Source organism: Ahaetulla prasina, chromosome 15 (assembly GCF_028640845.1).
Source record: "Ahaetulla prasina isolate Xishuangbanna chromosome 15, ASM2864084v1, whole genome shotgun sequence".
Taxonomy (NCBI): domain Eukaryota; kingdom Metazoa; phylum Chordata; class Lepidosauria; order Squamata; family Colubridae; genus Ahaetulla; species Ahaetulla prasina.
In genome coordinates this window covers 18,865,558-18,919,144 of record NC_080553.1, presented here as the reverse complement: position 1 = coordinate 18,919,144, position 53,587 = coordinate 18,865,558, and the positions used below count along the sequence as shown (strand labels likewise).

The following is a 53,587-nucleotide window of genomic DNA, read 5'->3' as shown; positions in this document are numbered from 1 at the left end:
TCTGTTCTTGTAAGAGAACAGTCAAACCGAGCAAATATCAATCATAACTACTTGATAGTCCCTAGAATGGGAATGCTCCTATAATTTTCCTGGCATGCAGTTATGGAATAGGAAACAAGCGATCTCTTTGCATCCCAAGTGAGGTGGCATTGCAGAGCCCCAAACCGCAGCCAGCCAATGCTGTTTTGTTCGAAAGAGGGCCCTCCAATGATCAAGTGTGTGACTGATAGAATAGAATAGAATAGAATTTATTGGCCAAGTGTGATTGGACACACAAGGAATTTGTTTTGGTGCATATGCTCTCAGTGTACATAAAAGAAAAAAAACCCTTCATCAAAGGTACAACATTTACAACACAAATGATGGTCATAGGTTGTAATTTAACTTTTAATGATAGCAACAAAAAGTTACAGTCATACAGTCATAAGTGGAAAGAGGTGGGTGATGAAAACGGTGAGATTAATAGTAGTGTAGATTTAGTGAATAGTTTGACAGTGTTGAGGGAATTATTTGTTTAGCAGAGTGATGGCCTTCGGGGAAAAAACTCTTCTTGTGTCTAGTTGTTCTGGTGTGCAGTGCTCTGTAGCGTCGTTTTGAGGGTAGGAGTTGAAACAGTTTATGTCCAGGATGTGAGGGATCTGTAAATATTTTCACGGCCCTCTTCTTGATTCGTGCAGTATAGAAGGTCCTCAATGGAAGGCAGGCTGGTAGCAATTATTTTTTCTGCATCAGTCAGCGTGTGACTGATGAAGCCAGAGCCAACTTTTATGGCCTCCACATAACGCCAGAGGAGCAGCACAAGGCAGGCCCCTTGAATGACCCCAGAGCTCATGCACGGAGCATGCAAAGGTGCAACTAGATTTTTGTGGATGCATCCGATCAGCTTGTGGTTGTCTAGTTTAGGAGGAAGGGAGCTGCCTTTTCTTGAAAGGGAGGCTCAGCTGACCCACTGCAAGGCCTGTGAAGCTTCGGGGGGAGGGGCGTGGCTTCGGGGGAGGGGGGCTCCCCCGAGGCAAAGCGATCGGGTCTGAGGGGGAAACGATCGAAGACAAACACCAGCAAGACCGACGCTCCGCGCAAGCGCAAGCTTTCACCGCTCCTCGCCCCGCCGCGCCAGCGAGACGGGGGAGAGAGCGGCCACCTCGCGCGCAGGCGCAGGGACTTCGCTGAGCACCGGAAGCCTCCGGAGGGCGAGCGGAAGTGGGCTGCTGCGGCTCTGCTCGCCTCGGCCGTCCCGGCGCCTCCGGTCTCCGCGCGGGCAACATGTCGCTCTCCTACTTGTACGGGCGCGGCGGTGGCGAGGCGGAGGCGGAGGACGACGGCGTGGAGATGGAGAGGTTCGAGATCAGCGAGTGGGACCTGCAGAACGAGTTCAACCCCAACCGGCACCGGCACCGGCAGACCAAGGAGGAGGCCATCTACGGCCTGTGGGCCGAGCGCGACTCGGACGAGGAGAGGCCCAGCTTCGGCGGGAAGCGGTGCGCGGGCGGGGCCGGGAGGGGGGGAGGGGGGAACGGCGGGGCTCGGAGGGCCCCCCCCCGCCCTAAAAGCCCTCGTGCCCTCCCTCCTCCCGCAGGTCCCGGGACTACTCGGCCCCGGTGAGCTTCATCAGCGCCGGGCTGAAGAAGGGGGCGGCGGCGGCGGCGGCGGAGGAAGGCTCCGACGAGGACTCGGAGGAGGAGGAGGGGGAGAGCGGGGCGCGGGCTGAGGAGCCCCCCAAGGAGGTGCTGCCGAAGAAGCTGAAGACGGTGAGGAGAGGAGGAAGGGGCGCCCCCCCCACCGGCCTTTCCCTGGGCTCATCCTCCCTTTTCTCCCTTCCGGACTGATGCAGGGCGGCAACTTCAAGCCCAGCCAGAAGGGCTTCGTGGGCGGCAGCAAGTCCTTTGCCGATTTCGGCAGCTGGGAGAGGCACACCAAGGGCATCGGGCAGAAGCTCCTGCAGAAGATGGGCTACGTGCCTGGCAGAGGCCTGGGGAAGAACGCCCAAGGTAGGCTCCGGCTATCCCTCTTTTCCTCAAGCCCATCGTTGCCTTATTCCGCTTTTTGCATCCCGGCTTTTTATCCATGGTTGTCACAAATTGGTGATTTATAAAATTCAGGGGAGGTTGGTAGCGGCACCCGAAAAGATGGGGCTTGGAGGTCTTCTCGTCAGTTGTCCCAATATTTTCTTGAAGTCCTCCAGTGATGGAGCCTCCATTGGCATCTGCAGGGAGCTCTCGGTTTCACTCACTAACCCTGAAGAACTTTCCTAGGTATCATCAACCCCATTGAGGCCAAGCAGAGGAAAGGCAAGGCAGCGATTGGCGCATACGGCTCAGAGCGAACCACACAGTCCTTGCAAGATTTCCCCATTGTTGACTCTGATGAGGAGGAGGAGGAGGTATGACCCCCATGTTCTCATTTGCAACATTAGAGCTAGTGTGGGAGAAAGTCCCCCCCCCAACAGACTGTAGCAAAATGAGGGCTCTCGAATGGCTTCCTATGCTTCTATATGGTAAATTGTTTTTCCTGTGCCCGAGTGGTTCATGCCAGATGTTTCAGACTAGCATGGCTTAATCCCAATCTGCCTGTGCTCTCCAGCAAAGTCTGTAAGAGACCGGATGCTGGGAAACCTGTGGCTTCCCACCTCTTAGGGAGAACAACAGCCCCTCCCCGATCACATGCAATCTCCTGCTTGATCTCAGTAAAAAATGGGTGCCTTATGGATTCCGCCCTGCCTGCCTCTGTTTTTGACGTTTCTCCTCTCCCCCTCAGGAATTTCAAAAGGAACTCAGCCAGTGGCGGAAGGACCCCAGCGGGGGCAAGAAAAAGCCCAAGTATACCTACAAGACGGTGGAGGAGCTGAAAGCGAAGGGCAGGGCGGGCAAGCAGCTGTCTGCCCCTCAGAAGGAGCTGGCGCAGGTCAAGGTGAGCTGGGAGGTGGCAGCAAGAGGGGCAGGTGAGGGGAGGAAGGGGGGAGGGCTAAGCGGTTCTGCTCCATCCAGGAAAGACAGCAACGAAGGGTCTGCCATGGAATGAGCTTGCAGTCCTTAATAAATCTCCAGCTGCCTCCCTGGGGCTCTGAGAGTGGAATGGATGTCAGCAACAGCCTAAGTTTGTTTATTGCATGCTTATGCTACCCCTCTTCCCTACGTTGGCGGTCCTCCTCCACCTTGGGGCCTGCCGTGCCCCTTCGCCTCCTCACTGAGTGCGGTTTCTCTTTTGGAAGGTAATTGACATGACGGGTCGGGAGCAGAAGGTTTACTACAGCTACAGTCAGATCAGCCAGAAGCACAACATTCCGGAGGATGGTCCCCAGCAGCAGCTGCCAGTCTTGGGCAAGGACGCCAGGACACCAACGTTCTCCCTGCCAGAGCTGGAGCACAATCTGCAGCTGCTGATCGACCTGACAGAGCAGGAAATCATCCAGAATGACCGGCAGCTGCAATATGAGCGGGACATGGTGGTCAACCTGAGCCACGAGATTGAGAAGATGGAGAAGGTGCTCCTGCAGGAGGAGACTGATATCCGCAACCTCAGCGAGGTGCTGGACCTGGTGGAAGAGTGCGAGAGGCGGATGCAGCCCAACTGCGAAGACCCCCTGACTCTGCCTGAGTGCGTCAAGATATTTGAGACCCTCCAGGATAAGTACTATGAAGAGTACCAGATGTCAGACCGCGTGGACCTGGCCGTGGCCATCGTCTTCCCTCTGGTCAAGGACTACTTCAAGAACTGGGACCCCCTCAAGGTGGGGCTTCCATGGGCCTTCAGGTGCAGCTCCAAGCCAGCTTCTGGAGGCTTGTGGATCGGTGCGCAGCTCACCAAACTTGCAATTAGAGCCATGCCTCTCTCTCCTCTGTAGGACTGCACAGCCGGCACGGAGATCCTGGCCAAATGGAAAGCCTTGCTGGAGAACGATCAGTTGCTCTCTCACAGTGCACAGGATCTCGGCTCAGATGCCTTCCACAGGTGAGCCTCCGGCACGGAAGGAGAGAGGGGCTCTTCCCCAGAAGAATCTCTTAAGTGGGTTGGGTCGATTTGGGCCCTGAACTGCTCGCTTGGGATCCGTAGGTTGATGTGGGAAACGTGGATGCCGTACGTGCGAAACATTGTGGCCCAGTGGCAGCCCCGCCACTGCATCCCGATCGTGGACTTCCTCGACAGCTGGAGGCACATCATTCCGGTCTGGATCCTAGATAACATTCTGGACCAGCTGATCTTCCCCAAACTACAGAAGGAGGTGTGACGGGCAATTCTTTGGGCCGCTGTGGGGAAGCTGCTTCCGCAGACCCGGCCTCTACACTTTTCTCACTGTTGCTTTAGGTGGAGAATTGGAACCCCCTAACTGACACCGTGCCCATCCACTCGTGGATACACCCCTGGCTGCCCCTGATGCAGGCCCGGCTCGAACCCCTCTACTCGCCCATCCGCAACAAGTTGTCCAACGCCCTCCAGAAGTGGCACCCCAGCGACTCCTCGGCCAAGCTGATTCTGCAGCCCTGGAAGGAGGTTTTCACTCCAGGCTCGTGGGAGGCTTTCATGGTCAAGAACATTGTGCCCAAACTGGGTGAGAGCAGGAAAGAGAAAGTATCTCTCCCCACACCCAACCCCAAAGGCGGGCCGGCAGTTAGCATCTTCTTTCAGGAAGATGAATGTGGGCAGGGGATGGGTGGCCTGGCCCTGAAATCCCGCGATTCTGGCTGGCTACCATTGTTTGGCCTTGGTACAAGAAGGCTGTTGCTTTCGGCCTTCACCATCCGCTCCTCATGCAGCTGTTTCCTCATCTGCAAGGAAAGGCAGGGAGGATTTTGGCTGCGGATGAAGGGCAGCTTATCTGCCAGTCCATGATCCCCATGTGGAGATTTAGAGCCGAGGCAGGGAATCCTCCCCCCAAAAGGGAGAAGGCCGACAACTGGCAGCTCCAGGGTGGTCCTCGCTCTCCTCCTCCCTGGTTCAGTTTTGGGATTCCCTCCCCGCCGCCCAAAGAGTGTCAGGCTTTGCAAAACAAAGCAGTTAATTTCATGAAGTGCGAAATATTATAAAGACTGGACTGACTGACCGGTTGGTTTGCTTGTGAAGGAGCCGAGGTGCTTGTGGGGGGAGCAGGTCTGCTGTGTCTCCCCCCACCCCACCCCAGGAGGCTGAGTTAATGGCTGGCGGTCTTTCCTGCTGATCTCCTCTCCCCACAGGCCTGTGTCTCAACGAGCTGATCATCAATCCGCACCAGCAGCACATGGACGCCTTCTTCTGGGTGATGGACTGGGAAGGGATGATCTCCGTCTCCAGCCTGGTGGGGCTTCTCGAGAAGCACTTCTTCCCCAAGTGGCTGCAGGTGGGTGTCCCTCCGGGTCTGGGCCGGATTACGAGCCACTGTGGCCAGAGTGGTTGGATCCCTAAAGCCGTTGGGCATCTTGGTCCTTGAACCCCGCTGCAGAAGGTGGCCCTTCCGTTGCTTGGGAGCATCTCCTCGTCCTTTGGGCTGCCAGGAGTGGAATGGAAGGGCCCCCAAGAGTCACTGGAGCTTGTGTTGGGTTGTTGCTGCATGTCCCCTTTCTCCCTCCCCCCACAGGTGCTCTGTTCTTGGCTCAGCAACAACCCCAATTATGAGGAGATCACCAAGTGGTATCTGGGCTGGAAGTCCATGTTTTCCGACCAGGTGCTGGCCCACCCCTCCATCAAGGAGAAGTTCAACGAAGCCCTGGACATCATGAACAGAGCGGTCTCCTCCAGCGTCGGTGGGTGGCTCTCAGGCTGATGCTGTCCTCCCAGTTATCTGAAATGCTTCAAGGCCAGATCCTTGGCCAGGCCAATTACGTGGTGGGGTCAGTGCACACGTGGGGCTGCAGGCGTTCTTATCCCTTTCCTTCTCCTCCTCCCTTGACAGGGGGCTACATGCAGCCCGGTGCACGGGAGAACATCGCCTACCTCACACATACAGAACGCCGGAAGGACTTCCAGTACGAGGCCATGCAGGAGCGCCGAGAAGCCGAGAACATGGCCCAGCGTGGGATCGGCATGGCCGCTAGTTCTGTGCCCATGAACTTCAAAGACCTCATCCAGACCAAAGCAGAGGAACACAACATTGTCTTCATGCCCATCATTGGGAAGCGGCACGAGGGGAAGCAGCTCTACACTTTCGGGCGCATCGTCATCTATATCGACCGGGGGGTGGTCTTTGTGCAGGGCGAGAAGACCTGGGTGCCCACGTCTCTGCAGAGCCTCATCGACATGGCCAAGTGAGCAGGAGGGGCTCAAAGGGCTACTCCACCTCCCCCATCCCAGAAAGTGCTTATGCCTCCTTGTAAAAGGAAGAGGGGCTGGAAGGACCCAGCCCTGACTTCATCTGTAAATAAACTGCATGCTTTATTCTGGTGCTTGTCTGTTAAAAATGCTCAAACTGCCCATCCTTCAGAAAGAAAGAAGCTTCAGAAAAGCAGCTCCCAAACAGAGCTTCAGAGGCTTTTTTTCTGAAGTTCTGTTTTGGAGGCTTTCATAGGCAGAAAAAAAAGCAAGGCACAGAGCTCACAACCAAGGAACCTGTTGCTAAAATTCACCTCTGGGAACAGCTGATTGGGGGTATTCCAGGAGGCCAATCCACCCGCCAATCAGCTTTTTTCTTATTTTCCCTCCCAAAAACTAAGGCGCATCTTATACTCTGAAAAATACAGTATTTTGGCAAATCATTGAAGGGGCTTGAGAAAGTTAGGAGAGGAGAGCAACTGCTGTTAATAAAAAACACAGGGTTCAAGATAGTATTTTTAATGGTTACAAAAGTCAATATAAGGTTCCCCTTGCACTTTTGAGGAGAAATCCTGGCATAGTTTCCTGGAAAGAGCAAAACCTACCATCATCATTTTCCATCTCTTTCCCCCCACCCCCCAAAAAAGCATCCTGCTCTGAGCAAGAAGCAAGAGTTGAGTCTCCTCCGCTTGTAGGGCAGGGCCCACCAGGACTTTGGGCTCCTAACAGGATTGTTGCAGCTCCACCCCTCCTTTCCTGTGCATGGGGAGGGGGGAGGAGAAATATTACTGAGGTTTGCTTCTGATGATCTCCAGCTGAGCCTCTTCCGGGTAACGGGGCTCCGGCTGACAGGCCCAACAGTCCTGGGGGAGGCCCCTCAGTTTCTGCAGAGGAAAGCGGTGGACAGATGTGTCGTTGAAGACATCGGGGTGCTGCAGGTGGGGCGGAAGGGCTTCCTCCTGGGTTGCCGCCAACACCTGGGGACAGGTGAGCACAAGGTGTCACAGGGTTTGGGCACATTGGCGGCCAGAGGCTACAAGAGCTAAGTGGCGACCAAAGGCGGCCAGAGGACTTCAGCTCTTTCCCTCCTGCTGAGTGACCCGTGCAAGGCCACCACCAGTCGGCCAAGGATCATGAGCTGGCCGTGGTTTCTGGCTTGCAAATTCTGCTCTGGTCTCTAGGCTCTAAAAATGGGCACGCAGATCCCTGCCACCCAAGCTAGAGAGGAAGACCCACCTTGGCAATGTAGCTATAATTCTCACGGAAGACTTTGGCCAGCAGCCTAAAATGGGAATTGGGGGGATGAGAGATTACAAAACGTGGAGGGGGAAAGTAAAACTCCTGGCAGGTCTTCGTGCAGCTTTCAGCCAAATCACAGGAGGGGACCAAGGGTTAGGGTCAAATCAGCCTTTGAGCCCAGCAGTGTAGGAATCCACATTGTCTGGTTCAACAGGCCAGGATCGCGCAAACAGACGGGGTCTTCAAAGGAGGCGCGCAGGCCGAGTGGCTGACACCAGCACCTTCCCTGCCCAGGTGGCAGCGGGAGCCCGTACCTCTCTTCGAAGCCTCTGAAGCTATTGCCTACGACCACCATCTGGGCGAGGGCCTCCGCGGACCAGTTGCTCCATAGCAGGTTGTTGTATAGCGCCTTCCCACAGTGGATCATGTAGAAGAGCGTGGGGCCCTCGATGCTCCGTTTCCCCTCCTGGGCGACAAACAGATTTTACCGAGAACGGCAGGGCCCGGCCCCAGGGAAGAGACCCCCGATTGTGGGGCCAGGCACGTTGGCTCACCCCCACCCACCCAAGTTCACCTCGTTCCACTGCAGCACGGTGAGGCCGAGGCCGCTCAGCACCTCAATTTCCAGTGTGGAAAAGACGGGGTCAAAGATGAAGCACATCTCTGGGGCAACCTGCAATGCAAAAGCAGGAGGGGGGGTTGACTGGCACCAGGGTCTCCCCCGCCCTTCTCCCCACCCCCCCTGCCCCCCAGTCGGTGGTCCCAACCTTGAGCTCCTCCAGCAGCAGCAAGAGGAAGGCCAGCTGCAGGCGCGCCTTCCCGCACGAGCAAAAGCTCCCGAGGCCGTAGCACACACACCGCAGGCCCCCCGCTCTGCCCCCGGGGCCCTCCGGGGCCGCTCCCCCCCGAAGGGCCTCCGGCCACTCCCGCAAGGGGTCCTGCTGCTGGGCTGCTGGGGGGCTCCGCAGGGCCTTCAAGATGGTTCCTGGAGGAGGAGGAAGAGGCCAAAGTGGGTCCGGGCAGGCCAGGACCCCCACGCCCCCCCACCCCACGGAGGCTCCCTCCACAGCCGCCTCCCTCCCTCTTTGCCCAGCCAGCGCTGCCCCGGTGGGCTGCCCCCAAGCGAGGGCTTGACTCTCTTGGCTGGCTCCGGGACCGCCTCCCTCCGGGGAGGGTCAGCCCCAGTCCTGGCCGCTGGGCAAAGCCTCACTTCGGCTGGAGTCCCAGAAGTCGGAATCCTTCAGTTCGGAGCTGCCAAAGAAAGGAAGGAGGAACTCAGTGCTAAGAATCCTTCGGAGATAGACTGCGCCGCTCTGTGGAAGCTCCATTCCCCCTCTTCTCCTTTCTGTTTTCTTTTTTTGTGTGTGGGGGGGTGGTCCTTACAGCGCCTCCTGTAGCCGCCGCCTCTGCCGTTCCGCCGCCGCCGCCTCTGCCGTCTCGTCCTTGGCCGGCGGCCGCCGCCGCCTTCTAGTCCGTCCCGCACGAGACCTATCCGCGGACATGCCGGAGCATCAGCAGCGGAAGCGCGAAACGCGAGGAGCGTCCCTCCGCGGCACCCGTCGTCCCGCGCAGCCAGGAGGAGGAGGAGGGCGCGCGACTCTTCCTCGGGGAGCCACCCCGCCCCGCCGGAAACGTGCCCGCGCACGTGACTTCCTGGCGGAAGTGGCTGGTTTCTCCGGGTCCGGCTGCCGAGGGCGCCTCTGAGCGTGGGCAGACAGCCTCGCGGGGGGGCGGGCAGGGGCTCCGCTTCCCCTTCCGCCTGGTACGCCCCCCCCGCGCCTCCGCTCTTCCCGCTGCGAAGAGGCCAGAATGGCCGCCGCCCCCGCCTGGTACGACCCCTCCTCCCCCGCTGACCCCCTTCCAGCCCCCGCTGACCCCCCCCTCGCCCTGCCCTGTCCCCGCAGGTGGCGCTGCTTCTTCCTCTACGACGCCTCGAAGGTGCGGGGCGAGGGCGACCCCACCCGCGCCGGGATCTGCTGCTTCCACCCGCGCCAGGTAGGCTCCCCTCCCCCCGCACGACCCCGCCCCCTTCAAGCCCTTCGGCTGCCCCACCGGCCCCCCTCCTGCCTTGCAGGCCCCGCGCGAAGAGCAGGAGCTGCTGTGCGGGCAGATCGCGGGGGTGGCCCGCTGCGCCCTGGAGATCTCCGGCTGCCCGCCGGGCCTCATCCGGCTGCGGAAGCTGAAGTTCGCGCTGGAAGCGCAGGGCAGCTACCTGTGGGTGAGTGCGGGGCTGCAGCGCGGCCTGGGGTGGGGGTGAAATCTAAAGCAAAATCTGTGGGAGGTGGATTAATTGGTGGGCGTGGCCAATAACAAATAATAAAGTACACAAAACAATAAGAGGTACCAAAAACCAACTTTCACACTACACACACAGACAACACAACTGACTCATCAGGCACAATGTAAAAGCAGCTGCACTTCACCCAAAATGGCCCCTGCAACGAGCAGGAACCTCACTGCTCAGGGGGTGGGGGTGGGGGGGGCATCGGGGCGGGTCAGTGGCCCATGCCGGCCCTTCTCTCCCTGCAGGTCCTGGGCTGCACCGCCGACCTCTCGGACCTCAGCTGCAGGCGGCTCCTGGAGCGGCTGGTCGGACTTTTCCGCTTCTACAACGGGCCGGCTTCCCGGGCCTACTTGGTGAGTTGCCCCCTTCCTGCCTGGACTTCCCCGGGCCGTCAGCAGGAGGGGCCAGGCTAGGGCCCTGGGCAGAGCGTGGCATCCCTCGGGGCCCATCTTGCTGCCCTGCAAGATTCCTCGCAAGTGGTTGCGCTTTTTTCTTTTCCTCCTGGTGAAACATCTGTTTTGGCAATGTATCCCTGCTGCCGCTATGCCCCGTCTGCTGAGCGGCCATCCCGCTTCCCTTGACGGGGGCGGGGGGGGCTGGGCACGGGGTGGGGCACTGGCTGATGGCGAGTAATGTATGGCCACCAGGTGGTTCTACGCAACCATCACACATCGTCAATCTGTGAAGCAGCCACTGGGAGAGCTCAGCTGTCGCGGGCAACGGATGCATAATAATCATCATCTCACAGCAAACCCTGGGAAACAGTGGGGGCTGTTTTGAAGCCTCTCAAGTTGCCCCTCCAGCCAGGGGAGCGCTTTGGAACAATTCCTGGCAGTTGCGCTCCACGTTGTATCGGTTTGTGGCTTATTCCAGCCTCGGCTCCAACTTCTCCCTCTGCTCCGGGTACATTGTGAGGCCGTCTGAGCCTCCTCAAGCCCCCCCCCCAACAAAAGAGGGCCTTTCTACATGGCAGCTTGTGGTGAGGGCTGTCCCTCCCTTGCCCCCACTTCTGATCAGGATGTTCTCTGTCCTTCCAGGAGCGCTCACAGGAGGACCTTGACCAGGAGTGGGAACTGTACGTGAGCCACCTGCAGCAAAACTCCAGTGACCTCCACCGGGTGTTTAATTCCCTCTGGGCCTTGGACAAAACCAAGGTGCTGGGGCCTGTTTCTTGTGGCGCAGTCAAAAGTAGGAAGGGCCAGGTGGGACAAGGCCCTTTGGCTGCCACGAGGAGCCTAAAAGGGTCATTTGCTCGGTCTCTCCTCTCTGGCAGGTGGACCCTTTACTCTTGTTGAAAGCTGCCCTCATCCTGCAGAGCTGCCAGCGTTCTCGCCATGTGCTGGCGGGCTGCATCCTGTACCGGGGCCGGTGAGTGTCTGGGGAGCAGGCGGTCAGCACTGAGACTCAATGGTCTTCTCCACTGGCCTTTGCTGAGCGGCCCTGAAGATAATCAGCTCCACAATTGCTGGGTATCAGATCAGAGCCAGATCCCCTGTACCCCATAATGCCCCTCCCACCGTTGTGACCCAGGCCCCAGTAGATAGTAGGAAACTCAGTCAGTGTAAAAACAAACTTTATTTGAACAGCTGAGAATTACTTCATCCTCAGCGTAATCCAACTAAATTAAAGCAAATTACTCCCAACACAGTTCCTCAGTCCTATCACAAACCTTGGTCTAGTTAGGCAAATTGCCAAAAGCCTTTCTTGGCAAAAGTTCAGAAGTCACCAATGCAAAATAAATGCAAGAAGACGGCCCATGTTCTTCCTCGGCCTCATCGCTGTCTGACTCCGTTGCCAGCTCCGCAGGCTGCTGGCGGACCACAACACCCTCCAATGTGAAGGCCTCCATGTGGCCGAGTGGCCAAGGGCCTTCTTGTACTCTTTAGATGGGCCTCGTTCTTCAGGGATTGGGGATTTATAGCTGAGTGTGGCCCCATGGGTGACCTCTCCTTCCTTTCTCCATGCAGGGTGGTCAGTACACAGCTGCCACCTGAGCTCACTGCCAGAGTTTTGCTGCAGAAGGGAGCAGAGGATGGAAGCGTAAGTTGTAGCTCTGCCCTTGTGGGGCCGGGGGGAGGGGAGAAGGGGAGAAAATGTGCCAATATCTCTTAGATGGTTTTGGTGTAATAATCATGGGGGAGTGAGGGGGGGGATGTCATGAAATAATCCTGGTCTGAGAAAAATAACTTTTTTTTGCAGCTTGGTATCACCTGGCTAACTTTTTGCTTCCATTCTAGAGTGGGCCGGAAAAGGGGGCAGCGCAGCTCAAAGAGGGTAAGCTGAGAGGCTGGGCATGGCTCCGTCCACCCTCTGGAGCCGGCCATTCACTCCGGGCCCTGCTGCCCACTTGCCAAGCTCCTCCTGAGTGCCTGAGGATTCTGGATTGGTCTTTTCTCCAGGTGGTTCCCTGACCTCTTTTGCGCTGACAACTTTACCGCCAGGGGTCTGCGTCATACCCGTTTACCTCTTGGAGGACGAAGCAGCCGCCCTGCGGGAACTGCCTGTAGAGTGGATGACCAGGTAAGTCCAGAAGCGTGACCGTCCCTCCGGGCTGGGCTGTCCGTTGTGGCTTTGGTGACTCCATCAGGCTCTCTGAGGAGATTCCCAGCCTCACTTTCTCACTTTTGTTGCCAAGGCAGGTGCCCTCTGGCCTCCCTGTGCCAGTCCAGACGGCTCAGCTGCCTTCTAATGGGATGAGCAGGGGCAGCATTGATGTCTAGTCAGGGCAGTCCTTCTGTCCAGACAGCCAACCATTCCCCAGGGGCGGTAGGGGCCCCCCGCCCTTCCAAGGGGAGAGGCAAATGGGGATGGGGCAGGAGGTGCCAGGCCAGCTCCACCATCTTATTCCGCATACGCAGGGAGTCCCAGGGGGACCTGGACAGCAGCAAAGGGAGTGAGACTCCGGCAGGAGGGGCAGATGGAGCCCCCTTGGTGAGGATGGCCTTGTACGTTCACCACATCCGGGGCTTGGTGTTGGCCCTCCTGGCTGAAGAGGCCTTGGTGAGCTCCGGAGACTTCATGGAGGACGTGGTAAGGAAAGTGCAAACGCACCCAACTCGCTCGAGGCCCTGAGGGCAGCCGTTCACGGAGGGTGGCCAGGCCGGCTTCCCTGCCCTCCAGAACCCTTTCTGTGGCAGGCTCCCAAGTGGGACTATGGTGAGGGGGGGGCTCTCACAAATCTTTCTCTCTCTCTTCCCCCCCAACCTCCTCAACTCACAGTACCACAGCAGCCTGGCTTCCCTGAACGGCCTGGAGGTCCACCTGGCAGAGACCCTTCCCAAGGGCCCCCTCCCCTCGGCCAGGAGCACCTATAACTTTGCTCACTACGACGCCATCCAGAACATCCTCACCAGTGAGTGGGGGAGGGGCTGGGAGATAGACTCTGGCTTCCCTCTCACGCCCCAGCATCGTTGATGGCGCAACTTTTCCCTTCAGCCAACGTCCTGCAGACCACGAGCCCCGAGGACCAGCTCTTCCTGCAAGCCACTGGCCTGATCCACGCCACCTTTGAGCAGCTGCCCACCGCCTCTGAATTGACGCTCAGGTAAAGATGGGCGGAGGGGGCCCCGGGGACCGGGTACTGGGCAGTTCCGGTGAGACCTTGCTTGAGCACGGCTGCCTGCCACAGTTAGCCCAGCATTCTCGGTACCCGTCTCTTGATCTGTTTCAGAAACGCCAGCACAGCTGTCTACGGCTGCCGGAACGCCGTCCAGGAGAGCTACTTTCAGCAGAGGGGTTCGCCGCCCTACAACTCGGGGGTGCCCAACCCCCGGGACAGCATTGTCGGTCTGCCCAGCAAGGCCAGGCTGAAGCTCCTCAAGCACGGGGTGAACTTGCTCTGAGGTGGACTCCACGTCTATCCAGGACTGCCTCAGTTCTGGTGCAGAAGCCTTTGAAGCCCACGGACTCCTTGCCACATCTTCCCAAGGTGTGCCCTCTGGTGGCCCTGCCTGAAGGAGCTGAGGCCTCTTAGTCAAAGTGAGCAGCATTCAGGTCCCACCCAACTTGGGTGTGGGGAGCGCTCTCTTGGGACTCTCTGCCCCTCCACCCTCCCCAGTGCCTACAAGTGCACCCCCCCCTTCAGGCTTGGGAGAGGCTCTTGCCCTGGCAGAGCCTTTGGAAAGTGACTTGGCTCCAGGCCAGAGCGTGACTTGGGGAGCGGCAGCAGTTTTGGGGGCCTTCCCCTCTTGGAGGCACTTTCTGAATGGTGGCACCGAGAGGAGCCTTCCTCTGCCCTGCTCTCACCCATGTTGCTGCTGGCACTCCTCCAGGCTTTCCTATTTCCGAGGGGGTGGCGGAGGGGTTGTTGCTAAGAAATTCCAGCCCGTTACCCTGCCTCGAGATGGACTGATGCCCATTGCCACTCCCCGCTGTTCTGCATTCTCTGGAAATCTTTGTTCTATAGAAAAGCACAGGCGGGGGGCTTGAATAAAGGTCTGGGGGAGAATAAAGCTGCCATCTTCTGCTCTGGCTCTCCCGGCCTGCATTCGTAACGAGGGTCCGCCCTGCGCTGTTGATCCCCAGGTCTGGATCCTCGACGGACACCCGGCCCCTAGCAAGAGAGCTTGGGGCCCTGGGAGGGAGCCCACCATTGGGAGCAGCCGTGGGCAGCCGTGTTTTCAGCCAGGCGGGAGTGTTTGCATAGCAACAGAGGCCCCAGAGGGAAATAGCCTCTGTGCCCACAGTTGCTGCAGGAAAGGAAAGCCTTAGCCGCCGTCTGTCAGCTCCAGCCGGCAGGGCAGCAGGCACAGGAACTGAGGGAAACTCATCTTGGACACATGACTTGCACGGCCTCCAGTTCCTCCCCCCCCCCAAGTTGAGCCCCACTTGATCAAGTCTTGCAGTGCACTCAAGTTCTCAGAAGGGGGTGAATCATTATAGCAACCAGATCTGGGTTGCAATTTCCAGCAGAGATGCGCTCCCTCCTGGTCTCTAGGGCGGAGGGCTCCAGAGGGATGCCGGGGGGGGGGATCCCCCGCCTGATATTCCCTGCCTGATCTGTGCTCAGCATCTGTCAGCTGCAGCCTGCTCGGCCAATGACAAGAGGATCGCCGAGTTCTGTTTTAAAAGGCACCCAGGGGATCCATTGGATCCCAGCAGAGGAAAGCTCCCAGGGCTTCCTCTGCCTCTTCCTGGCCCACCATGGGGGAGAGGAGGGTCGCTCCTTCCACTTTCTCCCTCTGACCCCAGAGTCTTAACCGTGACCACCATCAGCCACAAAGGAAAGGAAACCCGAATGTTGAGCACACGTGTTTTATTGAAAAGTCCTGCCCTTGGCCAAGCCACAGTGCTGCTATGCCCCACGTTGCAAGTGGGGTGCAGAAACTGCCTCGTGACTCTGTTGTGTGAGAAACGGCATTTGGGGCTGGTTTGCTTTCAGCTTCTGCCCCAGAAAGGTGGCCAGAAAGCCCCCTCTTCCTGCTTGCCACTCTGCAGGGAGAGCCCATGACAGCCCCTCCCCCCCCCAATCGGTGCGCAAACAATGCTGCCCCAGTCCAGGCAGAAGCACCTCAAACAAGGCACAAAGCAGCCAATGCGGGGCTTGAGAAAAAGAGGGCAGTCTCGGCCATCCCCCAAACGCTGACATGCTTTGCTTCCGCTCACTTCTGTCAAGTGTGGGGGGAGGAGACAGAATCCAGCCTGGGGTGGCCCACTGTGGTTTCTGAAGCTGCATTGAGGATGTGGGCAACTGGGTGCTTTGCCTTTTGAGGGGGTTCACAAGAGAAAGATTGGCACAGCTAGGTTCATCGACGCCTCCCAAGAACTGCAGATGCAAAATTCTGGGCATAGCAATGCACAAATAGCAAGGTGGACGGACACTACAGCAGCATTTGGCCTAATCACAGAGAGAGAAAAAGCGGGGGGAGGGCAGGCCAGCCCCAAGCAAAACGGCGGATGGGAGGAGGTTGTAAGGTGAAAAGGCCTGGGTGCCAAATCCGGTGCAAGGTGCAAACTCCACATCAGCTGTGCGTGAATGTGCCTGTGTCACTCAGGAGGGAGGGCAGCCCACTCCACACAGAACCTGCTCTTGATAGGAGGGAGTCCCACATCACCGTCCAGGAGCAAAGATAAAATCGAGGGCCTGGCGCTCGGCTGCAGCGACGTTGGGGTGCCAAAGATCTACCATGAACACCGCACGGGGTCCTTCCTCAGGGGAGCCTGGAGGGGCAAAGAGAAGGGAAGTTGGTCCAGGGGATGGGCATGGAGGTGCCTCCCAGGCTCACTTCTGCCCACAGGGAAGGGGGAGGCCTGGAAAACGCCCTCCAGGTCTCTGTGGCACAGCGCTGTCTTCAGCTGCAGGGGACTTGCCTCCATGGTAGGCTGTGTGCAGGAAGGAATCATCAAAAATCAGGCAGCGTCCTTCGGCCCAGCACTGGGGCTCACCTCCCACCACTAGCTCACAGCTGCTGGGTGTCTTCAAACCTGCAAAGGGGGGAAGGAAGGAGAGAGGAAAGGAAAGGTGTGGCATCAACCCAGCCCCCTGCCCTGGGGAGCTGCCCCTCCAATAGCTCGGATCCCCTAAAGACGCTGTTTATACAGAGCATTTATCCTCCCAGCTGGCCACAAAAGAGGAGTACCCATACGTACAAGACTCCCAATTGCATCTCTATAGCACCTGCCCCCCAACAGAGAGGAGTCGACAGGCAGGCAGCCCAGACACCCCAAGGTAGCCAAAGGTCTCGGGCAGCTGCCTGGCAGAATACAGATAAGGCCACCGGTTGCAGTTGCCATGGCAGCTGCCCAGACTGGTATGTGAGGCGGTTTGTGCCAGCCATGCAAATGAGCCTTTGCTGTGGGTCTAACAAAACGGGGTCTCTCAAATCCTGAACAAATGCCAGAATGGGATTCCCAACTTTACACCGTCTGCATCCGATGCTGCTTGGAAAGGCATAGAAATTTCATTATGCAGAAAACCCGATTCCTACCATCTCTCTACCTGCAAACCGCCTTTTCAAACCATCTTGGAAGATTCTGGCATGACATCAAGGAGTCAGATAACGCTCCTTTCCCAATACAGCCCCCAAACTCTGCAAGGGGGAGTCTGACCAGCCAGAACTCTTGAGCAAAGGCAGCGCAGGGCAACTCCAGCCCCTAAGGGACGCTTTGCCTCCCCCCTTGCTGACCAGCTCAAGGCCACTTGGAGCTCATCCAGGGCGGTGACTGATACCCCACTTGCCAGAACACTAGCCAGGAAGCGGGCAGGGGAACCGCAGAACCTACCCAAGTGGCAGCGCACGCGGATGTTGGTCGGCCCATAGTGCTCAGTGATGACTGTGCCAGGGGTCAGCACAGAGATGCAGGCGTTGCCAAACACATTGCTGCCCACGCAGGTACGGAGGCTCCCCAGCAAGCGGTATGTCCGAGGGCACTTCCGACAGTTCCGGGGCACGCAGGTGCCCTGGTTGACCAGGTAGAAGGTCAGCCACTCGCCGCTGGGCGTGCTGTTGACCTTCCATCCATCCGGCAGGCTGCAGTTGGAGAAGGCCTTGTAGAGGGATTCGAACTCGCATAAGATGGTCTGGAAGTTGCGCTCCAACAGTTCCACATCATGTTTCTGGGCCTCCCGGGAGAAATATGGGGTGGTGGGTAAATCGGGCAGGAAGAAGACTTCCGGGCGCTGGATGGAGGGGCGACTGGTCAGGTAGCGGCCCTGCTCGCGAATGCCCTTGTGGATCCGGCCCATGCCCGCCCACGAGTACCGCTTGGCATACTCCTGCAGGTTGTGGTAGAGCTTCTGGTTCAGCCCATCGCTCTGGGCGCAGCGCACACACTCGGGGGAGCGGCAGTGGCTGAAGCCGTTTTGCAGGCCAGCCACCTCCATGCCCCCCTGGAGCACCGTTGCGTAAGGCCGGGGCTGCTGCTCCCGCCCCACGTGGTAGCAGTACCAGACAAAGAGGGCCAGGAGGAGGGCCAGGGTGCTGAGTGCAGGGGGGTCACAGTCCCGCACCGACTGGATGGTGGAGCCGATGAACTCCCTCAACCAGTCAAGCGACCCACGGCAGCACATCAGCCCTTCCAGAGACATCTTGGCAGCAGCTGTGCAAAGCCTTGTGCCTGGGGCACAGGGGGGGGGGCAAGAAGAAATTCAATGGGAAAAACTGGGCAGGACCTGGGCAGCTTCACCCGTCAGAGAAAGGCCGGTCACGCAGCGAAAGAGTTCCTAGGGATCCGGGTGCCAAGCACCCGGCTCAAGGTGGCCAGTGGGGCTGGTCCCATTGTGTGCCTGAGCTCTTGACCCTCCAAAGGGCTTTCCCACGGCGGCATCATGTCTCTCGGGGGAGGGGGGGGGCTGCTCCGAGAACCTTGGTCTTCCCCTCAACGATTTTCCTCCTCCTCCCTCCTGGGTCTCCAAGCGAAGTGGCTGCGGGAATCCAGCCTCCCCCTTGATCTTCTCAGACAACCTGAAAGGAGAACACACGGGGCACTGGGCAGGGGGGCTTCCTGCCTGTCCCATCAGCCCACCCTCACCCCATCACTTGGCGCCCCAAAGAAGTGCCCGGGGCACCTCCCGTAATTCCTGAAATTTAAGGAGCCATGCCACCCTCTTTCCCTTTGATCTTCCCGGGTTTGGGGTGCAAGGCCAAAGCCTGGAAGGCCTACCAGGCTGGAAACAAAGAAACCCTTTTGCCAGTCCCAGCTTTGGTTAGCAAGGGTTGCCTCCTTCCCTAGTAGGCAGAGAGGCCACGCCCAGCAGCCTTCTAGGCCTGAGTGGAGGGCCCTGGGAGGGAACCCGCCAGGGGCAGCAGAGGCAGCGCTTCCACAGGGCAGGGAGAAACCCATTTCTGAGCTGCCCAGCTGCCTGCCTGCCTCAACTGCCTCCCTCCACCTCCACATTTTGCCACCCACTTAACACCAAGGCAGCAATTTGTCAGGGATCGAGAGGCTGGTGAGTCACCAATTCTGAAGGGACCCAAAGGTGACCCAGCTGTGGCTTATCGGCTCAGGCGGGAAGCTGGGATGCCTGTTCAATGCTTCTCCCTGAGCCAGAGGGGAGCTTTGCCACCCATCCCTGCTTGGGTGAAATAGTGTCCCATTCCGCGATGCCTTCCAGGGACTGCAGCTCAGCAACAGCTGGGAAAGGGACAAACCTCCGGCAGCGTCTGGGTGGGGCTCAGGCCCACTTGGGACCCCCTCTGCACCAGGGAGAGAAAGACCACCTCTGACGCCGTCTCCGCCCTAGACGGGGGTGGTGCTGCTGGTGGAGGCTGCCCTCCATCAAAGGAGCCCTTTCTCAGAGATTCAAGCGCCAAAGGCAGCTAGCACCCGGGACCCAAAAAGCGTGAGGCACCCTCCACAACAACAGCACAAGCCAACGCTTGGGCCAGGAGGAATGCCCAAAAGCCCCCCGGGGGGGGAAGCGTCTGCCCATGCCAGCCTCTGCCTGAGCGAAATGGCCTGGAAGGGACCCCTTAAAAAAGCAGCAAGATAGCCATCCCAAAACCCGCGATCGCCAGCGCTCACGGACAAACGGCCCAACGCAGCTCCCCCAAGTTTGGACTCTTGTCTTTCTTTGGCTCGGTTGCTGGGGGTCCCTTTTTCGGGGGGGCGGGCTGTGTCTTCGCACGGCCTCCCGGGCGGAAGTCGCCTTATGTAACGCGGGCGGCGGACCGCGGGGCTTCCCGGCTTGCCAGGGAAATCTGGCAGGCCGGGAGGGCAGTTCCGCCGCGGCGCGTAGAGTCCCGGACTCGCAGCCCGGACGCCGGGCCTGCGGCAAAGCCCCTTCCATCCATCCCTCCTCCCGTCTTCCTTCCTTCCTCCCCCTCCCTCCCGGGGAGCCGGCCGCCCACGCCGCTGCTCCGCAGCCGAACCAGGCGTGCCCAGCGCAGGTGGGGAGAGGAGCCCCCGCCAAGCCAGGCGGAAGCCCTCAGGCCCCCGGCCCGTAGGGGCGCCGCCGCGGGCTAAGAACCTCCCTCGCCACCCGCCGCCTCCTGGCAGAAGAGCCGCACCGGGGGCGGCCGCCCCCCCCCTCCCCTCCCCCCTCCTCTCCCTCCTTCCTTCCCTCGCCTGCCTGCCCAACCTGCCGCCGGGTTCCGCTCGCCCGTCCCGACCGACGGTCTGCTCCGGCGCTGGCGGCTCGGACCACAACTCCCAGCAGCCCGCCCGGCCCCGCCGGGGAGGGGCCGCCGCCGCCGCGCGTACCTAGCCAGCCCTGGGAGCGTGCGAGGCTCTCGCCGGGCGCGGCGCGCTTCCTCCGCCGGGGAGGGGGCCGCCTGCGTGGCGCAACCGCCGCCGCTGCTGCCACGTGGGCAGCCCTGGTTGCGAGAGGTTCGCTCGCCGGCCAGCGGCCGGGGGTGTGGATGCCGCGGCCGGGAGCTCGGCGAGCTTCGCCTCTGCGGGGCGCGTCCTGCAGCCTCGGCCGGCGTGGATGGAGCAGGCTGGGCTTGGCTTCCCAGAGGGAGTCGGCCACCCCGTTGGAGCCTCAGGAGAAGGGGAGGAAGGAACGGGGCGACCTACGGGTAACGTTGCCTGCCTGCCTGCCTGCCTCTTAAAACGCTGACTGACCTGCGGTAAGACCGCGTGGAATGCTTGACCAGCGGTGCTTGGTCCCGGGGAGCGGGGACAGCGCGGAGGCAGTCTCCGGGGAGCGCCCCAAACGGGGATACGGCCGCCAAGCCTAGGAAGAGGCGGTTGAAAGCCCAAAGCCTCGGGACCGCTTGCAGGAGCTTCGCCTTAAGCCCAGGGCTGCCGCTGAGACAAGGGTGGAAGAAAACAAGCAGAGCGGCGGGCGGCCCACCTGGCAAGACCGACCTTAGCAGGAGTGCCGCCACCTACTCAAAAGAAGACTGCCGCGGAGCACGCACAGTGTGCCTTCTGCATGATCGGTATGGAAGAAATGGAGAGGCCTTCTCCGGAGGTGGCTGGAGCACTTGTTGGAACTCCTGCAGGGCTTGGCAAATTCTTTCCCGGATCCCACATAGGAGGCTATGCAAGAACATGACCGGCAATGTAGTCCAACCTATTACAGAGAGGGTGGACGCATAATCCTTGGTGCGAAGTCCTTCCTGGTGGATTTAGCCACAAAGATCTGGAAGATGCTCAATAGCAGCAAAAAAGCCATGGGGGAGGTCCACCCACCGCTTGCTATCTGTTGCTTGTCTGGATATGTGTCCTCTCCAGGATGATTGCTGAAAGGAGTAAGATGGAGAAAGGCAAGGCTGGGGGGTGGGGGGAGAGGGCTCCAGTCAACAAATATCTCCGAAGGGGAATGAGGGATGGAGAGGCGCACCCTGCGCCCAGGCCTCCAGACTGTAGCTCATGGGAGGGTCCCACAAAGCTAGAAGGTGGGGGGGGCTGCTTACCTTGGTCAGAGGCAGTATTAATCCCTCCTGGATGGGAGGAATAGCTCCCTCCTACCTGGCCCCTGGAATCCCAGTCAGAGTGGCTGAAGACAGAGTGGCCTTCCCGGCAGGATATTTGCAAACCCCTCTCTCCTGAAGCCAGGGGCAGGGGGAGGGTGGCCCTTCAATCAAGGCCTTGGAGAGCAGGCTTTTGGAGCAGAACTGGCACTCCAGAGTGAGGGGGTGGCGTTCCTTAGCAACCAGACACCCCCAGCTGCTCTTTTCTGTTCAGCCATCAGACTGAGAAAGTGCCGGGCAGCCTCTCAGCTGCTCCCAGGCACAGGAAAGCAAAGGTCCGTGCACTGTGGCTCTCTCGCTCGCTTCCTGGCGGCCTTTCAGGAAAGGAGAGCAGACTTCCTGGTTGGTGCAGCTGCAGGATGGCATGGCTGGCCAGCCTCCTCACCCCCACCCCATCTGCCTGTAAAACTGGGCTGGGCCAGGTTCCATGTACCCAAGCCCAAGGATTCCTGGCTGGGGGCTGCCAGGAGAGCAGCATAAAAAAAGGGGGGGTCTTCCTCAGCCTCCCCTCACTTGAAGACCCTTTGGGGTGGCCCATGACAGTTCATGGGGGGAGGTGCTTGCTCAAAATGGCCATATCCCCATAACCCAGGAAAAGGAGGCGCAGAAGCCCAACTGAAGCCTTGCGAAGGAGCTCCACCTGTGGCTCTGCCCCCTACCCCTGCTCTCCCTCCAGCCCTAGAGCTTGATCAAAGACTGTGGCTTCAGTGCCCCTTCACCAAGGCCAGCAATGGCTCCCAGCCTTTCCCCTCTCTGAGGTGGGAGGGAAATGGTGCAGGTTCTCATGTTTGTCCAAGAACCTCTCTTGAGGCAGGTGCCCTTTGCAAGGCTGGCACCAGCACAAGGCAGCAGGGCCAGCCAAGCCCCCCCCCCATAGCCCTCCCTGCTCTGAGCTCAGCTGTGAGGAGGGACATAATCTTCAGGAAAGGGCCACGCTGGATGCTCGCCTGTGACTGACCCTGCTGGGCATGTCATTTGGAAGCTCAGGCAGCAGGGGGTTCCTGTCCCCCCCCCAGAGCTTCTCAGAAGACCCCTCCCAGCTGGGGAAAAGCAGGCAGGTTTCCCAGCAGCCATTTCTTTCCTACTTGGTGAACCCCCGGGGCCCTTCCCATCCAGGCCCCTGCTTGTTCACCAGCATAATCTTAGCCAGCAAGGTGAGATGCGTGTGGCCGGCCTGCCTGTTTTACGTGTCTTGCATGACTGCGTGAGAAACTCCGTGACACCACATAAATTTTGCATCATTAAGACAAGGAAGCCCTGGAAGGCTGGCAGCTGCGGAGGGAGGCAGCCAGTCAGCGAGGTTTGGGTTTCCTGCTAGAGAGGAAAGATCACAGCTGAGAAGCCGTGTTGTTGCTGTGTCTTCACACTGGCTCAAAAACACCCAAGCTGTTAGGTGCCGACAATCCCGCTGTTAGGACTACTACAAGCATGATGGATGGGAGCAGCTCCGAACCACTGGAGGTTGCTTGAGAACTCAGTGCTGTCCCCAGTGAGCTTATTCAATGCCAGCCCTGTCCAAAGAGGTTGTGTCATCTTCAAAAATATTTAATCCCGTCACACTTATAAAAGGAGAGAAGTCGTGTACATTTGCTGCTTGGCACACCGCCTTTCCCAGCCTTCGCAAACCACAATACACTTTCACAGGAGCAGGAGGGAAAGGGGGCCTGTATGCTTTAAAAGGAGGGGAAAACACCCGCCCACCCCCACCCCCCAAATCCTTGACACCGGCAGAGATGTACCAGCCTGGATTTCTAATCTAAAACAGACATGTTTAAAAAAATCATCATAGTTACATTTTCCACTGTTTTTACAAAGACGGGAATAAATCAGCCCAATATTCCTCCTCCAGTTCATCCATTGAGAGGGGGGGAGGGGCAAAGGGGGAGGGGCGAAGTCTTCTGTCTCATCACGTTCCCATAGAAAGCGGGGAGCCCATCGGATCTTCTCTTTCGCCTCCTTCAAACCCGACTTGTCCCAGGGCAGAGGCGTCCAGGGCGGAGAGTCACTTGGGTGGAAGAGTGGAGTGTTTGTCCTGGACACGACTCCCAAGGGTGTGTGCAGGCGGAGGGGGTTTTCTTGTAGCTCATCCAGCTGACCCTGCATTTGAAGTCACCTTTCGGTTCCCCAGGGCTCCTGATGCAGCCTGGTGGGTGGGTGGCAGTGCCAGAGGCCTCTGGAATGAGCTGGATCGCTAGTAGTTCTGCTTGGGTGGGACAACGGCTTGACCCCCCTCCTGTCTCCGTCCGTTCTGATAGCAGAGCTCCGGGAGCTGCCTTTGCCAAAGCCCACAAAGAATGCACCAGTGCAAAAGGGGAAGTTGCCCAGAGGCAGCACATTTATCGGGGCCAGGAGGACTGAAGAGGTTGCAACGGCCAAGGATTTCTTCGGAAGAAGGACCGTGTCCGAGACACACACACACACATACACCCCTCAAAAGGTCTCCTGCCCTTCAACTTCCAGAGCCCCCCACCCCCCACCCTACTCTGCATCTCATCCTGGCTAAGGGGCTGCTGCAATTCATACACTCAAAATAAAAATGCGGAGAGATCTTGGCACGGGTTTCCCTCGACTGGCCTTCCAGGTCTCCCCTGGCAGCCAGCGGCCCCAGAGTCTCTGGGCTGCTGGGTTTTCCCATGATGGCTCCGCTTCCTTGCCCCATTCAGGCAGAGGCAGAAGTGGCACCAGCTGTGCGCAGAGGAGGCCAAGAGAAGAGCTGCCCTGCCAAGAGGCCGGAGCTTTGGCCATGGTGGGCAAGCCAAGTCTCACTCCTTTCGCTGGAAGGAGCCTCAGTTTTCAACCACAGGGTTGCAAAACACGTCCGTAAGACCCAGGAGAAGAACCAAGCGAGGGTGTCCCTTGCGGCTGGCCACACACGAGCGGCTGCGTTGCCGAGTGGGCTCAGCTCCATGCCAGCAAAGCCTGAGCCCAGCACCCACCAGGAGACCGGAGAGACCACCGAGGGAAGGTCCACCAAGACGAGGAGGAAGAAGTGGGCACAGCTGGATGGAAAGCGAAAGGAGAGCAGCAGGGTCAAGCTCTCGGGCAGATTCCCCCACATCTCCCAGTGGGTCCCTTCAGGAGATATTGGGGGGTGGAAGTTGAGGTGGGGTGTGTGTCGGGGGCTGCTTCAGATGGACACCTCATATTCCCGGGTTTCCTGTGGGGGGAGAGAGAGAGAAAGACAAGTCACCGGCCACTGAGGAATCTTCTCAGACTCTTCAAGAATCTTCTTGAAGAGAAGCTCTTGGCTTTAAAAGCCTGAGGAGTTTAAATTCAACACCTGGGCAAGAAAGGCATCTCGACAAATGACTGTGAGGTTGACCTGAAGAAGGGAGCAGTCGGGTGTGTCCAGTGGTGAAATCCAAATTTTTTTACTACCGGTTCTCTGGGCGTGGCTTGGTGGGCATGGCAGGAGAAGGATACTGCAAACTCCCCATTCCCTTCCCACTCTAGGAGAAGGATACTGCAAAATCCCCATTCCCTCCCCACTCCTCGGGGAAGGATACTGCAAAATCTCCATTCCCTCCAGTTTTGCTGAGAAGAGGCATCAACTCACCCCCGTCTCATAAATTGGATTGTCAAACTCCGTCTCCACCGTGATTTGGCTGTATGGATGCGAATACATGAGGGGCAGGCGCAGGCTGGAATAGTAGCGACATCTGAAGGGAAGAGGAAAGCAAAGCCTCCACAGCTCAGCCCAGCTTCCAGAGAGAAAATCCCACCAGAAGCGGGGAGGGGAGAGCATGCATGGTGGCTGTGTGTGCCAACATGAGACCCTCCCTCCCTACCTCGTGATGTAGACGTAGGCGCCCCCCAGCAGCAAGGAAACGACAAGAACAGGGATGAAGATGGCCAGCGCCATGTTGCCTCCCTCCAAGGACGTTTCTGCAGCAGCTTCTGCTACTAAAGAGACAAAAGGCTCAGGCCTCCCTGGCACAGCCTGCCCTTCCCAGGTGCCCAGATCCCCCGGGCAGAAGGGGTGTGTGGACTGGCTGAGACTTACCTTCCAAGGCATGTTCAAAGGTGTCTTGGTTGACTGGAAAAGAGGCAGGGAGTCAAGCGGGGGTGAGGGGGGGGCGGCCTGATGGCTAACTGAGCTTTGGGCTCCTGCCTCTGACCACCCCCAGCAAAATCCCTCCCCTTTCAGCTGCAGGGCTCTTGTTGTCCAGAGGGGGCAGCCCAGGAGAGCCGAGGGGAACTACCTTTGCAGGTGGGGAGCGGCCCGCTCCACCGGGAGGGCTGCCCCAAAATGCACTTGAGGGTCAGTTCCCCGAGCAGCTCGAAGCCTTCGTAGCACATGAAGGTCAGCGACTCGCCCGGCAAGTACAGGCGTTTGTAGAGGATCTGGTACCCGTTTTCGGGCAGACCTGGGTTGTCGCAGGCCAGGGATTCCTCCGCTGCGTGAAGGGAATCGGGGGAGTGGGTTAGCAAGGGGGCTAGCCCAGGGGGGACCTATTCCATGCAAAACCCCAGGACCCACCTCTACCACCACCACAGCTCCTTCTTGCATGCCCGCAAACAAGTGAGTGGGTCCCAGGCAGGAGACACAGGAGAAGCATGCCATCGCCAGACAAGCGCCAGACTTACGCACACAGCGGGGCAGCCTCGAAGTCCAGATGGGGGTGCCTGTTTCCCGACTGTAGCAGGTGAGAAGGGAGCTCCCCTCAAGCACAAAGCCCAGGTTGCAGGTGTACTGGATGGTGGTGCCAACCAGGAGCACCGGGTCCGAAATTAAGCGGGTTGAGTGTTCCACCTCTCCAGGGTCCGTGCAGTACATGACTAGGGCGAAAAGGGGGAGGCCAGGCTGGAGCACCCCGATGGGCTCAGGCAGTGGTGGGTTACCTCCGGTTCAGACCAGTTCTATAGAACCAGTAGCAAAACCGGTGGGGAGACTCCGCCCACTGACCCAAATCTCATCAAAACTCTTCTGGGCACGCACAGAAGAGCGTGTGCATGGGCATGATGCAAACCGGTAGTACAGGTAAGTAGAACCCACCTCTGGCACCTCCCCCTCCCCCCTTCTGCATTGGCCTCAAGGTGCAGCCCTGACCCCCCCCCCATAAAACCAGGGCAAAGCAGCCGCCTCTCCTTTAAAAACGGCTCTTTGCAAACACAGCCCATTGTGTATGTGTGGTGTGTGTGTGTGTGTTTCAGAGTGACTGACTCCCCGTTTATTAGCTTAAAGGCAGCCTGCCCTTTTCTCTCTCTGTTACCCTCTACAGCCTGGGATTGCCAATCCGTTTTCCAGCCGGGCTCCTATGGCTGTAACAGCAGACACCGAGAGAGGAGCCAAGAAAGGACGGCTGAAAAACTGAATTTCCCTGGCTGAAACTCGCAGGAGCCGAGCAGGAAGACGACCAGGGTGTCTTCAGTGCGACTCACAGCCACAGAGGGGATAAAATCTGGGCAAGGCCATACTTTTCTCGCAGAAAGGGGGGTCGCTGCTCCAGATGAGGTCCCACTGGCAGGTGAGGGTGTCGCTGCCCACAATGTCGTAGCCCGGGTCACACTGGTAGGTAATTCTGGCCTCGCGAACCAGCTCGGTGTGAGAAGTGGTCTTCCAGCCGTTCTGGATTTCTGGCAGGTCTGAGCAGGACTCGTTCCGCGAGGCTTCTGCAGCCAGAAAAAGGTCCCAGTGAGAAAATGGGAAGGGTGCCCCAAAAGGTGGGGCACCCCAAGGAAGCCCAGGCTCACCCACCGATGTAGCTCATGGTGAAGCCCTGCCCCTTCCCGAAGATGTGGCCGGCCGGGTCTGAGTGGAACTGGATGGTCAAGTCGGGCGTGGAGGAGTAGAGCTTCTGGGGCCCGCTGCTGCCCAGGAACTGGCCCAGGATGTGGCTGTTGAGGTCATCCCCATCATAGATGGTGAGGATGTCACTCTGGCTCAGGTTGAGGCTGCAGGGAGAGAAGAGGGGAGCGGGAAGGGCCTTGCTGGGTCATCAGGGCCTGAGATCTGTGGGGATCTCCTCTGATTAGCATCCGGAGGAGCCCTGGCTGGAGAGAGAGGGTGGAGGCAGCTGCACCACCACCACCACCCCGTTACCAGGAGAAGCTTCTAAGTAAGATGGCGGCACCCTTTCCTGCTCTTGCCGCCGACAGATAGACTGTTCCTGGATAGGAGGGCTCTCGGATGCTGCAAGCACAATAGCTGCTGGCTGCAGCTATAACCTTGGCCAAACCCATCATCCACAGCCCAGATTGGTGTCCGGAGCGCCGAGTGAGCCAGAAAACTTTTTACTTCCGCTTGCCTCACTTTGGCCTTCTGCTGTCAATTCTACAATGCTTCTGCTGGCCAGCAGAGGGAGCCGCCAGCCCAGCAATGCCAATATTTACTTGAGATTTTTGTGTGTGAGAAATTGTGGGGGGGGGAGGCTTTCTTTAGTCAGCTGGTAACCCCAGGGAGAAACCTGAGGTTGCCAGCTAACTAAAGAAAGCCTCCTTCCCCCCTCCCAATTTCTTTAACTGCATTGGGCTCTTCTGAGCCAAGGAGTGGTTAGGGTTGGGGAGCACAGAGAATAGAATAGAAATAATGGAATAGGAATAGAATAGAATAGAATAAGGAGCCTGCTGGACTGGCCTCGGTTGCTCCTGGTCACTTCTCCTCTTCTTGGACACTCCAAGCTCAGCCGGGGCTGGCAGATTCTGAGCAGCAGCACAGGGATGGGTGTGTGTGTGTGCAAGGGGAGTGTGGGCAGCTCTGCCAAAGCATCTTGGAAAGCAAAACATTTACCATCCCAGGGAGACGGGACAGTGTTGTTTCCTTCTAAAGAGCAGCCTCTTCCCTTCAGCCATGGGTTTTTCCTTCGCTCAGATCCATCTTAATCCAGAGCAGGGGAAAAGATCAGGGGTGCTGCAGTTGCTAGAGAGAAGGAAGCAGTTTTGGCAGACTCCCCCCCCCCCAAAAAAAAACCCTCTGTGCTGCCATAGGTGGGGGGGGAAAGCACGATCCAGGTATCTGTCATTCAAGCTGGATTATCAAGGTTTCTGCAGGGAGGAATTGCAAGTCCCGAGTCAGGCTTTAATTTGCTGCGAGATGTGTGTGCGGTGTGTGTGTGTGTGAAGCAGGAGACAGGAAGAGCTTGTGCTCCAAGGGGCTGCAAATCCAGAGATTGTCTTTTGTGTGATGGGATGCATTTGTGGAAGAGGCAGCCAGATCGGTGGCTGTAGCTTAACAGGCAATGCCAGTCAAGGGAGACCATGGAGCAGACCTGTCTGTGCCCCTCCCCCAACCTTGACCTAACCTCACTTTCACTCTGCAGGCAGACAGCAACCCCCCCCCCACACACACACACACCAGCCTTTTGGAAGTGCAAACTGTCCCTCCCCAATGCTGAGTACTGATGCATGAAATCCTCCCCTCAGCTGGGGGAAATACTCACAGCTGGATGTCCAGGAAGATTCGCTTCTCCTCCCCCACGTGAACCTTCCAGATGCAGTCCTCGCCCTCTGTGTAGGGCTCCGGCCAGTTGGGGGACAGGATGACTCCAGCCGCCGTGGAGAGCTCTCCTCCGCAGGTGGCTGCAAGGTCAAGAGTCAGGACGCCCCAGGGGCCGCAGCCCCCCACTGGAGGCAGAGCCCCGCCCTTGATCTGACATGACCCACCTCTGCACAAGGGCTCCGTGTCATTCCAGTAGGGGTCCCTGAGGTTGATGCACTCAATGACCGCTGGCCCCTGCTCCAGGCTGTGCCCGGGGTCGCAGGTGAACTCCACGATTGCCCCAAGGTTGTAGGTGGCATCGGAGGTGGTAAAGTTGCCATTCTGCAGGTGGGGCTCGTAGCAGTGGCCCTTCTCGAAGGCTGGGGATGGGACACAGAAGGGTAGGGCTGGCAGAGGCAGACACACACACCCCCAGCACCCACTTCTGCAGGCAGGCCTTGCAGCTCCCTAACCAATGGGTCCTTTTGGTGCAAGGAATGGGCCAAGTCCAGCCAGGAAGCAGCCTGAGGCTGGAGGCAATTATTTTGCAGAGGGGTCTGAACCAGCGGTGAAATCCAGCAGGTTCTGACAGGTTCTGGAGAACCAGTAGTGGACATTTTGAGCAGTTTGGAGAACCAGCAAATACCACCTCTGGCTGGTCCCAGAGTGGGGTGGGAATGGAGATTTTGCAGTAGCCTTCCCCCAGGAGTGGGGAAGGAATGGGGATTTTACAGTATCCTTCCCCTGCCACGCCCACCACGCCACACCCACAGAACTGCTAGTAAAAAAATTTGGATTTCCCCACTGATCTGAACTGAAACTAATTTTTGCTGGAAAATTAGAAGGATTCGATGCGTGTTCTGATTCCGTCAGTTGAATTAAACTGTCGATTTTATTCACTGTTCGGGTTCAGCCTTTTTTTTTAAAAGGTCTTTTGTTCATGTGCAGTTTTGACAATTTTATCTTTCGACCCTGATCTTGATCCGGGAAATTGAGCCGACTCGCCCCATTTAGCTCAGGGCTTTTTGCGCTTCCCTTGGCCTGGGGGTGGGGGTGCTCCAGGAGCTCTCCAAGGTGCTGGTTGATGCCAAAGGGTCCTGGCAGGGCACAAGTGGCCATGCCCAGGGCGGGGGGGGGGGGCAGAGGGCTCCTGAGGCAGTCAGGGAAAGAGCAGAGAACCCAGGGAAGTGGACGAGGGCTGCAGGCTGGATTGGGTGGGGAGACGCAGCCGGCAGACCGCGCAAAATCAAATTAGGTTCACCGTGGCAGAATTTTAAGTGGAGAGAAAGATGAAAAAGGAGGAAGGAGCAATAATGATGATGCAGTAAGTAATCATTGGAAGCAATAAAGGCCAGAAAATTAGTGCTCCGTGTTTGAGAGATAAGAGAATGCCTTGGCCTTCATTTCATCGGCAGCAACCCGATTTTTCTCCAGACATTTTTCTCCCGTTTCTAGGGAAGCTCCAAGGCAGCTGCTGGGAGCTGTCAGTGGTCCTCTCTGCTAGATTCCCTTCAGATGATGGGAGGGAGGCAGAGCTGCTCCCCCCCCATGCCAGGCAGAGGGACTGAGAAGGGGAGGGGGCTGATCCAGCCTTCGGAGGAATTTGAAGACCGCCTCACCCACCAGGAGACCTCCAGAGAGGCCAGTCTGGCAAGCATTGCAGAGAGAGTCCGGCTTCCTTGGTACCTTCACCCAATGGGCAGCCTCCAGTTGGGCCTGATCCCCAGCACCAAGGGGGGGGAGGGTTGGCCCCACTGCAAGCAGTCCTCCGGGGCCTTGACCTTCTCCTTTCGGAACAGGGAGGTTTGCATCCAGTGGTGAAATCTACATTTCTTTCCTACCGGTTCAGCGGGCATGGCTTGGTGGTGGGGTCATGTGACTGGGTAGGCGTGGCTATGTGACTGGGGGATCAAAAGACAGAAACTCACTAACAATGTCCTGCTGGAGCAGGGTTGGACTACATGACCCCAGGTCCCTTCCAGCCCTGGATTATCCTCTGAAGCTGTGTCTAGTGCCAGGTTTGTAGTCCTTTCTTCCTCTCCTTTTCCTTCTCTCTCTCTCTCTCTCTCTCTCTCTCTCTAACAAACACCCCACCCTACCCCATTTTTTGCCTAGCAGGCTTCAGTTTTTTTACCTTTTAAAAAATGCTTTTAAAAGTTTTAAAAAAGGCTCTGACGATCATGTGGCTCAGCTGGGCATGGGGGGGGCAGGGATTTTTGCTACGGTTCTCCGAACCACCTGCCGCCATTGCTACCGGATTGGCCGAACTGGGAGCATTTCATCCCTGCTTGCATCCCTGCCCTTGCCTTAATTTGGCACCTTCAGCAGCAAGAGGGAAAAAATCCTCCTGCCCCCCCCCCCAGCTCCCCTCCCCCCAGTCTGACCATTTTGAGGAACAGGGTGAGGCGCATCACCTTCGAATCGAATGTTGAAGGTGGGCTCTCCGTCGGGGTCCTCCGAGGTGAAGTCGACCCGCAAGGCGTTTCCTTCGCTGATCACTCCTTCGAAGGGCACGTTGTTGCCCTGCTGGGAAGCGTAGAGCACAGCTGAGCGGTTCGATTCTCCGCCGTAGACCACAATTCTGGAGCACAAGGACAAGCAAGATCGAGGTCAGGAGGGGTGTGTGCACAAGAGCGAAAGCCCCGGAGGACGGTCCTCGGGGTCACCTCGCTGCCCTTGCGCCCAGTCCAGCTGGGGAGGGAACCCATTTTGCTTTTCACTTCTGAATCTGCTCTACGGTTCCTGGGGTCACATCACGAGAATGTCAAGTACCTCTGGTGGCTCAACAGACTAATGCAGTCTGTTATTAACACAGCTGCTTGCAATTACTGCAAGTTCAAGTCCCACCAGGCCCAAGGTTGACTCAGCCTTCCATCCTTTATAAAGTAGGTAAAATGAGGACCCAGATTGTTGGGGGCAATAAGTTGACTTTGCATATAATATACAAATGGATGAAGACTATTGCTTGACATAGTGTAAGCCGCCCTGAGTCTTCGGAGATAATAATAATTTAAAAAAAAGTATAAGGGGGGCAAAGCCTGCCAAGGCATACCAGGGAAACCGCCATGTTTTCTGGGGTCACAAATAGGTGTTTTACTCAGCATAGCTCATAAAGTTGTTTTATTGTCTGTCCCTCATTTTTATTCTTTATTTTTAGAAAAGCTGCTCCTTTGGACACTGGCACCTGCCACTTCAAATGCAGTGGGCCTGGCAGTGCTGGCAAAGCGTGCTGGGGACCCCAATGCTCCAGATGTGTTTTGGAGAAGGATCCTTATTTCTGGATAGCTGGTGGAAAACAGCACCGGGATTGGATTCGGGAAGCACCCAGCTTAATGTTAGAAATCACAGCAGGTGTTTTGCGTCGCCGCTGTTGCTGCTTCTTAGAGAACATCACCCCAGCCTTTTCTCGCCACCACCTCACCGTTGCTTGTCCCCCAGTGCCAGCTTCTCAAAGTGCAGGTGAAGCTTCTGCCCTTCAGGGGCGCTGACCGTCCACACACAAGCCACGCTGCCCGAGGGGCTCCTCAGAGAGGTTGGTGCCAAGATGCGGCCAATGGTGGCATTGCGCACGGTGCCTCCGCAGGGGGCTGAAAGCAGAGACAAGGAGGGGGGAGGCACAGATGGTCAAGGCGTGGCCTGCCCACCCTCTGGCCACCGCTGCCCACCCATCTTCCATACCTGAGCAGATAGGCTCCGGGGCGCTCCACTGCGGCTTGGAAGCATTGAGGCAGGTCAGGGTCTGGGGCCCCTCCAGCTCGTAGCCCAGATGGCAGTTAAAATGAGCCAGGCCCCCTGAGTGCAGGCCCATGACGGCCACCTCCCCGAAATTGGGCCTCCGTGGGAAGCTGCAGCTCAGCATAAATACTGTTGGGAAAAGTGCGCAGATGACGTTAAAATGACCGGCAGGGGAAGCGTTCGCCAAGCAGCACAGAACGGAGGGATGCCGCCAACCGACTCTCTGGATTCTGGATGATGGGGAGACTTCACAGCCTGCCCTGCCCAGGGGGAGCCGGACCAGAAAGGTTGCATTCAGTCCTCTGACATTGAGCCTAGAAGGGTCCCCCACCCCACCCCACCCCAGAAATTGCACCAGGACTCTTCCACCTGGGCACTGGGATGGCTTCCACCTGGGACGGGATGAACACCCTCCAGGGCTTCCTGGAAAACTTGCCCGCAGCCCCGTCTCCCTTCCCATAGCTCCACATGCTACCTCAGGCCTTGCCCTCTGTGCCACCAGGTGCCACCTGCACTGAAAGGCTTTTAAGCCACTCTGCCCTCTCTGCTTCCCTCCATCTGCAAGCACGAAGGGCGCCCGCTTTCTTTCAGCCTTTTCCCTAAGCACACCTGTGCCTTTTGTGCCAGGAGGAAATGACAGGCAGCAGGTGCATGGAGGTGAATTGCCTGCCTGGGAAACAGGCCAGCGAGAATGATGGGCTGAAGCCCCTCAAATAAGCAAAATTCCTAAGAGAGTTAAAAAGGGGGGTGGTGACTGGGCAAGCCCGACTAATTATATATAATTGTACATTGGATGAATTATTTGATATGAATGTAAAAATAAAACTTTTTTATAAAAAAAAAAAAAATAAGCAAAATTCCTTTGGCTGCAGAGGCCCTAAAATTGGCCTGAGCCAATAGCCCTTATCCAAGCAGGTCATCCCTGTGAAAGGCTCAGCTGAGGGGCAGCCCCATTTCTTCCAGAGAAGGTGGGGCTGTGTCTGGTGGGGCATCTCGGGTCTTCGTTGGACCCCAATGAACCTTGGCAGGAGGTAAAGTCAGCAAACGAGCTCCTGTGTTTGAAAAGGAAGGCCCGCAAGGAAGCTCTGGGCGGGAGGAGGGGAAATTTTGGATGGGGAGGGGGCTGTCCCAACCGGCTTACTTTGATAATGCAGCTGGAAAGTCCCAAGGCCATCCGGGAAGGCTCGGAAGAGGACGGAGATGGTGTTGGTGGGGCTGCGGATGACCTGGCCTTCTACCAGGAGGGTCTGATTGGCCAGCGTGACCAAGTGGCCATCGTCCTCCCCGCGAATGGCCAGCACTTCCCCCTCAGACAGGTTCACGCTCTTCACCTGCACATCAGGAAGAGACCCGTCGGATGAGAGGAATCCAAAATTCCAGAGCTGCCTGACTCAGGGGGGGAAAGGTGGACATAATTATGCCCTGAACTGAGGTGCCTGACCTGTTCAAGTGCCCCGGGGTGGAGCAGACAAACAAAGGTTCTGGGATGGGTGAAATGCTCCCAGTTCAGACTGGAGCGGCTGATCCGGTAGCAATGGCAGTGGGTGGTTTGGAGAACCGGTAGCGAGAATCCCTGCCTGCCCCCTGCCCATGCCCACCCAATTGCCCAGTAGCCCGCTTGCCGTTTCTTTTAAAAAATGCTTTTAAAAGGTAAAAAAAAAGGCTCTGATGATCGCACAGCTCAGCTGTGATCGTCAGAGCCTTTTTTTTACCTCTTAAAAGCATTTTTTTTAACAACGTATTCGGGCCAATAGGTTTTTTAAAAAATGCTTTTAAAAGTAAAAAAAAAAGATTGTGCGCCACAGCTGATCACCCCCCTCCCGCGGTCTGTCCTATTTACCCCATGCCCCCTTTTGGTGTGCACTGCGCATGCTCACACCTCTTATTCGGTGTGTGCTGCGCATGCACAGCCAGCGACCCAGTAGTAAACCAGTTCAGATTTCACCACTGGTCTGGGAGCCAATAGATAAGGTAGGGCTGGAGGGGGTCCCTTTTCTTTTGAATGAGCTCCTTTCCTTCACCTGAAGGATTTTCCTGCTCTGAATAGCAGCTTTGCTCCTCCTGCTCAGGCTAGCATTTGTGTTGCCTGAAATGTCCTGCTTTAGCAGCCCTAGAAATTTAAGCAGCCCCAGCTCTCCAGGCCTGACAGGCAAGCAAAAAAGAACAAAGATGGAGACCCCTCCACATGGCATCAGGAATCTGTTCCGGATGATGAACCACGCAGGTGGAGAGGAAAATGTCCTCGGGAGTCTGCTCATTAGTCTTCGGGTGCCTCATAGGAATGTAACTGGAGAGGTTATTTCCCTTGGAGCAGGCTCGCCCAGCCCTGCTTCCCTCTGGATGTGGCAGAGGACTACAACTCCCAGGAAGAGCAGCAGGGGAGGGATGGAGGGTGTAAGACCCTCTTGGGAGGCTCCAGATTGAGCCGCAATTTCTCAGGGTCCCATTTCAACTGGGTGGGGAGTCAGGGGCCCAGGGAGGCAGCACATGGCCAGGGTGCCTTCCTTAGCCGTAATAGCTAGGTGCATTCAAGAGGGAAGGAAGGCTCACCCAGTTCAGCAGCCCCCTCTCACGCCAGCCCTCCAGCAGCCCTTCCTACCTGCAGCTCCACACCATATCCGGTGTACACTGTCACACGGAAGATGCACTCCAGGAAGTCATTCTGGGGCACCAGCGGAGCCTCGGCTGAGTCGATGTAGCCCTCCGGTTCAGAGAAATTCACGCTGCAGAGACCTGGAAGGGAGGCCAGCCGAAAGTGCTCTCACCTGGCCTCTTGCAGAGTGACTGAGAGCAGCCAGGATCAGCCCCCCACCAGCAGGCCTGGAGGGAGCCTTACTGGGTGCCGGGGAGTCCTGGGCTGAGAGCCCACATCTCGAAGGAGGCGGGCAGACCAAGGAAAAGAGCTCCAGCAAAATGCATTGGAAGGTGCATCCATGACCCCCCACAAACCCTTCCCATGAGCAGAGCGAGTGGAGAAACAAAAGAGCAACCAGAAGGGAGGGGCAGCGATGGGGAGACAGAGGGGTCAGGCAGGGCAGAGATCACTTACTCGGCAGCTGTTTCGGGGGGCTCACGATGGCAGAAGTCACTTCTTGACCCTCTTCCCTGGAGGAAGATCTCCCCTTCACAGCCTCAGCCTCAGCCTCAGCACTCTGGGGGGTACTGTTGGGCAAGATCACGGCTTCCTTTTCAAGGGTCTCAGTCACCCCTGGAGGAGAAGCGCCAGGACCCCCGGTCGCCGCCGGCAGAACTGTGAAAGGAGAGATCTGGAGCGAGGAATGGGTGGTCACGCCGAGGCTACCTTCCCTGCCCTCTCCCACAGGCAGGGTGGGCTTCTCATCCAGAGACCCGGGGAGCCCTTCCCCCAAATCCTCCGAGGGCTGCCGGCTCTCCACAAAGGGCCTGGGGTCGGTGGCCAGCTTCAGCCGCTGGTTCTCCTGCTTCTTCCTGGCAGGAGGGGCTGGTCGTGCGGTGGGCCCCAAGAAGGGCCCCTTTGAGGGCAAAGCCAGCTTGGGAGCCAGAGCATCCAGGGGCTGTTCTGGCATCTGCTTCAGACTCTCTGGGGTGGGGTATCTGGAGGGCCCCGTCTTCCTCCTCAGGAAGGTGCTGTTTGTGAGCTCCTCATGGTGGGAAAATGAGCCGGAGGGCTTCCCGGCAGAGTTTATGCCTGGAGCAGAAAAAGGGAGAAAAGGGGGCATTTTGTCAACTGGGAATAAATCCTCACCAGAAGACTTTGGGGGGGGGTGGAGACACACTGGGCTCCTATGGGCATCTAAGGGGTTCCAGGCAAGGCCGGTTCTGGCACCAGAGCTTTGGCAGAGGGGCCCCACCAGGTCCAGGTGGAAGATTTGAAACAGGTGGTTCTTGCCTCTTGTAAAAAAAACGCAAGGTTATCGGCAAAGAGTCCATGGGCAGTTTCCATGAACCAGCTACCTCATAATTGAGGGAGAGTTGGAGGGGGAGAGCAGTTCAGTTACAGCCATAGGCCGCCAACCCTCCCCCCTTTGCAGAAAGCCAGCGAGGTGTTCCTGATTACAGAGAGCTTAATGAAACCTGTCCACAGCCGTCTGATCACTGCTGTGGGATCCCGGAGATTAATTGCTATGAAATCCTGATTTATCTGGGGACAAGCAGCCCTTGAGGCGAGAGACCGCTGGCTACGGAAAGAAAGAAGAGGAGACGGTGGAGGCACAAGGAGACGTTCGAGCCCGGAGCTGAGCTCACGTGGCTGTTCCCGGGAAGGCTCGGATCCCCGCAACAGCTGCTGCAAAAGGCAGAAACTTCTAGAAAGAACAGTACTAGTTTGATAGCTCAGGAAAGTGAGGCAAGGTGTGCACCCCTCGTCCCCCACCAAACATCACTGGCTAAAGGTAAAATCACAGCTGGCAGTTTGGTCCCGTGGCCCTCACCCAGCTGCAGTGGGGTCCTCAGAAAGGCTTCTGCAGAAAGGCCGGGGCCTGCCACAAGAGGATAGGTGGCATCTTCACCCCTCCCAGCCTTGTCTTTAAGGTCTATCATTTTAACCAAACGCCCCTGGAAAAAGGGAAGACCCCTCTCCGCTTCCCCCCCCCTTCCCTTTATTCTAGCACTGCCTTTCACGCTCAGCAAGGGGCAACCGCTGCCAAGCCTTTCTCTAACTGTCAGCAGGGGGCGCCACCAATTACCTCTGTTGGCAGTGGAAGTAATTACAGCTAAACTGCCACACTTCACCTGCTAAAAATCGGAACCCTCAGAGACTCCTTTGCTAAGTGCATTTAAAAGAGATTAAGGTGGGAGGGGGGCAGAGTTCTCATGATCTTATTTCTGAGAAAGGCGGGGGGGGGAGTATATCTTAACACAAAGAGGTTTCCCCCCTGTGGTGGTAAAAATTCCCTTCCTTGTGTGACCATTTTGAAAAGTGAATGTTACTGTTTAGAATAACAGCCTCTAGAAAGTTGACCAATTTCTCATTAGGGGTGTGGGAGGGAAGCGGGGGGGCTGGAGGAGCCATGAAACAAATTCCGGCTCAAGGAGGCAGAATTGGAAGTGGTCAGGAGCCAGGTTCCCTTTTCGCTGCCTCTGAGTCCAGCAGCCTGTGGAGCTGGCAACAGAGTTGGACAGCAATGAGGCTGAGGAAGAGAATGGGCCAGTCCTGGTGGCTGGGGAAGGCCCGGATGAGGGCTCTGTGTCGGAGGCTGAGGTGGGGCCAGGGCCATCAGGGAGTGAGATGCGCACTCCAGAACCTCCAGAGGCTGACAGAAGTGAGGCAGAGGAACAGAAGGAGCCTGTTCCTAATGCACGCATGAGAAGAGCTGCCGGAAGGCAAGAGCAGCTCAAGCAAAGAGGATGATTCAGGAGTATGGCCAAAGATGATTGGCCCCTCCCATAAGGTTTAAAAGACCAGCAACAGCGTTTGGGCTCTTTGCCAGAAAACAACGTTGATAGCTTTGTCTTGTTGCATTTATTTTTGTATCGGTGTTTTCTGAACTTTTGCCAAGAAAGGCATTTGGCAGTTTGCCTAATTGGACCAAGGTTGGTGACAGGACTGAGGAATTTGTATTGGGAGGAATTTGCTTTAATTTAGTTGAATTACGCTAAGAATGAGTTAATTCTCAGCTGTTCTAATAAAGTTTATTTTTACACTGACTGAGTTTCCTACTACCTACATGGGCCTGGGTCACAATAGTTTAAGCCTTGCAGGGCCAGCTTGGCTTCTAAAGGGAGAGGGGGCAATGCTCCTGCGAGATGGGCAGGGATTCCTAGATCCCTGGGGAGAGGAGGGTGACTTTGCCTGGCTGGGAAGGTAAACGGAGGGGTGCTGGAGGAGCCCCCAACCCCGTTTTGCTGCCTGAAACAACATCCCCCAAGACAAGTGGGTGATTCATGAGTTTGCCCAAACACTTCAATTAGACACGTGGGGGAGGGGATCTTTGCACTCTTTGTTATCCATCCATACACACACACTCAATATTCTTTCCCACTCATCCAAGGCTTCCCGCCAGGTGCCCCCTCCCTTGGGTCAGTGAGTGGATGCCCCTCTGCCTCAAGGTTTCGCCCGGCAGGCAGCCGCGCTGGCCTTCTTGCTTGGCCCTGTGTTATAAATTGGCGCCTTATTTAGGGGCAGGACCAGTGGTGGGATTCAAATTTTTTAACAATCGGTTCTGTGGGCGTGGCTTGGTCATGTGACCAGGTTTGCATGACTACCTGGTCATGTGACCAGGTGGCCATGGCTACATGCATAGGGACTATTCAGAGGACTGAAAAAAGTGATTTCTGACCAGTTCTCACACTTTTGACTGGTCCTTGCATTTACGACCATCCTCACATTTATCTCCATTACAGCATTCTTAACAATTGTGTCACTCATTTCACAACTGCAGTGCTTCTCTTCACCATGGTGACAAGATAGGCCGCAAAACACAAAATGTGAGGACAGTCATAAGTGTGAAGACCAGTCATTGTTATTCAATTATTTCTTCAAAGTGCTCATCATTGCATCCTGGCTGGAAGAACTCTAAGAGGAGAGTTATTTCCTCCCAACAGCAGTGTAAAAAGCATAAAACCACCCTTCCCCTTTAAGAAAGTCAAGCAAAAAAAACCAACACGCTGGAGAAGTTCCAGAGGTGACATTAAGTCTAGGTGTACTGCCAAAAAAGTAATAAGGGTTAACAGAGAGGCAGTTTCTGTAAGCAGGGCAATAAAGATTAGGCTAGAAACACCAGAATGTTGTAATTCCTTATAGGATTAACCCTGTAAAGTGGAAAAAAACAAAAAAAGATTTCTTCTAACAGCTGTTCTCCGAACTGCTTAACTACTTAACAACCGGTTCTAGCGAACTGGTGCGAATCCCACCCCTGGGCAGGACCCCAGCCCTTCAAAGCTGTGTTGCCCAGCAGATGGGCTGGGCTCAGCCGCCCCCAATTCCAAGCCAGCCTCTGGGTCCCATCCACCCTGTCTCTATAGGGAGCCAGCAGGAGGACTCCCAGGAACCCAGCCAGAGGCCCCTTTTCCTCCAGCCTCTCCTGCGCAGGCTGCCCTCAACCACAGAGGCTCCGTCTCCCCCACCCCCCAGCTAATAGCTCATGATGGCTCATCCTCCAGGAATCGATCAAGTGCTGACTTTACTCGCCTGGATATGCAAGAAGCGTGCACGGAATAGTTGGGAAGCCTGGCCCAGTGACAAAGCAAGGCAGACAAGGTGAAGGCAAAGGTCAGAATGATCATCATCGGCTAGCCGGCAAGAGACGTGTCGGTCCCCCAGGCAAGCCAAGGGAGCAAGTGGAAACCCACTCACCCCACACTTGCTGGTCGAGCCTCCCTCCCTCGCCTTTCCTTCCCCCTGGCTTCACTGATAAAATGCTGTGTGTTTCTCTTGCCAGGGATAATTAAGCTAGCCTTGCAGGGTCTAATCTTGGCTCTGCCTTCCAGCCGCTAATAGATCTTCTGTTCCAGCTTATCTCTGGAAAACAATGCCATAGATCACTCCTGTCTCCTTTGGAGGGAGGAGGGGGGGAGAACCCAGTGGGGGCCAAGGCTGGTCTCTGGATCACAGTGTAGTTCAGAATCTGACTTCCTAAGAACCTTCCAGCCTGCCCAGAAGGCCATGGGGGAAGAAGGAGAAAGAGGCCTCTCCGGTGTTAGAAGAGAAGAGAAACATCGCAATTTGGCAACAAAAGCTTCCATTGAATCAGCCCTTCAGCTCAATTTAGGACAAAGGCAATGACAACAGAATTCGGGATCAGAATTTGCTGGCTCTGGGCCTGACCCTCCGCCGGCTGCAGGGAGGGCTGACCAGGCACACTCAGGGGCAGAGGTGTCCTTCACATCCTGCTTGTCTACATTTGACCATTCCTGGTCAGAAAATCAATGGCAAGACTTGTAACTGGATCCCCCATATAAGGATTTTGTTCTCAGGTTTGATTGCATCCTAGTTGTACTGCTAGCTTAACATGCGTGGTTCGTTTCTTTTTTTTTCTCTTTCTTTTTAAATAAACTCTGCTGCCGTCTTCTTAATGAACTCTCCTGCATCTTTACAGAACTGGACGCTGTGTCTTAAGAGTCGTGATCTGAATTCGTCTCTCTCTGAGCCACTGGCCAAGACCCAGGGGGCCACCCTGCCTGCACCCCACAGAGGGCAGAGGGGCCAACTTCAAAGAGCTGCTTCCTTGCCTTGAAATGGGGGGGGAGACTCCCAAGAGCGTTCCTATTCCAGGTTCCCTTCACGCAACAGGCTGCTGCGCTTTGAAAGTGGGCGGCTATTACACAGTCCTTCTGCTGCATTTTTCCCAAAAGAGAATGAAATATGATGGCAATTTGGAAACCGAAAGACTCAGAGATCCTGACTGATCAGCCTTTCTTTCCTGCTTTGCGCTGAGAGGGGCTTAAAGCCACTTCTGCAAGAGAGTTTTCTAGGTCAGCCCATCCGCGTTGCCTTGTGCAGGAACCTTCCTGTCTCGGCTCTCTTGGTTAGATTAATTAACTGGATAATGGTAACAGCAATGGAGGGGAGGCACAGCATTGTCCCACAGCCCTCTTTTTTTTAAAAAAATAAAGTTTTTTATTTATAAGCAAACAAACGTTTAGTACATCAGTCATTTCTTCCATGTGACATCTTGGTGTTTTCTTCCTGGCTTTCCAATTTAATCTGTTACATTAATTACTCAATATTCTAGTTACACCATTTTCTTACAATTTTACCCAATGGTAAAATTGATCCCATATCTTAAAGTATTCTGAATCCTCTCTTTCTTTGATCATCAATCTATTCATTTCTGCACAATCTAAAAAAATTTTTTTTTGATAACTTCTCCTTCCAGAGGTATTTTCTCTGTTTTCCAATTTTGTGCAAAAACAATTCTTGCTGCTGTTGTTACATGTATAATCAAGTAAACATTTTCTTTACTAATTTTCTCTGGGATGAGAAAATTTCCTTCTTGATGAGTAAAAACTGCCAGTGAACTCAGACTTCAAGGGACCCTCCACAACTCCACCCCACCCCACGCCACCCCCGTTTTTAAAGGGCTCAGGACATTACTTGCATCTTTTCAATGCACTTCAGAGTGGACGCTCTTCTTCAGTGGGTGTGGGAGGGGCTGATATCTTGGGCGACAACATTGCAAGATCCAGGTTCTAATTCAGCTCAGTCAAGCTGAAGCTTAGTTGTTGTTGACTGCTTTGGTTAAAGAGAAGACTCTGTCTAGCTTCTTTTCTGCTTGGAAAGAAATGAAATTTTAACTTGGGTTTTGCGGATTAGACTTGTTTAGGACGATAGAAGTATTGTTTGTTGCGGTTTAGTCTGGTTCGTTGATTTTTATGCTTTTATTAAATTTGCTAATGTTTTTAGGAAAAAGAACCCCCCTTTTTGGGCCCATGGTCGTGTCCAAATCTCAAATTTACAAGGGTTGTAACACTGCAACAGGAAGAGAAAATATTAGGTCAAAGGTCAAATATTAGAAAAATGATTGATTTGAAACTAAAGGGTTTAATTTGGAGGAAGTAATGAGAGAAGGGGAAAAAGGGAAAAAAGAAATTGATTAATGATTAGAGTTTAGGGCGAAGGGTAAGACTACTTTGATAACAGAAATAAAGAAAAGAAAATAAGAATTAGAGAGAAAGAATATGATGGCAAAAAGTGAAACAAATAAAGAGTGTTGGAAGATAACTAAAAGCTGTATAAATTTGGAACTTGGCCAATACTCTGTTCAGAAAAAATGCATTGTATGTTTGTGTGTAGAAAAAAAAAAAAGGAAGGGGAAAGAACACAGGACCCTGATCTGAGTTCTTAATAAATGTAAATAAATGACATAAATGTGTTTGAAGGTTTAAAAAAAAGCCTTATTGCGTATGAATTGTTTTTATTCAGCTGCTAAGACGCCCGAGGAGGCTCCCACTCAATAAGCTCATCCCACTTATTACAACAGCTGAAACTGTTTTCCTGAAACCATCCAGACTCCTAATTTCAGGAAAATCTCACCGTTTAACCCTTTGCAAAATATATTTGTTGCTTTCTATTTTTTTTATTATGATCAAACAAAATCCTCTAACCACTTTGACAGGTTTGCGGGCAAGAAACCAGCAAAGCAAATCCTTGCAGGACAACCCGGCAACCCCTTTTATAGCAGGGACCGAATTAAAACTGGCACGTCCGTAAAGCTAAAACTGCCCCCTTGGCTTGTAGGATTTGGAAGCCTTTGCTTTGCGTTGTCAGCTGCTGTTTGCTGCCCCCTTTCTTGGCTGTAATCCAAAGAAAACATGGTTGAAGTGGCTGGAGTTCAAAACTGCCTTGCAAAGTGTGTGTGTGTGTGTGTGTGTGTGTGTGTGTGTGTGTCTGTGTCTGTGTCTGTGTCTGTGTGTGTGTCTGTGTCACTGCCCCTTCTAAACCTAACCCAATGGTTTTCTACGAATCACAACCTGGGCTTTCCCTACCAAAATACAATACTGCCCCATCTATCCTGCCCCATTGCACCTTTCCTAGGGGACACGTTCTCTTGGCTTCTCTTTGGCAGCTACCTTTCCCTCCCTACCCTCTCCCCAATCCCTACTTTGCCAGTCTTCGCTGCACCAATGTGCCCTGCAAAATGCTGCCCCCAGCTCCTCCAGGAGGGATCTGAAGAGATGAATGGATCTGAACAAATTCTTCTCGGTTTTGCTTCTCAGGACACTGGTGGGTCCTGAAGTGGAGGGGCCCGTGCAGGGGCCTCCCTTCAGCCGAGGGGGCAGGCATCTTCGGGGCAAAAGCTTTGGGGATGCCGGCAACCGACATTCCACAGGGCAGGACATGGCCTTCGGGTGGAAGGAAGAGGCAGCTGGACTATGCCGTCCCTTTCCAGGCAACCCCACCCGCCCAGCCCCTCTTCCTGGCCTTCCACGGCTGCCGCCCTGAAGGAGGCTGCTGCCCCGAGGGTCAGGGAAACGGCTTAGTCAGGGTCACCCACCCTGGGGTTTCAGTGCCCAGAAAGACTTGGCCACTACTTCAAAGTGGGCGCAAATGGAGATGCCCACCTTGCCCAGATCAGCCCGCCGACCTGTCACTCCAATGCCTGTAATACAGGGCCCCACCTGTCTTCACCCGTCGCACCCACGTTCACACAACCGCTATAAGAATGGTAATGAGATGCCAACCGGCCGCCCTATTAGGAGGAAGCACTACTCTGTCTAAGATTGCCCACATATAACAACCCAGTGCCAAATGCCAGGGGCACTGCCTGCGGACCCCTGTGGCTCACTGCTGTAGCTTGGCTATTTCCACCATTGAAATAGAAAATCCCTGCATGCTGAAATAAAGGACCATGTGGGTGGGGGGCGGGAGGAAATGGAAATATCTGAAGATGCCCATTTGTCAAAAATCATCATTTTTTAACAAGTGGGGCAGATTTGACTCCTCCAAGGTAGCCCCATTTCCAAAAGAAAAGAATTCTGCAAACCAAGCCCATCAAATCTTGGATGGATGCCCACCCACTCTTCCAGGCACTTCAATGTTCTCTCCCTCACAATCTCTTCACTGGGGCTTTAAAGCAGAATGAGAGGCCTACAAAGTAATTTCTGAAAGTTAAAACAATGGAGATGGTTTTCCTTTTTCTCCTCTGGAGGAAGGCAGCCGGCGGCCCCTCAATTCCCCCCAGGAGACTCTCCCGCCTCCTCCGCCACCTCTGCTTTTTATTCCACTCAATTGGTCTTAATTATATTAGAAAGGATAATGATAGCCCTTTCCCAGGAGCGGGAGGGCCACTCGCGTGGTAAGAACCATGCTGAGAATGGCCAGCCTGGCCAGGGGGGAGGAGGTCGCTGGGGGCCTGGGCTGAGCTGGGCAGGCTGAGAGCCAGAAAGATGATGGAGACATGGACCCCGGAGCAGGTGGGGAAACAACACTGGACCCTCAGCCCAAACTCAACAGCCTGTCTGAAGGCCCAAAGGCTGGAGTGGCCCAAACGATCCGAGGAGTTTGGAGATGGGGAAGGAGCAGGCACCTGTTCTGCCATGCAGGGGGGTCTTTGCCCCACCTGGCCTTTCCCCTTTCATTTGAAGGAGACTGGTCTCCATCGGCCAGTCCGGAGTGACCATCCCTTACCCAGGACCCTTACCACCTGTGCCACAAACAATCCATCTAGTTATCCCAAGGAGATTGCTGGGCCGATGGAATCAGGCTTGCTCTGAAGAGGCCGGGATCTTCTCTGGTCCCAAATGATTGACTCCGTTTCCCGTGTTTGGCCTCTGCTCACGCGAGATCACACCGACCAGCACAAAAAGCTGCATCATCATCATCATCATCCTTATTGGGTTTGCCTAAAATATAATTCCAGGAGACCCTCTTGAATGGTGCCCGAAGAATGGCGGAAGGGAAGAGATGGCATTGCCATGCAAACTGAGAAGGGGGGGCCACTGTTTTTCCAAGGAAATCCCAGCGCTTTCCAACGGCCTTCCGCTCATCCCTCTGTGTGGCTCAGGAGCCCAGGTCCTAAGCTTCCCCTTCCTCTCAGCAGGACCCTTTTCTTAACCAAAACCCTGAAACATCCCCTCTCCCCCCTCCCCACAGTGTTCATTATAAAACCTCCCTTCTTCTCGGCTGTGTCAATTCTTGGTACCATCACCCAGATGTGCTCTTGGGCAGCCTTTACTCCCCCACAGAAGGCCACAGGTGTGCAGGAAATCCCCCTCTGGGGTAAACAAAATGCCAGTGCCACCTCTGTGCCCAGCAGCCACCCGCACACCTCACGCCTGCCCGTCGGCCTTGCCTCCTCTCCCCCCCCCCGCCAGCCACACTCCTGGCTTTGTCTGGTTCCTGGCGCTTCTCCTGGCAGGTGAGGGAGCAAACCCGATCGATATTCCATTGGAGCCCTCCTGAGTGGTAATCACGCTCATCGTGAGGAGGAGGCAGCTGAAGGAATGACGGCACGCAACAGAGACGGCACTTTTCTTCTGCCTCGTTTTGACCGTCAGTTCCAACTGCTCAGCTCTGCCACTTTGCCTGCTGTCCCCTCTGCCTCTGGGCTCCTTTTTCTGCTGGCTAAGATGGCCAGGGGAGGGCTCTGGGGGAGCTAGGGTCTTAAAATGAAGACCCCCACCCTGGATAAAGTCTGATAAGTGTTGCAGGGCGAGGTGGGGGGGCTGGGAGAAAAGCAAAGTCCTGCTCACTCCGAGGAAGAGAAGCACGGGTGGCCCTTAGGCTCAGAGTCCAGCTGAGGAGGCATTTCTGGGTCTGCCTCTCTAGAAGCAGCAGAGGCAGTGGAGGGAATCCGGCCTTCTCCGGCCCTTTGGAGGCCTTCGGTTCCAGGGAATAAGCCTAAAAAGGCCAGCCACGGCCCCAATGCACTACAGAGTGGTGCTAAGTGGGTTTATTCCTAGTGACAATACAGAGCCTGCAGCGGCTTTCAGAGATGAAAACCTATTAAGCAGATGGTTCCAGGGTGTTCTGTGTATTAATAAAACTGAGGGGACTTCGGATTATTAGTCCACCGCTCCGCTGCTGCTGCAGGAGTAATGAAATGCACACTTAACCATTTATTAGCCCGTCCAGTGAATGCCGGCCTTTCTCGGCCAAATGGCTTGCATGGAAGAGACTGGCAGCTGGAGGTCTGCCAGCAGGTCCTCTTCGGCCACGTAAAATCTGGGGAAATCAGTGTTTGGGACTGGTGGGAATTCAAAGGAAGCCAGTTCCCCACTGCCGAGTGCCAGAGGCAGTGAAAAGGGAGAGGGGAAGGCCTTCCCTCTGCAGCCTCTTCTGGGCAGCCACAGAGAAAGCCCTGCCCTACCCAGCTCAGTGCGTGAGTCACAATCCACAAGGCTCCCAGAGTGTCGAAGGGTGAAAAAGCCAAGCTCACTCGAGTTCTCCTCCAGCTCCCTGGGAGGGAGACGTCAGGATGCTTTGCAGCTTGTGTGAAGGCCGTGCACAGAAGGGCCCTGGGTGGACCTCTCCTGTTTTTTTCCCTTGGACAGATTTCATTCCAAGCAAGCCCTCCTTCCCTGCCTCCCCAGCTCTTCCCTGGGAAGTTCGCCACCGTAGGTAGGCCAGAGGGCTGGGCTGGATCTGCAGATGGCAAAGGGGTGGGAGGGTTTCTAGGATGGGGCTCAGCTTCTCCAAGGCAAGTGAATTGGTGCAAGGACAGGATCCTGAGCCTCAGAGAGTTTGGCCTGTTTCTCAGCTCTGCTCTGCCTCTTCTCAAAGTGGGGAGGGGGCTACCGGATGCTCAAAAGTCCCTGGGGGGAGGGGGCTTTCCAACTTTCTCCTGATTCTGGCCAGGATGCTCTGAGGATACGGCTGAGCTGCTGTCTAAAGCAATCGCTTCCCTCAGGCTAAGGATAGAGCTGGCCTGGCTCCAGCTGAGAGAACAGCAGCCAATCTACGGCCTTCAAACAGATGCATATGGGAGCTGATTCACCTGGCAGCTGAGTGGCTTTGCAAGCTGGACACAGGAGAGCCTCTTCTCAAATACCCAGCACACCTGGCCGCTTCCCTGCCTGCCTGCCTGCCCAGCCTCTCATGGTTGGGCAAGTCCAGTTCCTGCTCTGGCCTCTTCCTCAGCAGGACCTTAAAAAGGTCCCCAAACTTTTGGCATCCAAGTAAAGGGATAATGGCAGGATGGGTGGGGTACAGCCCACCCCCTTCTCCTGTGACTGACAAAGCCCCTTCCATTGTACCCCACCCACCCCTTTGTAGGAACCTCTCCCAGGGGAATCTGAGAGCCATTGCACAATCCCAGAGAGAGAAGCCAAAGGGAAGAGGGTCACAGGCAAAGCCCACCTAAACAAAGAGGCTACACACGCAGCAGGTTTCACCTGGATGGCTTTGGCACCACTTCCCTGTTTCTGGCCTGCATCACAAGGAAGATAGAAAAACGATTTGAAATTCCTGGGCAGCGTTTCGATCCAGAGAAATCCGATCATTTCCTAGTGCGACTGCTGATTTGGTCACCAGTGCGTAGTTTCCTCCATTTGGTGAGCAGCTGCTCCTGTCCCCCCCTCCCCCCTTCCCCCCACCCTTCGCTTCCCTCTTTCGGTCCTTTGATTTTAAAAGCTAGGAGGAATGACGGGTGTGTTTCTGCCTTCTATAAGCACTCCTGTTCTCCAACCTGTGTGCATCCAGTCAAAGGAATGGGAAGGGGCAGAAGAATCAAACCCCGTCTCTTGCCTGGTGTGCTTTGTCCCCAGAAATGGCCATTGAATTCTTTTCTGATCTTCCTCCTCTTCCCCTCCACTCTTCAGCCTGGGCATTCAAGAGGTCACAGGTTACTTGCTGCCCTTCAACAAGGGACAGAGACTGAGAGGCTGCCAGTATCATGGCTGCAAAACAACCAGCATGGAAACACCCCCACCCCCCAAGGCGGCTCCAAGACCCTCCCCAATTGCCAACTTCTGCTCCAGCTGAAGACTCCTACATCATCTTATGGGCAGCCTTGTCCCGCCAGGAAGCGCCTTGTGAGCAAACCTTTGGGTGGGTTAGCGTTGTTTAGGATGCCAGCTCTCCCACAATCCAAAGAGTGCAGGGCTGTATAGCAAATTTGATCCCAGAATAATCTCATTGCAGACCCTCAAAATGGCTTTCTTGATTCTCTTGGATCTTGGAACTGACCCCCACCCCTGGAATCATGTTGCAAGGACAGCAGATCACATCCAGTAGCCAAGGAATCAACTCTTCCTGGGAAATTGTGTCTCTCTCCACCCATCCTCTTTTCTTGGGTGCTTCCAGGTCAGTCTTGACCCCTTCCCCGGGGCCTGGACCAGCCTCTCTGAACTCACCATCTCCCAATTTCTAGCTCAGGGCCGCTCAGGGCCCCCCTACAGCCCTGCTTGAGCCAACCACAAAAGTATTGGGGGAGACAGCCTAGATGTTGCAACCATTTTCTGCTTAAAGGAAATGGTGGTGAGAAAACAGCCCAGGTCACAGCCTCAAAGCTAGCCACCTTCTTCTGAAAACTCCAGGCACATCTCTTTGTGAGCCACATTGAACTCCAGCCACAAGCAATTTGCTGCTGCTTCATGGCACGCGCACACACACGCGCGCACACACACACACACACACACACACGTGTGTCCTCACCCTCTGCCCACCTTGGATCCTGCCCTGCAGCAGGAAGTGAACCGGTCAGAAATGGCAGGTGGAAGGCAAGGAGGAAGCTCAAAGGGAGAACCAACTTGGGACCCCCACTTTCCCTCCCAAATCCTCTCTCCCTCCTCTGCCTGACGCTGCTGTGCTCAGACTCACCAGAATAATGTGATTAAACATGCATTTTAAAAAAATGTCAGATCATTTAAGCTCATCAAAAACTTTCTGCAAAGGGCTGCAACCTGCCCTCCCCAGGCGAGCCCCACAGAAGCACTTCACCATCCTTATTTATTTATTATTCACACTTTTCACACATCCTTGGGAGGCTGGGGGGTGGGACACACCAAAGCAAGAATTCTGTCAGACAGGACTAATTTGGGGGGGGGTTCTTTGCAAAGCCAGCCCACCTTCCCTTTTCCCTATGGGAGGAAGGTGCCCCCAGATACCAGCCCCAGCTTTGAACTGTCCCCTGTTTACTAAGAAAGGCAAAAGTCTAACAAATAAAAGAAATAAAATTGAAGCGGACCTTCTTGCGGGAACCTTAGAAAGAAAACGTCAGCGTCAACAAGGCCTTTTGATTTGAGCTACACGCAGAATCCCGAGGCGGTCTACAAGGCCTTTGGTCTGCCTGGTGAGTTCGGTGGAGGCAGCTCCTCTGGAGCCTAAGACCCACTTTGGGGGATGGGACAGTGGGGAGGGTCCTTAGGCCTCCGTCCCTCCCCTTTTCCCAACCCTCCCATACTTTCGACCCCCCACTTTCATCTTGCCTTTCTCACGACAGAAATCAGCCTGTTGCTCCCCCGAGCTGGACGCAAAGGGAGCCGGGGGGGGGCGTGGAGGTGGGGGCGTAGAATCCGGCCCCATCTCCCTGCAGTCCCGCCCTCCTTTGGTTCTCCAGGCGGGGCAGCCACAGAAATGTAGAGTGGCCCCTTCAGCTTCCAGACGCCCCCGACCTCGGCTGCCCACCTCCCCCAACACTCCAGCCACACCAGAGGCCTGGCAAGGTCCCGGTACCGGAGGCGGCCAACCTGAGCGCGCGTTACCTTCGCCCGCGCTGGCCGCTGAGCGGCGTCGGCGTCAGGGTGGATCTGGAACGAGCCACGACTCGCCGATTCCTCCCGCGAGGCTCCGGGACACGTTTGGCAAGGGGGTGGGGTGGGGGACGAGGGGCGGGGGCGGCAGAGAAGTTCCCCGGCTCTCAGGCCCGGGAAGGGACGGAGCGCCAGGACGGCGCTGTCCGGCGCCGTGGTGCTGAAAGCAGGCGGCCCTGTGTGCCTGTGCTTATGGGGGGCCCTGAAAGCAGGCGGAGCCCCCCACAAGCACAGGCGCACAGGGTGGGGGTCCTCACAATGCCGCCAAGCCAAGGGGAGTCCGTATTCCCTCTCCGCTCCGCTTGACCTCCCCGCTTTGATGTTCTCCTACGAACTTGCGCCCGGGATGGGCAGGGGTGCCGAGACGCAGAAGCCGCCCGCCCGCGCCCTAGGGCTCCGGGATTCCCAAGTCGGCGGTCGGGAAAGGCTTCGTGCGTGGCCTCCTTTTGAGCCGAAGAGGGCCGCCGTAGCTGCTTCCCCGAGGATATGAACGGACTCTGCTCCCACCCACCCCACCCCCGCTTGGTCCTACCTTGGCGGGTCCTCTCGGTGCGGCCGCCCAGCAGGCGGAGGAGGAGGAGGAGGAGGAGCGGGAGCCCCCGGGGCCCCGTCATGGTGCTGGGATCCGGCTCCCCGAGGAAAGCTGCTCTCCACCGAGCCGAACGGCCGCTCCCTGTTCGCGCAGCCCGGCTTGTGGCGGCCGCGGCAACGAAGCCCCTCCTTTGCCAATCCGATCTGGCGGCTGCGGGAGGGGGGGGGAGCAACGGGCTGCCGCTCTGCACCGCCTCCTGCCCGCCCCGCAGGAAAAAAGCCGGGGCTGAACCGGAGCTTTTTCGAGACGGGAACCGGCCTGCGGTAGAAGGGGCAAGAATGCCACTGAGCGCGTGCAGAGTATATCGAACCCCGTCCTTGCTCGAGGTGGGAGGAGAAGTCCCCTTTCCTTTTCCCTGGGCTCCTCCCGCCTCCGCCAGGCTCTTGAAAGGCAGAAGCGGGTCTTTGTGGCCCTCACAGTACCCACTCCCCTCCCTCCGTGGGCTGGAAGCAGCACACACTTAGCAGTGACGCAGGATCAAAGCTTCTTCTCTGAGGAAATCTCCCCACGCAGAGACCCACAGGGAGATGAACCCCCGGATCAGGCTGAAGAGACACCTGGTCACCACAGCTGATCTAAAAAGCACCCAGCAGGGATGGATGAGACACCAGGAGGAAGTTCTGAAGCTATAAGAAGCCCTGGGAAGTGGGACACCCCACTTCCCAAGAAGATATGCCAAGTGGTTTCCATGCCCGAGCCAAAAAGGGTGCCCAGAACTGCAGTTCAGCATCATCTGAATGGCACCAGGCCTGGATCTTAAGCCTTTGGCCAGACAGGGCAGACTATCCTGGGTGAAGGACATTGGCTGCCGCTCCTTCTGTTACTTCCCCTCTCAACTGCTCATCTCCATCCAGCGGGACTCAGTTCCACGGCTGTGTCCCTCAACCCCATCACACCCTCCTTGCCATGGCAGGCTTGCTGACCACAGGGCCCTTCTGGGCATCCTCGTGTCTTAATTGTCCTCCCAGAGGACCCTCCCTCCCTCATTAAAATCTGGCCAGCTCAGCCAGAGAGAAAAGAGGAGACTGATGGGGATGGGAAATCAATGGCAACAACCCATAAGGTCTTCTTCTGGCCCTGCTTCTGGGGGGAAACTCAGGGCTCGACCGCAGCCTTTCAGAACCAGCCCTGCTTCCTTTGGCAGCCTCAGTGGGTTTTGCCCCGATTTCTTCTTAGAATGAACAGCAACAAAACCCTCCTGTCTCCAGAAATGTTCTTCTGTTCTTTTGCACGCATGCGCACACACACTCCAAAGCCAAAACATGTGAGCCTCAAAAGTCTTTTGCCTACTTCAAGCAGCTGCTCAGCCACAACATAACCCAAGAGCAGCTACAGTTGGGTCAGCTTGGGTTAACACGCCATGCCGGGCAGTTCTTTTCAAGGGTTCATGGACTCGGAAGCCACCAAAGGCTCAGAAGGAAGAAAACTGGCAAAGAGCCAGAGCTGAGGAAACTTCTTGGATGAGGAGCAAAAGGTCTTCTGAGGAAAAACCAGAAAGTCCGGTTGCCTCTTGAAAAAGCACCTTTGGGACAGCCAGGGGTGGGTTATTTGAAGCCCAGCTGGTCCAAGAATTGTAATCATTTCCAAGCCTGTGGGCAAATGCCACCCCTAATGGGTCTTAGGAAGAGGATGGATGCCTCTGAGTGGTAGCTTTCTTCCATCCTTCTGGCAGAATTGCCACTAAGGCCTGGGGCAAAACCAGGCAGGAGGGAAGAAGAAGTGGAAAACAATACAGGCAAGTGACTGAGGCAAGAACTGATGCCAAAGACCGTTGGAAAACCAAAATGACTTCAGTTAATGTACCAAAAACGGCACAGAACGATCCTCCCAGGGAAAAGGTCTTTGCATGTACCCCAAAGGGAGGCCTTTTCCTGCCTGGTTGGCTGTTTAATGTGGCCCATTAACTCCTCTCTTGCCCTCCAAGGAGGAGGGAGGGGAGGATAGGAGAGGCTGCAAGGAGGGGGAGGGGAATGTTCCCTGTCTGCTTCCACCTAGCCCTGGCAAGTCCCTGTGGAAGCCCCTCTGTTCTGACAGTGCACCCCAAAGCCAAGTGTGGCCCCCAGGCAGTTTGAAGGGCTGCAGTGTCCCTTCCCAGCACTGGGAAGAGGATGAGAGGAGTGGGAGTCCAGCTTCTCTGGAGGGGCTTCTCTTATTTCCAGCTAGGAACAAGGAGCTGCGATTGTAAGCAGCTTCCTTTTCAATGCTGTCTCTTGCCCTATAGATGCAGAGCCAGGACCGGTGCTGAGAACTGGTGACGGAGATGCTAAAACTGTTTTGTAATTACGCTTCAAACCCGAGACGGGCTGGGGCTTGTTTGCCATCCTGCCTTCTAATCTTCCGTTTCCTAACATGAACTGCCTGCAGGCCACAAGGTGCTGGCTGACATCCACCACTGGGCCTCGTGGATTGTAAATCTGTTTAACAAAAAGGGCTGCCTGGGTACCAATCCCAGGCTTATAAATATGGAGACAGGCAGCACTAGAGCTTCAGCAAAGCCAGCAACTGGGGAAGCAGGAGAGGAGGAAGGCCGGAGGGAAAGGAACAAGCCTGATACCAATTAATGAAGTCGTGGATTTTTGAAAAGCAGCCGCACCGGGAAGGATGCTGGCTCTGGGACTGGCCTTTCATTGCAAGAATCTTCCAGGGACTCAGCCTGCCCCCACCCATCCATGCCCTAGACAATCCCCCCCCTCGAAGACCCCCATTGGGCAGAGAATCTGGGGAGGGGGGAGGGAAGCAGGGGAACACCAAGCAACTGGCCTCTTTCCGCAGTGGGGCAGCTCTGCCTGGCACTGGGGCTGCAACTACAAGAGGACCACTCCAAGGACGGCTGTGGTTCCCATGGCAACTCCATCACTGCCACTGTGCAGATCGGCCATCGGGAGGACTGGCACCTGTTGCAGAGAGAGGGGCCAGCCAAGCTCTGCCGTCTGCTCACAAGAGGGCCCCTCTCAGATGGCTCCCCCCTAACCACTGCCCCCTACCCAAGGCTGGGCAGGAATAACGTTCTGCTCAAAGCCTTGGGGGTGGGGGGAAATCTCTCTGCTTCCAGGAAGCCTCGGAGGGCTGAAGGCAGCAGAAGCGACCTTGAGGTCTCCTGCACCTGGCAGCAGAGATTGCCCCCCCCCATTTCCCTTCTGGGGAACAGATGGATGGGGGGGAGCTGCCATTCTCACTTTGGATTAGCAGGGACATTTTTCCAATAGCTAACTACAGTCCCTGTTGTACCATCTTAAGGCAACCATGTCAAGTCAACGCAGTTCACACCTCTGTTTTTTCCAACCTGCTACCACACCCGGTTCAATCTGAGACCCGACCTCAGGAACACGAAGAAATCAGCAGCTCATCTCCGCGCCACTGGCTGGATTTCAAGTCATTTGCTGATGTTTCCAATCAAACTTGACATTTCCAGGCAGGTGAGATTTATAACATTTGGAGTTTATTCCTCACTCTTCTCATCCTTCTGCAAAGACTTGCACTCTGTTCTGCACACACACATACCCACAGAGACATTTCCCTGGAATAAGCCACGGCCCATCCAACCAGATGGAGCAACGTGGTGATTTCCTGTGTGTGTGTGTTTTTCCCAGTGGAAAGGGAAAGGAAACCCACAGGCAGGCTGCTCCAATGTTACC

The 53,587-nt window shown here is 56.1% G+C and overlaps 5 protein-coding genes across 12 annotated transcripts; 2 read left to right on the top strand and 3 right to left on the bottom strand.

Annotated features, from left to right (window-relative positions):
• Positions 1-1,247: 1,247 nt before the first annotated feature.
• TFIP11 (tuftelin interacting protein 11) lies at positions 1,248-6,350 on the top strand. The gene is made up of 12 exons (XM_058158346.1): positions 1,248-1,478; positions 1,577-1,748; positions 1,832-1,988; positions 2,253-2,380; positions 2,755-2,907; positions 3,209-3,727; positions 3,842-3,948; positions 4,051-4,219; positions 4,303-4,546; positions 5,169-5,311; positions 5,549-5,714; positions 5,864-6,350. The coding sequence occupies exons 1-12, from the start codon at positions 1,264-1,266 to the stop codon at positions 6,217-6,219; spliced, it is 2,529 nt and encodes an 842-aa protein (XP_058014329.1). The 5' UTR covers positions 1,248-1,263; the 3' UTR covers positions 6,220-6,350.
• Positions 6,351-6,729: 379 nt separating this feature from the next.
• SRRD (SRR1 domain containing) lies at positions 6,730-9,100 on the bottom strand. Of its 3 annotated transcripts, none has more exons than XM_058158354.1 (7): positions 8,842-9,100; positions 8,669-8,709; positions 8,226-8,443; positions 8,033-8,131; positions 7,773-7,924; positions 7,456-7,501; positions 6,731-7,103 (listed from the first exon to the last, which is right to left on the bottom strand). In XM_058158354.1, exons 1-7 carry the CDS (start codon positions 8,958-8,960, stop codon positions 7,005-7,007), a joined length of 774 nt encoding a protein of 257 aa, XP_058014337.1. In that variant the 5' UTR covers positions 8,961-9,100; the 3' UTR covers positions 6,731-7,004. The 3 variants fall into 3 exon arrangements, with proteins under 3 accessions (XP_058014338.1, XP_058014337.1, XP_058014336.1); XM_058158353.1 differs by having other exon boundaries at positions 6,733-7,196; XM_058158355.1 differs by lacking the exon at positions 7,456-7,501 and having other exon boundaries at positions 6,730-7,196.
• An 18-nt stretch (positions 9,101-9,118) lies between these two features.
• On the top strand, positions 9,119-14,209 carry HPS4 (HPS4 biogenesis of lysosomal organelles complex 3 subunit 2). Of its 3 annotated transcripts, none has more exons than XM_058158347.1 (13): positions 9,119-9,287; positions 9,363-9,453; positions 9,533-9,676; positions 9,988-10,095; positions 10,780-10,896; positions 11,016-11,110; positions 11,710-11,782; positions 11,980-12,016; positions 12,142-12,262; positions 12,601-12,772; positions 12,962-13,094; positions 13,148-13,286; positions 13,413-14,209. In XM_058158347.1, exons 1-13 carry the CDS (start codon positions 9,268-9,270, stop codon positions 13,582-13,584), a joined length of 1,422 nt encoding a protein of 473 aa, XP_058014330.1. In that variant the 5' UTR covers positions 9,119-9,267; the 3' UTR covers positions 13,585-14,209. The 3 variants fall into 3 exon arrangements, with proteins under 3 accessions (XP_058014330.1, XP_058014332.1, XP_058014331.1); XM_058158348.1 differs by having other exon boundaries at positions 9,122-9,287; positions 13,178-13,286; XM_058158349.1 differs by lacking the exon at positions 9,533-9,676.
• Positions 14,210-14,970: 761 nt separating this feature from the next.
• Positions 14,971-20,384, bottom strand: ASPHD2 (aspartate beta-hydroxylase domain containing 2). 4 transcript variants are annotated; one of them, XM_058158618.1, is made up of 4 exons: positions 19,761-20,384; positions 16,964-18,144; positions 16,052-16,165; positions 14,971-15,901 (listed from the first exon to the last, which is right to left on the bottom strand). In XM_058158618.1, exons 2-4 carry the CDS (start codon positions 17,766-17,768, stop codon positions 15,792-15,794), a joined length of 1,029 nt encoding a protein of 342 aa, XP_058014601.1. In that variant the 5' UTR covers positions 17,769-18,144; positions 19,761-20,384; the 3' UTR covers positions 14,971-15,791. The 4 variants fall into 4 exon arrangements, with proteins under 4 accessions (XP_058014601.1, XP_058014605.1, XP_058014603.1 ...); XM_058158622.1 differs by having other exon boundaries at positions 19,883-20,384; XM_058158620.1 differs by lacking the exon at positions 19,761-20,384 and adding an exon at positions 18,832-19,663.
• Positions 20,385-23,679: 3,295 nt separating this feature from the next.
• Positions 23,680-42,992, bottom strand: SEZ6L (seizure related 6 homolog like). The gene is made up of 19 exons (XM_058158800.1): positions 42,772-42,992; positions 37,897-38,078; positions 35,301-35,918; positions 35,088-35,201; positions 34,851-34,984; positions 33,393-33,582; positions 32,195-32,380; positions 31,938-32,103; positions 30,931-31,097; positions 28,702-28,896; positions 28,479-28,617; positions 26,798-26,994; positions 26,518-26,712; positions 25,687-25,878; positions 25,302-25,496; positions 25,103-25,135; positions 24,888-25,002; positions 24,656-24,758; positions 23,680-24,256 (listed from the first exon to the last, which is right to left on the bottom strand). The coding sequence occupies exons 1-19, from the start codon at positions 42,990-42,992 to the stop codon at positions 24,227-24,229; spliced, it is 3,372 nt and encodes a 1,123-aa protein (XP_058014783.1). The 3' UTR covers positions 23,680-24,226.
• Positions 42,993-53,587: the final 10,595 nt, after the last annotated feature.

What these genes read in the sequence shown, in the direction of transcription:
- TFIP11 (XM_058158346.1), top strand. Translation starts at nt 1,264, where the DNA reads ATGTCGCTCTCCTACTTGTACGGGCGCGGCGGTGGCGAGGCGGAGGCG. An exon ending in TCCCCAAACTACAGAAGGAG is followed by an intron (nt 4,220 to 4,302) that starts GTGTGACGGGCA and finishes CTGTTGCTTTAG; the next exon opens with GTGGAGAATTGGAACCCCCT. An exon ending in TCTTCCCCAAGTGGCTGCAG is followed by an intron (nt 5,312 to 5,548) that starts GTGGGTGTCCCT and finishes CTCCCCCCACAG; the next exon opens with GTGCTCTGTTCTTGGCTCAG.
- SEZ6L (XM_058158800.1), bottom strand. Translation starts at nt 42,992, where the DNA reads ATGTCGGTTGCCGGCATCCCCAAAGCTTTTGCCCCGAAGATGCCTGCC. An exon ending in CTTCACCATGAGCTACATCG is followed by an intron (nt 26,713 to 26,797) that starts GTGGGTGAGCCT and finishes TTCTGGCTGCAG; the next exon opens with AAGCCTCGCGGAACGAGTCC. An exon ending in GCCTACGTCTACATCACGAG is followed by an intron (nt 24,759 to 24,887) that starts GTAGGGAGGGAG and finishes TCTTCCCTTCAG; the next exon opens with ATGTCGCTACTATTCCAGCC.
- SRRD (XM_058158353.1), bottom strand. Translation starts at nt 8,960, where the DNA reads ATGTCCGCGGATAGGTCTCGTGCGGGACGGACTAGAAGGCGGCGGCGG. An exon ending in CCGTGCTGCAGTGGAACGAG is followed by an intron (nt 7,925 to 8,032) that starts GTGAACTTGGGT and finishes TTTGTCGCCCAG; the next exon opens with GAGGGGAAACGGAGCATCGA. An exon ending in TTCAGAGGCTTCGAAGAGAG is followed by an intron (nt 7,502 to 7,772) that starts GTACGGGCTCCC and finishes TTCCCATTTTAG; the next exon opens with GCTGCTGGCCAAAGTCTTCC.
- ASPHD2 (XM_058158618.1), bottom strand. Translation starts at nt 17,768, where the DNA reads ATGTCTCTGGAAGGGCTGATGTGCTGCCGTGGGTCGCTTGACTGGTTG. An exon ending in CCGCGTGCGCTGCCACTTGG is followed by an intron (nt 16,166 to 16,963) that starts GTAGGTTCTGCG and finishes CCCCCTTTGCAG; the next exon opens with GTTTGAAGACACCCAGCAGC. An exon ending in GCACACAGCCTACCATGGAG is followed by an intron (nt 15,902 to 16,051) that starts GCAAGTCCCCTG and finishes TTGCCCCTCCAG; the next exon opens with GCTCCCCTGAGGAAGGACCC.
- HPS4 (XM_058158347.1), top strand. Translation starts at nt 9,268, where the DNA reads ATGGCCGCCGCCCCCGCCTG. An exon ending in CGCAGGGCAGCTACCTGTGG is followed by an intron (nt 9,677 to 9,987) that starts GTGAGTGCGGGG and finishes CTCTCCCTGCAG; the next exon opens with GTCCTGGGCTGCACCGCCGA. An exon ending in GAGACTTCATGGAGGACGTG is followed by an intron (nt 12,773 to 12,961) that starts GTAAGGAAAGTG and finishes CTCAACTCACAG; the next exon opens with TACCACAGCAGCCTGGCTTC.